General features: G+C 39.4%; 1 protein-coding gene and 1 pseudogene across 1 annotated transcript in view; one reads left to right on the top strand and one right to left on the bottom strand.

Moving 5' to 3' along the window:
- The window catches only part of LOC104865446, a 32,074-nt gene extending 28,678 nt beyond the window's left edge, over nucleotides 1-3,396 (top strand). The window contains exons 4-5 of the mRNA XM_010628955.1: nucleotides 1,698-1,840; nucleotides 3,132-3,396. Coding sequence (XP_010627257.1) covers nucleotides 1,698-1,840; nucleotides 3,132-3,396 — 408 coding nt within the window. The remainder of the gene's footprint in view (nucleotides 1-1,697; nucleotides 1,841-3,131) is intronic.
- A 26,481-nt stretch (nucleotides 3,397-29,877) lies between these two features.
- On the bottom strand, nucleotides 29,878-34,903 carry LOC104865445 (annotated as a pseudogene).
- Between the last annotated feature and the right edge of the window lie 33,492 nt (nucleotides 34,904-68,395).

The following is a 68,395-nucleotide window of genomic DNA, read 5'->3' as shown; positions in this document are numbered from 1 at the left end:
CCCGTCGGGCCACCGTGCCCCGGCCCTCCCGTCCCTGGCTGCAGCCGCCCCGTGCCTCACACACCAACGCTGACAGGCCAGGGGCTCACTTCACATCAACGCAATTGTGCTGCTGCTTTCTTCTTACCTTTTTTTAAAAATCCTAAATCCTGTGAAATCTAAACAAAGTTTATTGTCTAAGCAGTAGCTTTTAGGACTAAGGATTGGCTTTCTTCCCTCTTCTTTTGTATTTGGATCTTTATCTCGTCATATGAGCCTCTACGCTGAAAGCAAAAGCAATTTCAACATAAACTCTCCTCTGCCTCGTCTTTCTTTTTGTCCAGTGATCTCTGAGTTGGTGTCCGAGCCTCTGACCTCCGCGACGGCGGTCTGTGGGAAATCTCTCCTCCTCCCCCTCAGGAATCTGTCAGGCTCCCTGCCTCTGAGCTCACACTGCGTTTGGATGCTATAGTTTCTCGATTCTTTGCTTGTCTCCCCTGTCAGTCCACAGAGGAACAACTCATTGCTGCTGTGTTTATATGCCCAGGGCTAAGCATGGTCTCTGGTAATGTGATGGGTGGAAATATCGCAGTAAATGAAAATCACCAAAGACACGGACCTTTTCTTCCGGGGATCTACTTCGCAGGCAGTTCAGGAAGGGCCTGCGCCCCCAGCCCCTCACACGCTGCTCACACAGAAAGGCTGGCGTCAGGGCTGAGAGACTGCAGGCACAAAGGCCTACTCAGCTTCCCTTCTGAAGGTTCTGGAAAACCTAAGTGGCCTGCTGGTCCCCAACACCGTAAAGCGAAGGGGTGGGGGGCATCAGTACTAGGCAGCGCTCTCCAGCAGGGCAACACCTCGCCAATCTGTATGCCTTCTGTTATTCCAGCCCTCCCTTCTGTTTTCTGTAACAGGTTTGGAATCTTTTCATCCGGGATCCCTGGCCATATTCCCTCCAAGTGATGCCTCCCCTGAAGGGGTTGTAAATCTCAGCGGGGGTGGGGGTGGGGGCTCCTGGCAGCATCCCACAGGCCCCTTGAAATGTGTCTTCCATATCCTAGACGGGTTTCCACTCGGTACTGGGGAACCTGGGCACATCAGGTCTCTGTGTGGCTCTGGGCATTGCGATCCCTCAGGGTAAATATTCAAATAAGATCCTGAAACACCAAACCAAGGTGGCTAACTGTGCTCCCTGAGGCACTAGATTAATTTATAGCAAGCTACTTCTGCTTGCGAGTTTTGTTGTTATGGATAGCTCCGGTGGCATAGCATTTGTTTGTTGGATGTTTTTAACTCAGTCACGGCAATAAGAAGCTGTTCTTCAGGCCTGAGCTAAGAAATGACCACCTAACTCTGGAGCTCCCTGAGTCCCTAGCTGTACAGTCTATTGCCTACAGTCTTCTGACGTGTAGAAGGGCATTCAGACTCTGCCGTGACCTTCTTTCGATGAGCTCTGTGGGAGGTGAGGGAAACTAAGAATGACCTGTGCCAACAGCATACCTGGTGCTTGTGAGCAGCACAGCTACCTAAGGACTGCGTTTTACTGGCGGATTGCAAATGCATTCTCCAAACTGCACACTTCTGGGTCCCAACAACACTGGTCAGAAAGCAATTTGTACTCGCGGCTTCTTTTGTAACATGATGATGTTTAAGGCTGTCTTGTAATTAGCTCAGAGAAGCAGGGTTTTTTTTCTTGTTTTGTTTTGTTTTGTTTCTAGGAGCAGAGCACAGGCTGTGAATCTGAGTGCTCATCAACCCAGGGTTGGCTCGTTCAGGCCAGGAGCACATTGTCACAAAGACTTCAAAGCAGCTCCACCGTTGACGTCTCAGAAGGGGCTTCTTACAGCACAGTTTCACTTGGGTGAGCCTGACGGCAGTGCAGATGCCAACCCAGTCCGATGCAATGTGTACCGTGTATTGGACTCTTCTCAACTCAAACCCACTTGGGAGCAAATAGAGATTTTTTTTTTCAACAAAGATGTATGACTCAGTCACTGGAAATATGCAGGTATTCACAGGTAGAAGCATCAGGCCATGAATGCTGAAAAAGTACAAATAGCAAAGAAGCTCAGGAGAAAACGTTCTGTTTTCATACCTGGGTCACAGTGGGTTTATTCTGAGCCCTGGGGCGCTAGAGTCAGAGTGGGATGAAGTGAGGGTGGTTGGTTCACAATCTGCTTTCTGTTTGTAGTTAAGGCTTTGACTGAAATGCTGTGGGAAAAAAAAATCTCCTAGAAAACCTTTAGTTTTCCACCTTGTCCCTGGACCAGTGAGATGGAAATGTTGTGGCAGGGAATTCTTTTCTGGTAAAGCTTCATGGTCCTGTGAGAAGTGTTCAAGGAGACTGTGACAAAAGAGAACTTTGGATCTCAAAGTGGAGGATTGGAGTAGAAAATTAACTTTAGTCATTCCAATGTGGGAGAAATGTTTCTTGCTCCTGCTTCCAAAATTCCTCAGCCAATTTTTGATAACATATTAGAGGAGAGAAAGAGAGAGAGAGAGAGAGAGAGAGAGAGAGAAGAAAAGAGAGAGGGAGATGCTAACCTCCTCTACTCTTTGTAGCAGAGTTCCATTCTGATGTTTTTTGTTTCGCATGGGAGGCAGGTAAAGGAGACAAAGAATGATTTAAATGGACAGAACAGACTATGCCTAAGAATTTTAATCCATTGGCTAGACACCTGTCACTGGGCTCTGGCATCATGAGTGTTCAGTAATAGGAGCCCAAACTAAACCCATCCTGAAACCTGTCCTTCCTGCCTTTCCAGAGCTGCTCACCCTCCTTCCCTACCTTTGTCCTCTTGAGTGGATTCTGGTTTGGGGATCATTTTCTTTCTCTATTTGCTACTTTTGGCTCTGTGACTGGTGAGAAAGCACTGGACAAAACATAAGGTGGACAGTGCAGGTTTGCATCTGGGAAATTCTAATGCAGTCAGCAGGCACTGGTCAGAGGTTAAAAGGCCCATCTCCTGCTGGCTCTGTAATTTCATTGGCAGATGAAGCAAAGTCATCATGTAGGGTGGCTCCACCTTGAAATGTGAGTTATGGATCCTGGGAATCTGAAGTCAGCCCCAAGCATTTGCTATCTTCTTTCACTTTCTAGCCTTTTGTTCCTCTTTTTCTCCCCTCCACTTCCTTTTCCTTTGCTAATCCAGGGCAGAAACTTCCAAGGACAAGTCTGCAGCCCTTCTGCCTTCCAGCCCTTCAGCCAATCAGCATTTGAGCCCTGAGGCACACTACATCTCCCCGGGGTGTTTGCTGGTCTTAATCTCTCATAGCAATAACTGGCTGGTGTGGACACTCTTCGATTCCCTGGGATCTTGCCCCAGTACAGGCTGCCTTAGGATGGATGCTTCTCCGAAGGCCCATTCTGAAACCCAGCTCCTTCACCAGCATGACCTGCAGTGTGGGTTTTCTTAAACAGAGGATGGACAGTAGTCACTGATGTGAAATCTCTCCATCTTTATTTGCTTTCTGATTGCTTTAATCAAGCACCTGTGATTTTCATGAAGTACTACAGTTTTTTTTTCCCACACATAACAATTTGTTCAGTTCGGTTTAAGAAAAGAAATAAATCAGGAGATGCAAAATTCTGAGTTCTCATTCTTTATCTGCTCCCTTAGTAGCTGTGTGACCCTGAGCAACTCACCACCATTCATTGTGTAAACATGGGCGTGCCTGTTGAATGACAGGCACCAGGACACAAGGTGAGGAAAAGCACAGGAAACCAAACCAAGGAATGGGCCATTACAGTTGGCCCTACTGGAGGCTTGTCCTGGGTACCCAACAGCAAGAAAGAAAGAACTTCTAAGGCTGCTAGGAAGATGGGAGCAGATTTCACCAAATGGATAGAATTTTAGCTCCAGTGCTGTGAAATACATTGCCCACTACATCAGAGCACTGCTTTTTAAGAATATCTTACTGGTTTGAAAAATATACATTTCATTTTCATTAGTGGTGATGTTGACAATTTGATCATGCACATGTGAATTTCAAAGCCTACAGTTAACAAATATCTCTATATACCTCCAGAATAGCAGGAAGCCTTTAAATGTACTAGGCTAGTGCTAGACTTTTTAGAGATGAGGGCCCAAATTGCAACCCAAAACTCACTTATTTATTACAAAGTGCCAACACTGCAATTAAACCTCAATAGTGAGCTTTTAGTTTAGAAAATACAACTCTTGCATTAACATCTTTTGTAGCAAGAGAAAAACAAATAACACTTGTGCCATAGGTTCACTACCTATTAATCCTTATCATTATATTTTTCTTATATGCAATCAAGGCCCTTTTAGAATTATCTATATTTTAATAATTTCTTTGCTTACTGTTAATTGTTGCATCTCACTCCTTTCTTTTTCCTGAATTGTATCCTTTCGCAGAGTCTGTTAAGTGTGCATTCTCAATCATTGTTATTATTATTTTAATGGGAATTTAGTTGTACATGGAATTTAGGCCAACTCTCTTCTCTCAGCCCCTTGAAAATTCTAGTACACTTTCCTCTGACTTACATGGTGGCATACAGCAATGTCCCTATTGCTCATTCAGGTAACCTGACTTTTATTTGTTAAGATGTTTGTCTTTGGTGCTTCTGGAAAGATGGCACAGTAGTGAGCAGCAGCTAAACAGCCTCTCTGAGGTTTGTCATCCAGATGCTGGAATATAGCAGTATGTGGAAAAGAAAAAGGAGGGAACTGGGTTCCTGGGGCTCAGCCAGAATCTGAAGCTAGAATTAGAGCTGATGGTGAGAGCAAAGAGTGGGGTCTCAATGCAGAAACAGGAGGTAGCAAGTGGTGCTTTCTCCCTGAGCCCCGGTTCTCAGCATGGGAGGAGTGGTTTATACATGCAGAGGCACAGTGACTACTGGTAACTCCAGAGGCCTCCATGGAGAAATGCACTAGTGGAGGGGAGCAGCAGATGCTGCAGAAACCAGTGGCTCGTGACTGGTTCCAGTTTGGGTATCTCCAGTGGAGGGTGATTGGCCAATCGCCATTTTGGGAAGGGGCCAAGTGAACTCAGGACTCAGAGTGGCAGTGGATTGGCTCCATCTCAGGCCTCACAGTATCAGGTGAGGTGCAGCCAGGAGGCACCCAGGGTCAGGGATTTGAGTTCAAGTCAGCAGGAGGTGCCCAGAGTGTTGTGGGCTGAACAACACAAATCCCAGCCTCACAGCCAGAAACCAGAAACAGTCTAAATTTCAGGGAAGTGGAAAATGCAGGGCTCTGGGATTATCTACCATCAGCCTATAATTCTACTGCAGGCTTGCTGGGATCAACCTGCATGCATTTGAGCTCTGTTTGACCCATTTGTCTACCAGTGACAGCAGAGACACACCCTGAGGTAATAACTTTTTTTTGAAATCTTCCTTTCTTTGCATTTTTTCCTCTTCTTTTTCTTGGTCATTTGTTCTTCTTTTTATATGAGAATGAACATTGTTTCTACTTCTGTTGTTGTTATTGTTTTGTTCTGTTCTTGTTTCTGTTTTTTCTTTCTCTCTTTCTCTCTTGTCTTCTTCACCAATTTCCCTAAACTTGTATAATCTTCCTTTGTCCTTTAAGCCTGTCTTCTAATTTCTTCCTCTTTCTCTATTTCTCTATTTATTTTTTCCTTTTAAATTTTCTCCACTGAGGGTAAAATCACCATACTGAGGAGATATTTACTGTATACAATTTTCTGATTTGTTTTAGAACTACAAGTCTTGTTTACATGGTTAAATATGGCAAATAATAGTTAACACAATTTGTCATTTTTCTAGGCTGTGCTTGATACTATTGTTATTGATTATATTATTTTAGTGAAGGTGACATAGTTTTCTAATCAGTTGTTCCTTCTTGTATGCTAACACTGAAATTTCTTGAGGGTCATAAACAATAATATTGGCCAGAGCCAAAGAACCAGGTAGCTAAGCAATAGGCAGCAACTATTGAAGAGGTAGACCTTACAAGAGACTCAAGAGCCAAAATCCAACTACATCTGGAAGACATCTATGAAAAGTAGTTATTTTCTAAGGGCTCTTGATACTAGCAATAACACTATCTACTATAAGCAATTTATAGTTATTAATAAAGAAATTAAATTTAAGCAATAGAAAATGAGAAGACACAGAAGCAACATGTGACCCCAGACTTTTTTTGCTCATGAAAGGCAAATCCAGGGGTCAATGAGATAGAATAATTCCAAAGTCACCCTCCTGAACTTTCTGAAATGATAGCAGTGAAATTAACCAGGCAGATGAATGAGGTGCTTGAAAAAAAATTTCAAAATCAAAGTAGAAATAATTTCTCAGACAACCAAAGAGATGATGACCATAATGAAGGGCATGCTTAGTGAATCTAGATTAGATACAAATAAAAAATAGAGGAGCTTAGGAAAATGATGAAAACTATGAATGCCCAACATTGGAAAGAAATGAAATCCATGAAATAGATTCAAACAGATATCCAGGAGATTAAAAATTCTATTAAAAATATATGCAGCAGATTTAACCAATGTGAAAACAGAGTATCTGATGTAGAAGACAAGTTTGTGGTTAGCAATCATGATAAGAAAGATTTCTTTAAAAAATCAAGGAACCACAAAAGATCAATCCAACAGGTTCTTGGTGATGAAAAGAAAAATATAAGATTGACTGGAGTAATGAAAAAGCAGGAGATAGTGCAAACAACATAAAAAACCTATTCACAAAAGTAATGGCAGAAAATTTCTGAAGCATGGAAAAATAATTTGATTCATGTAGAACTTCATTTAACCATAATGAAAAAAATCTACCCAAGGCATATAATAATCAAGATTCCAGAAATTCAACACAAGAACAGAATATTAAAAGATGTTACAGAAAAGAAAAAAATCATCTATAAAGGAAAGCCCATCCAAATCACAGCAGACTTCTCAACACAAACCCTTAAGTCAAAGAGAACTTGGAGTGAAGTATTTTAAGCCATAAAAGAAAACAACTGTAAGCCCAGATTGATGTACTCCACAAAACAATTTTTCAAAATTGGTGGAGAATTAAAATTCTTCCATTACAAAGAACACCTGATTCATGACCACTAAACCAGCACTCCAAAATGTTGTGAAGAATATGCTAGAAAGACATAACAAAGCTTACAACTCCATGAACTGCAAATGAATGAATCCACCAAGTAAGGCAAGAAATTAAACAAAGAGGAAAGGAAGGGAACCAACAACAGAAAAATAGCATGATTAGGGTAAGTTAATACACATGTTATAACCATCAATGTAACTGGTTTCAATTCACCAAACAAAAGAAAGAGACTAGCAGAATGGATCAAGAAACAATCCAACAACATGCTGTGTATAAGAAATATATTTAAATGGAAAATAAAATCGTAGACTTAGAATGAAAAAAAGGAAAACAATTCTCCATGCTACAGAAACTCAGAAAAAAGTAGGCATAGCTATTTTATTTGCAGGCAAAGTAGATTTCAAGCCAAAACTGATCAAGAAAGACAAAGAAGCTCGCTACATACTCGTTAAGGAAACAATACAAGGGAAAGAGGTAACAATCACAAATATATATGAACAAACACCAGCACACCCAATTATATAAAACAAATATTAATGGACATAAAAACTCAAAGAAGCATTAATACAGTTGTAATGGGGTACTTTAATACCCCATTGTCACAAATAGACAGATCATCTAGACAAAAAAATCAACAAAGAAATATCAGAATTGAGCCAAACTTTTGAAAAAATGGACTTAGTAGATGTCTACAGTGTTCCAGGACACATCCGAATACACATTCTTCTCAGCTTCACACAGGACATTCTCCAAAACAGACCACATACTAGCTCATAGAACATGCTTAAGTAAACACAAAGGAATTAAAATGATTCCATGGATATTATCCGACATTAGCACAATGAAATTGGAAATCAATGGCAAAAACCCACAAAAACTTCATAAACATATGGAAATTAAATAACACCCTCCTGAACAATTAATAGATCACAGAAGAAATTAGAGCTTATACAATTAAACAATAATTCAATACAACATATCAGAATGTATAGGATGTAATAAAAGTGATCCTACAAGGTATATTTATAGTGATGAATTCTCATATCAGAAAAAAGAGTGTGCTCAAATAAAAAACCTAATGTTAAACCTCAAGCTTTTAGAAAAAGAAGAACAAATTAAACCCAAAGATTGTACAAAGGAGGAAGTTATCAAGATCAGAGGAGAAATAAATTTAATTTAGATTAAGAAAACAATACAAAGAATTAATGAGTCAAAGAGTTGGTTCTTCGAAAGAAATAAAATTGACAGACCCCTAGCCAAACTTATATTTAAAAAGCTAAGAAAAGACTCAGATCCATACAATTAGAAATGAAAAGGGTGAATTCAGAACAGATCCTGCAGAAATCCAGAAGATAATCAATACCTACTTCAAGAACCTATATTCTGAAAAGGTGGAAAAAACAGAAGAAATGGACAGATTTGAATTACCAATGCTGAATCAAGAAGATATAAAAATTCTAAATAACACAATATTGAATAACTAAAAGTGGTGCTGTCCATAATGAAGGACATGGATAGTGAATCTAGTGTAGATACAGATTTTAAAAAATAAAGAAACTTAGAAAAATGATAAAAACTATGAATATCCAGCATAGGAAAGAAATAGAATCCATGAAACAGATTCAAACGGATATGCAGGAGATTTAAAAACAGATATCTAGGAGATTAAAACAAAGAAGACATGGACAGATTTCTACATACATATGAATTACCAAAGCTGAATCAAGGAGATCTAAGAATTCCAAAGAATCCCCCCACATTGAAGATGTAATTAAAAACTTACCAACAAAGAAAAGCCCACATCCTGATGTATTCACTGCTGGATTCGAAAAAAAAAATCTACTACTACTACTACTACTACTACTACTCTTCAAACTCTTTAATGAAAGGGAAGCAATACTACCAAATGGAATACTACTTTACTTTACCTACACCAATATCCTCAAGAGTTCTACTATACAGTTCTACTACAATACTACTTCCATTCCTGGAAGCAAGCTTTACTCTGATACCAAAACCACAGAAGGTTAAACCAAAAAAGAGAACTACAGGCCAATCTCCTTAATGATCATAGATACAAAAATACTCAGTAAGATACTGGCAAACAGAATGTAGCAAATCACCAAATAGTGTTCAACCCAGGGATGGTTCAACATATACAAATCATATTAACAAAACCAAGGACAAAAACTACATAATCGCCTCAATAGATGCATACAAGCATTTGATAAAGTCCTACACTCATTCATGAAAAAAACCCTACAGAAAATTAGAATAAGTAGTCTTTTATCTCAATTTGATAAAAACCATCTATGACAAACCAACTTTTGATAAAGTCCTACACTCATTCATGAAAAAAACCCTACAGAAAATTAGAATAAGTAGTCTTTATCTCAATTTGATAAAAACCATCTATGACAAACCAACAGCCAACATCATAGTAACTGGCTAAAAACTGAAAGCTTTTACTCTAAAATCCTGAACAAGAGAATGATGTCCACTGTCATCATTTGAATTCAATATAGTTCCGAAAACATTAGCCACAGCAATTCAACAAGAGAAAGAAATAAAAGGAATAAGAATAGGAAAAGAAGAAGTTAAATTATCATTGTTTGGAAATGACATGTTACTCTACATAGAAGATCCACAAAACTCCACCAAAATACTTCTAGACTTAATAACCAAATTTAGTAGAATAACTGGATACAAAGTCAACACTCAAAAATCAACAGCATTCCTGTAAACAAATAATAGACTCACTGAGAGTATTTCACAATAGTATTTAAAAAATGAAGTTCTTAGAAATCAATTTAATGAAGGAAGTAAAAGACCTTTACATTGAAAATCACAGTATACTGAAAAAAGAGAACAAAGAATATCAGAAAATGGACCGATATCCTTTGTTCTTAAGTAGGAAGAACAAATACAGTGAAAATGGTTATACAGATTTAATATAATCCTGATCAAAATATCAATAGCATACCTCACAGAATCAGAGAAAATAATCCTAAAATTCATTTGAAATCAGAACAGACCTAGAATAGTAAAAACAAGTCTGGGTAACAAAGACAAGGCAGAGGGCCTCCCAACCCCTGACATAAAATTATACTACAAAGCTACTGTGATTGAAAACAGCATGGAATTGGCAAAATACAGACCTGAGGATCACTGGAACAAACTAGAAGATGCAGAAGCAACTCCAGACATATTCAACCACCTTACCTTTGACAAAGAGGCTAAATATCTTCACTGGAAGAAAGGTAGTCTCTTTAACTGGCTTCCTACATGACAAAGGTTAAACCTACACCCATATCTCTTATCATGCTCTAAACTACAATTGAAATGGATAAAAAATTTAAATATTAAAGCAGAAACAGTAAATATTCTGCAAGATAGAACAGGTAGATCTCTTGAGGACACTGGTATAGGCAAAGACTTTCTGAACAAAACCCCAATCACATGGGAAATATTATAAAGAATCAACAACTGGGACCTCATCTTATTAAAAAGCTTTTTCAGCAAAAGAAACAACTAACAGAGTGAAGAAATAACCCACAGAGTGGGAAAACATTTTTGTCCGCTGTTCTTCAGGCAAAGGAGTAATATCTAGAATATATAAAGAACTGAACAAAAAATCAGACTCCCAAAATTTAAATACCCAGTCCAAAAATGGATATCTGAAATGGACAGACAATTCTCAGATGGAGAGGTAGAAACGGCAAATAAATATATGAAAACAATGTTCAACATCTCTGGCCATTTGAGATATGCAAATTAAAACAATACTGAGATTCCATCTTACTCCAGAAAAAATAGCTATCATCAAGAAATTAACCAATAAAAAAATGTTGGCAGGGCTTTGGGGGAAAAGGAACCCTTCTACACTGTATCAGTTAGTTTGATGCAACTACCATGGAAAGTAGTGTGGAAATTCCTCAAAAAACTAAAACTAGGGCTGAGGATATAGCTCAGTGGTGCCACACCTGCCCCACAATTGCAAGGTACTGACTTCGATCCCCAGTACCAAAAGCAAAACAAAACAAAACAAAAAACTAAAACTAGAGGTTCCATTTGACCTAGTTATTCCCCTTTTTTGTATCTTCCTAAAGTAACAAAAAGCATTATATCACAGTGATATATGCACACCCATGTGCACGGCAACACAATTTCCAATAGCTAAGTCTTTGAAAGAACCTAAATGTCCATCAACCTATGAATGGATAAAGATGTGGATTTTTTTATATAACAAGGAAGTACTTGGCCATAAAGGAGGATAAACTTGAGATATTTCTAGGTAAAGAGATGTACTTTGAGACAATACTCTTAAGAGAAATAAATCAGACATACACATGTTTATTGCACTGTTTCTCTGGTTTGAAAAATCAAAGGGTAAATGAGGACCAAAATGTATAACGAATACTGTGAAATAGGAACAAAATGTTCAAATGGGGAGGGTGAAGTGAGGGGAAAGGGAAAAAAGAGACTAGAAGGAAAAAATGGAAACAAAGCTTTTGTAAATAAGGAGTAACAGAAGGGTTGAACAGAGAGGAGGGGATTGGGGAAGAAAGAAGAATCGATCGTGTACAGGTACAAATTCCCTATGATGAATGCACCAATATAATTAATGTAAAAAGTTTTAAAAGATCTTTGTCTTTGATATTCTACTTTACTACAATGTGTTTTAGGCTGGATTTATCTTTGTTGTGATCAGTGCTTTTTCAATTTTCTGAACCTGATGATTTATATGATTTTAGAAAAATTTTAGTCAATTTGTCTTCAAGTATTAACTCTTCCTCATTTGTTCTTATTTTCCTCCATGAAAACCATATCTCTTTTCATATTTCATCTCTTAACCTCTGTGAATCATGTTCAGATTTGTCTTCCAGTTTACTAATAACACTCATTTTCATTCTAATCTGTCTCTTGAGTTTTCAGTTTCAATGAAATTGGAATTCATTTTTCATTTATAGGCATTATATTTGTTTAGTTTTAGTCAACTCTGAAGTTTTGTTTTTCTCCCATTTTGTTTTCTTTTATCTCTCTCTCTCTTTTGGTACTGGGGATCGAACTCAGGCCCTTGTGTTTGCAAGGCAGGCGGCAGAACCACTGTACATCAGCCAAATCCCCAGCCCTGTTTTTTTCTATCTTTAATAACTCAATGTATGTGTATTTGTCAGTATGCGTCTGACTCACCTGAAACCTCTTGGCATTTGACCATTCTATCTGTGGGATCTGCTGACTTGCTTGTAGTAGCTTGGCTGTTGTAAATGCAGACTGAATTTATATACAGCAGATCTTCACTTGTGAGGAAACTGTGAAGTTTAGATGTAGGATGTGGTCCCTTAGGAAGGTTTTACATTTGCTCTGTCAAGTGCCCCAGAGGTGGAAAACTGGGGTCCATTCCCACTCGAATTGTTGAGAGCTTGAACCTTAAGAGGTGTGTCACAAGTCCACGTGGAGGGTAAGTCTTGACCATAAGTTGTCATGGGAAGCTTTCCTTGTCCTCACTCAGAGGCCAGGGTCCATAAACCAACTGCCTTGTTACTCCCTGTCAGTAGGCAATGAGTTTATTGACCACTCAGTCATGGAAAGTAAGGTCCTTCTGAATCCCCTGAAGCAGCCTCTGTTCCTGCTCCCACCCTATGTGGACCCAGCCTCCTTTGCTGTCTCCTTGTGTGGTTCACACTCTTCCTGCCTTCACCTCCTTCCCAGAACAGCCACATTCCTTCTCTCTGCTGAGCTGGTTTTTAAATATCTTTTCTGGTTTAGCCTCTGAACAATTTCTTAAATTGTGCTGTCAACTTAGCTATGTGTTAAAAGCATGTTTGCTGTAATGCACCCAGCAGAACTAGGTGTTCTGTAATGGGAAACACCACAGTTTTATATATTGTTAGAAATGGATATCCATGAGTACATTTTTAAGGAAAAGAATCACCAGAGAAATTTTAACAAAACTTAATTATTTTGTTAGGTGAAAATATGGCCATATTAGCTGGTTAATATGCTGAGGTAAATTAGTCATGGTGAACATACTCTAAGTCAAAAAATCATAAGAGGTGATTTGAGTGAATACAAGATGCAACTAATGCTTTTTTCCTCTCAGTACTTGAGAATGAACCTAGACCCTTCACACTGAATTACATCCCCTGCACCACCACCTCTCTTTTGAGACAGTTTCAAAGTTGCTAAAGTCTCAGGATGGGCTTGAGCTTTCAATCCTCCTACCTCAGCCTCCTAGAGTGCTGGAATTACAGGCTGTGTCCTTCTAATTAGTGCCTTTTAAGACATATAATAAAGCATAACACTTCTCTACTGAAGGGGTCTTGGAGATTCATGTACTCATTAATTCATTCATTATTAGATGTATGCTTATGACCCCCAAGTTGCAGAAGGTTCAGTACCTTCTCTCACATCACAGTGAACTGTCGTTATGACTGGTATCCAGATGTCCCGCCAAAGTCTCAAGGGCTCCTAGGTGGTGTTTGTGGGATTGACTGGGTCATGGGTGTGTGATACTAGATCATGGGTGAATGACACCGGAGTCGTCTGTTGATTGGTTTAGCATAATTCTGGGTGTGGATAATGGAAAGACCCTTCCTGGGTGTGGGTGGCACTAATGAATCCAGGCTTGTAGGCTGGATGGAATAAAAAGGAAAGCGGCTGCCTCCTGCCTGCCACACCATGGATTGTTTCTCCTCTGCCATGTCACCCTGCCTTGGAGACAGCCGACTATAAACTGAAATTTCTACAGACTATGAGCTAAAATAAACCTTTCTTCCTTTAATTTGTGGGTTACAGATATTTTGTCCCAGTAATGAGAAAGGAACTAAGACAAGGTTTCGGTATCAGTGAAATGGGGTCATTGCTGAGACACCACCTGACCATGTGGTTCAAAAACCTTTGGAACTAGCTCCTGGGAAGAGTTTGGAAAGGTTTGGAGATGTTGGCTGAGGAAGCAGCCCTGGAATGCTGTGGGCCTAACTTGGTGGGAGATTTTGGTCAGAGCTCAAAAGGCCAGACTGCTGATAGAAATGTGGCCAGTAAAGACCAGACTCAAGAGGCTTCAGTTGGGAATAAGGACTGCACTGGCTGCTGGATTCTAGGCCATGTGTGCTATGCTTTAGCAAAAAATTTGTCTGTATCTTGCTCTTGTCCAGAGATATTGTAGGAGACTGAGATTAAGAGCAGCAGACTAATCTGGCAGAAGAAATATCAAGGCAACTTAATGTTGAGGTGGTGGCATGTCTACTATTGTGGGCTTTTAGCCAGCTTTAGGTTGAGGATCAAGAGCAAAGGGCTGAGGATTTAGCTCAGTGGTTCCACTGCCTGCCTCTCAAAAGCACAAGATCCCAAGTTCTATTCCCGGTACCAAGAAAAAAAGAAAGAGAATCAAGAGCAAAGGGACCAGGAAAATGCTTTTAAAAGTTTCGAGTTTGGCCAGAAAGGAAGATCTTATGAAGTTGGAACCTACAAAAGTATAATAGAAGAGAACTTGGTTGCTGAAAAGATTAGCAATAAAAGGCCCAATACTTTGGAACAGAACAATAGAAAAGATGACCTGAAGGCATCATAAAAAACCAGCAGGACTCCAGCCTTTGCATGCTCAAAATTGCAATTGTGAAAGACTTTCTTTTGACAAGAGAGCTCCAGGGCACCGTGTTCTACAATGGTGGAAGCCTAGGGAATTTTTTCCTCAGGATTGGGTTGATAGCACTCAGGCATCCAGGCACTGGACCCCGGCCAGCCAAGAAAGAAAGAAGCTTGGCTACTCCCCTAATCAGGGGCAAGCTTGGCATCATCCACTAGGTGCATGCAGAATGCAAGAGTTGAAGGCGTCCATCCAGGTTTCAGAAGAAGGCCTGGGAGGGTAGGCAGAGTGCCCCTGAGAGGGCAGTGTGTGAACCCAGAAGAGGTTGGAGGAGCCAGAAATGTGTACCGTCTGAGGAAGGTCACAAGGAGTGAGCAAGCCAGCCCAAGAGAGAGGCCATGAAAGCTACAGCCACAGACAGAGCCATAGGGATGGGGCCACCCAAGCCCTTTGGAACTCACAGATTGCCCTGGACATTGGAAATAGGATTGTGGGATTTCATGTTTTCCCACCTTTCCTGAGAGTGGCACTCAGCTCAGATCTTCTTATACTATCTTCAATTCCTTACAGGCCACTAATTCACTTGCCAGCCATCCTATTCAGCCACGTCCTCAAGCAAGCTGTCCTCTACCGCTTCGAAAACTTGCCAGTGCCCACCCAGCTCTGAATACCTAGAACACTTTTGCTTCTTGGGGATTTTGGACCACTAGCTTCAAATCCTCAGACTCCTTGCAACTAAGGAACCTATCCGGGAGTCTTTGCACCTGTTGTTTTTATGTAATTTTTGTCAGGGCTCATTCAAATGACCATTAATTACATCTTATGTACTAAAACTTCACTCGGGAAGAGGATTTAGCTCAGTGGTTCCTCCGCCTGCCTTGTAAGCTCAAGTTCCCAAGTTCGATCCCTAGTACCAAAGAATAAAAATTCACTCTCATGGTTTTAGAAAGCAAAGAAATGGCCCTAATTGTATATTTCATACATTTTGTTATATATAGAACTGTATAACCTTGTTTCCAGTTAACAACAATATACACATATACATATATGCATAGATACGTGTGTTCACATGATGATCTTAAAAGAAAAAAAACTTGGAGTGTTATTGTCTTTTTCCTTTTACTGATATTACTGATTAATAATTGCATTTTCTTAATAGTTTTGAAATTACTATTTACATAATTTTACATTATTTTTTTATAATAATCCTCTGAGGTAAGCAATATTATTTCCCTTCTTTTACAGATGATTTTTTTAAACTTCCAAAAAGTGGGAACTGACTCGTTCATGATGTTGCAGCAGAAAATAATTACGAGAATGGGTTGGGGACAAAATGTGCACGTTAAGGGTAAAATGCCCATTGCTATTCTAACTGAACATCACCAACATCTGTACCCTAATTTGCATTAAATCAGTGTTTGTAATTTGCTACCATTAGTAGGGAAGCTGCTGTGTGTCCTTTCTTTAAAAAGAAACATTTATTGAGCTAGGTTCATTACTGAATCTGTATCAAAATCAAAGTTTCATTTTTTTATACTTAGATGTATGATTTTATTTTCTTCACTGTTCTGAAGACCTATCTACAGGAATGTGTGTCTCCTGTGAATTCTAGGATGGGGTATATTTCTGAGACATTAATCATATTAGATGGAGGACTTTTCATTAATCCTTTGTATAGCAACTGAAATAGACCTAGAGATGAATGCTGAAAACACTGAGCTTAGACACGAAAAACATTCAGTGGGAGGAGAAAGCTAGCACGATTATGGTTTCCAGGGTGCTGCCTTAATTTTAACGCCACAAATGGAGCAGCTCTTTGCAAAGTCAGAGCTTGCAAGAGCCTTTTCTCAGCTATGGTGTTGCCTCAGTGCTGTCAACCTCCTGTCCATCCCTTCCCATTCTTTTTTTTTATTATTATTATTTTCTTTTTTTGGTACCAGGGATCGAACTTGGGTCCTTGCACTTGCGAGGCAGGCAGTGGAACCACTGAGTTAAATCCCCAGCCCACCTATTCCACTCTTTCCAGTACAGAAGACAAGTGAAAATCCAAACCCAGAGATGAAAGCTTTCTGATGTGTCTGTATTGCAATGTGGGTTATGTTTCACTTGCTTTTAGTTAAGTCTCTGTTTTAAAAAATTTATTAGTACACCTTAATTATACAGAATATTTGACTTTACTTTGACATTTTAATATATGCAAATAACACACAGTGATCATATCTGTCCTCCCTATAGCCCGCCCTCCCCTCCCTGTCTGCCATCCTCTTCCTCTTGGCCAATAGTCTCCCTTCCACCATGCACCACATTCAGTTCTATGGCAGCGGCCTACACAACATGTCAGGAAAACAAACTGCTGTAGAATCACAGACATCTGATTTTTAACCATCCCTTGAATAGTTAGGCTGTAGGAGGAAAAAAAAAAAAAAACTCACGGAAGCAAGATAATGAGCAGAAATATAAGATCTTCAATCATTCTTTCCTTGCTTATTAAGTTCTGTGCCTCATGGAGATAAACTCAGCAGTCACTGTCACATTGCTACTTGATTGTACAAAATTTTAGGAGCAGAGACCTCCTATCTGCCACAAAGAAATTGGTTAGAGTGAGAGATGATATGATTTTTAGATTGGTTGGTTGGTAAAACCAACACCCCTGCTTAAAATATTTTCCCCTTATGGCAAGATTTTGAATTTTGAATGAAAGAGAAATAAGGAATTTTATATATTAAGGATCGCTTATGTTTACTGTGTGACAAATTGTATACTAAATACTGCAGAAGTGGGTTTTGCTTTGTCTAATTGTGAAAATTACAAACCAAGGCTGATACTTCTGTTAGAACTTCTTTTTTTTTTTTATAACTAATTTGACATAGGTGTAGAAAACTTAAGTATCTCCTCCAATCATACAGTCTTTTTGCTTTGTCTAATTGTGAAAATTACAAACCAAGACTGATACTTCTGTTAGAACTTCTTTTTTTTTTTTATAACTAATTTGACATAGGTGTAGAAAACTTAAGTATCTCCTCCAAAGTCATACAGTCAGAAGGTAATGCTGCAGGATTCGAACCCAGACGTCTCACCCTAGAGAGTGAGTGCTTAACCTCCAGTACATGGGATGTCACTCCCATTCCATGCACAGCACCCTAGTTAAGGCTCTGTCCTTTGGAATCTTATAGTCTAATAAGGAAGTAAGTCAAGAATCGTGGAGGGAAAAGTACATGATGTGAAGTCCAAAACCCTTTGCTGAGTCCCTTTATTGTTTCTCTTATCTCATTGTTTACCACCTGCCTCGTCCCTCTGTAGACTCTGGACTACTGTGACGTGTCTTGGGAAATCCTCACCTTCACCACGCCATACCTTTGTTTACTTGTCTATAACATGTTCTTTCCCACTCCCCACTGAAATCAGTTTCTCTCTTGTGAATCCTCACAATTCCTCATCGAACCTTTCTTGTCCTCGAGCTCACAATAGTTCTTTCCTCTTCTTACAATATGCACCATAAGCCAGGTATCATCCCACAGGCTTTATGTCTGTCCCTGGTATAAACCTACTGGAGTGTTTTAGAGAGGTGGAAAGAAAGGCGCAAAGGCCCCAAGGCAGGAGTGTGCGGAGCACACCTGAAATCAGAGGGAGGCCAAGGCATCTAAGTGACACTCGCCAGTTCTTCCCGAACAAAAATGAGCTATGTGACTGCCCAAGACCAGTAGCCTTTCCGTTTGTCCAAGATCTTTTTTGATGGTTCCCCCACTTAGGCTTGCCTAAGGGCTGGTTGTCTTAGTCCTGTCATTCTGCTATAATAAAATACATAAACTGGGTGACTAATGCCTAACAGAAATTTATTGCTCACAGTTCTGGAGACTGGGATGTCTACTATCAAGGTGCCCGCAGGTTCATTGTAGGGAGTGAGTGTGCTTTATGATTCATGGTGATCTTCATGCTGTGCAGGGCAGAGACAGCCTGCTAGGATGTCATTTATAAGGGCATGAACCCCACGCAGAAGGCCAATCTCTCACGGTGGCATCACCTCCACACCATAGCCTTGGTTCATAGTAAATGTGAATCTTGAGGGACACAAGCCTGCAGGCCATCGCAGGCGCCCTTAAGAATCCTGTCACTCTAGCCAGCTTTCACATCACACATAACTAAGCCTGCGCATAACTGCCAATGAGGGTAGAGGCAGGTTTTTTTTCCTCTCAGGCTGGCAGAAAAGAGACAAGGGAAAAGTGATTCTACTCAAAGAGGAATATGACAGAAAAAAAGCAAAAAGGGGAAATTTTATTTATGAATAGATAAGTATGTCTTTATGCAGAGCTCTTCAAAATAAAGACAAGTATGAAAAGAGGAAAAAAAAAGTGAAAAGAGGATGATGCATCAGGAAGACATAACAGTTTTAACTTTGTATGAATGTACCGAAGAACATAGCTTCAAAATATGGAAAATATCATTTTCAGAACTAAGAGGAGAAATAGACAAAATCATAAACATAACACACTTCTTTCAGTAAAGGATATAAATAGAACAGAGCAAATAAAACAGGTAAAAATGTAAGGATTTGAGCAACATGGTTAGCAAATTTGACTTAACTGATATATACATTTTGAACTGTGCAGTCAACTATTGTAGACTACAACTCTTTCTCAAATGCACAGAGAATATTATCATCAATGTGACCATATGTTTGACCACAAAGGAAATCTTAATAAACATCACGGTCCTGAAATAGTACAGGATGTGTTTTCTGGCCACACGTATTAAGCTAGTAATAAATAAAAAGAGCCAATATTAAAACTGTATGTTTTTAGAAATTAATACTATGCTACTAAAAACTCAGTGGATCAAACATAAAATCACAATAAGAATTAGAAGCTATTTAAAGTTTGATATATTAAAGATATGTTATATGAAAACTGGTGGATTGCACATAAGCCTTTACTTCAAGGCAAATTTCTAAGCTCAAATAAATCCAATAAAGAAGTCGAGGGCCAGGGATTTAGCTCAGTGGTGCCGTGGTCTGCCTCGCCAATGCAAGGTCCCATGTTTAATCTCTAGTAAAAAAAAAAATAGAAGAAGAAGAAGTATAAAAACTGAAAGTGAATGATTTAGGTAACAATTTCAAGAAGTTAGAAAAAGACCAACAAAATTTTAACTCAAAACAAGATAGAGAAGGTAAGTTGTAAGGAACAAAATAGAAACTAATGGAAATAGATATACAATGAGGTTCGACATATTGAAAAATTATATCATTAAAGAAGGACCTAAATTGACAAATATTTCTCCTGTCTGACTAAAGAGATGGGGAAAGAGAACAATTTCATTAATGAGACTTTCAGAGAAAAATTTCGAATCATTGGATAGATTTAGCCATGTGAATAACTTGCCAATAATTAAAAAAGTTTAGATACAAACGGGCAAGTTTGGAGAAAATACTAGTATTAAAATCTCATAATTAAAATCTTTCCTATCCCAGATGTTTCTCTAGTAAATTCTGTCAGACACTTAAAGGAGCAACACATCAATCTGCCATAAACTCTTTCAAAAAATAGAAAAAGAAAGAATTTCCTGACTAATGTTATAAGACCCAATGTAACCTTGATGTCAAACCAGACTAGAACATGTAAAAAACAGCAATGTACAGTACTTTTTCCCATGAAAACACATGGAAAATTTTATAAATAAATAGAATCAAGTACAGTGGTAGATAAAAAGAAGAATGCATCATGACCAGTTATTTCAGATATATAAGATTAGTTTTTGAATCAAAAATCAATGTAGTTCACCATGTAATAAAATAACAGGAAAAACAAGCCACATTAATAGATGCAGAAAAAGCTTTTGATAAATTTAACATCCATTTATAATAGTAAATTCTTGCGTTCTCAAAGATATCTAGAAAAACCCACAAAACATCATACTTTATAATTAAAAATCACAGGGCTGAGGGGATGCTCAGTGCTACAGCTCTTCCCTGGTATGTGCAAGGTCTTGGGTTTGATCCCAGTACCACACACACACACACACACACACACACACACACACACACACAAACTCCAAAGTTATATATTTATTTTTATACAAAGTCAAGTTTTTATATACCGGTAGCATACAAATAGAAAATAAAGTTTTAAACACATACCATTTACCAGTAGCATACAAAATCACATATCTAAGAATGAATGTAAAATAAATGTGCACACCATCTTCATGGAAGAACCACAAAACATTCTTGGAAGAGACTAAAGAGCCTAAGTAAATGAAGGGATATGCCATGTTCAAGAGATAGATTCATATTACCATGATGTTGGGCTTTGTTACCTTTCCAGAAAGTACTGGCTCAAACAAGCAACCATCCTATCACTGTTCATCATTCTGTGGGTGACTGGGGGTCAGCTGGGACATTCTTCTGCTTTCATTGTAAATATGGAGCCTGTAGAAAGATAGTTCTGTCACTGCTCACAACTCATTCTGTGGGTTGACTGGAGCCTGGCTGGATAGTTTTTCTGCTCTCACCTGGGTCACCCAAGCTGCAGTTAGATGGCAGCTGGGACATTCAAGATGGTCCCAATCACTGACCCACATCACTTGGTTGGCACAGCTAGGAGCCTAGGCTCAGCAGGGATTCAGGGATGCCTGGGCTTCTCTCTCTTTTCAGGTAGCACGAGGCTCACCCCTTTCTCCATGGCTACTCCGTGCAATCTCTCCAACAGGGTAGCTTAAGTTCTTATATGACAGTACAAGTATCCCAAAAGTACAGAGTTCAAGATGGCTTCTTATGGCTTGTGTCCAGAACTGAGATGAAATTACTTCCATATTTTGACAGTTAAAGCAAGTCATAAAGTTAACCCTGATTTGATGTGGGAAGGGTCTACACAGGACGTGAACAGCAGGATATGTGGTTCACTGGGAACCACCTTTGGAGATTAGCTACCCATGCTATGTTCCACTCATACTTCCTTCTGAAACACTAAAGCATCACCCTGTCATGACATCAATTCAAAATCCAGTATCTTATCTTTTAAATCGTGTCCAAGTTAACATGGTTATGGCTCCTTGGATGAATACAATGAATTGCGCAGATTGTAAGTTAAAAGGACACAGTATGTCCCCTCCACCCCCATCACAGACACATACAGACACTCCACATACTTTCATAAGATAGGGACAGGACAACCATGGCAGACCTTGCATTCAGCAGGAGGGAAAAGACAGTACTCTGGGGGGTTCCAGATCAATCACTGACCCACAGCAACTCTAAAATCCAATGGGCACATGTTTCTAGCCTTAATATGTGAGAGCAAGGCTCTTGTCCCTACTGCCTGGGAAAGCCTTCCTTTTTCTTTAGAAATATCCCATATGGGCCACTGGTGACTCTTAACCCACTTCCCTCCAGTAGAGTTTGAGGACTTATAGGCCTCTTTTCATTTGGAACTGCCTCTGTCTCCTTCAGCCCAAGCTTATATCATTTTGTAAACAACTTTGTAAGTTTCTCATATAGAAACTGATAAACTCCTTCATATCTATTGCTTAAAAAAAAAAAAACCAAAAAAAAACTCCTGAAACTAAGTGGCTTAAACTGTCAACATCTTATATCATAGGATTTTTTGAATATTCTCAAAAACAATGATAAATTGGTTTATGTTTAAAGTATAAAGAATACTTTGGAAGTCAATAAGGGATAGCTCAGTAGAAAAAAATGCAAAAAGATATATAAATAGGCACTTCAGAAGAGTATTTAAATGAGAGTATATCAATGAAAGAACACTCAATTTTATTAGTTATCAGAGAAATTAAAATTTAAATCACAGTGTGAATACCATTTCAAATGATGGCTAAAATTTTAAAAATGATAAGCAAAATTGGGGTGGGAATATAAATTGTACAAACACTTTGGGAAACAGTTTCTACCTACTAAATCTGAATATAATACACAGCAACTCCACTTTCAGGTAGATGTCCAGCAGAAATGCATTCACCCATATGCACCAAAAGACCTGTGTATGATCGTTTGCAGCAAAATCATTTATAATGCCTCCAAGTGGAAATAACCCTAGTGTCCATCTGCAGCTTAGAAGTACAAATCAACACACATGACATCCAATATGGCAGTGAAAAAGTGAGCAGGAATGGACTGCTTTGTAAAACAGGAAGGATAAAGCTCACAAAATAATAGTAAATGAAAGCAATATGACATAAAAGTGTACATTTTACAGTTGCACTTACATATGATACCAAATTACAATAACAATGATAATAAGGCAAAACTGGTGAGTGTGGAGAAGTGGCCGTGTTTTATTTATTAGTTTGAGTGCCAGTTAGGTCAGTAATTTTTCTTGTAATAATTCACTGAGCTATGCATCTTGGGTAAAAGTTTGTTTTATGAACAGGTAAATGTTAAAAATACACATATATTTTATACAAAGTCATACTACTCAGTCTAGGTGGTGTTGAACTTGGCCTCAAAGTCAATATCCTCTGGCCTCAGCCAGGTGTTGGGATCACAGGTATGCACTGCCATGCCTGGCTAAAAATATTTCACTTGGTAGGGTGCAGAATAGCCAGTTCCTCCCCTGAGAAGCCTGACAGCTGAGTTAGCAATGAGAAGAGTACTCACACCAACCCATCAATGGCAAAAAGTTGTCCTGGAAAGAGGAAGTGGCTTGAGGCCAGGAATAAAAGTGTGTGAAACAGTTTGCCATAAAAGTCATGAGGCTTTCCAAGCAATTTTATGTGAGACTGGGAGGAAAAGGAGTGTGAGATTAAATGGAAGAGGTGGAAAGTTCTTTGTCATGTTGTTTTTTTTAAAAAATTTATTTATAGTATCCTTTAGAAAGACAGTGAGAGGTTTTGGGAAGGGAAACATAGGTTCTGAATTGCATTTTTACAAAGTGTTTCAGGACCACAGTAGGACATCTTGAAAGGGGAATGGCTGGCTGGGATCATAATGAGATCCACACACCTTTTTCAGAGGTCCCTTTTCATCCAACTCTGAAGGCTGAGTGAACGAGGTAATGGGAAAGAATGAACTCTGATGGAAGCAATCTCAGCCACACTGTGTCCTTGATCTCATTAGTACCAGAAAATCATCAGATGAGCAAACCAGGTAGCAGGTACCGTGATCTCAGTAGAAATACTTCCACTGAAGTGTATTAATGATGTTGACCAAATGACTGTCCCCAAACCAAACACACAGGGAACACACACACACACACACACACACACACACTCACTAAAGTGGCTGCCTATTCATTAGTTTGCTACAACTAGCTTTTCCTGTCCTTCATCAAGTCAAAACTAGCTACTCCTAGGACTTTTCTCTTCAAAACCAGTTCTACTAGATATAACACTTGACTCCCATAGCTAGACTTTTAAAGACATATTTTCCCACACTTGCACACTTAGAAATCTAGCTTGTTTAGTCAAACAATGGGGAACTTAGCAAGCATATAAGTAGGCACTCAGCCTCACTATTAATGAGAGAAATGTTAACTAAAATGAAATATTACTGCATAACTATCATATCAAGAGAGACTTAAATGCCAGAGAATGCAACTGTGAGAAGGAAGAACTTGCACACTGAAGATGAGATGGAAAATTGGTCTGACCATCCTGAATTACCATTCATTCATACCATTCAGGGCTGAGACCTATCTATTCTTCAAGCCAGAAATTTCACAGTTTGCAAATTGTCTATAATGAAAAGTTAAATTTTGTACATTTTTTCCAATCTGTTAAGGATCAGTAGTTTTATAAAATAGAATAAAAGCAAATTAATAAAATAAAAATTTAAAACAGACATAATATACACCCCAGAATATTCTTTATCATTAATCCAACAAACATGTTCTGTTGAGTTGCCATTAAAGCTTTGCAATGTTTATTCTCAGTTTCTGTAATTAACTTGCTCTGACTCAGTAAGAGTTTGCGGTCCATAACTTGAGAAGCGCTGCTGTTAATACTGCTGGGCAGAACACTTGCCTTGCATGTTTGCGTCTCTGGCTTTGGTTTCCAACATCCCCAAAACTACCACAAACACTGAAGATAGTTCAATGAAACTGTATCTTTGCAATATTGAAACAGTCTTGTTTTTAAGTACTATAGTTTATTTGTTCAGAATACGTGTAGTTGTAGAGAGAGGAACCTAATCATTTGTATCTAGTTTTAAAGCTCTGTCTTAAAACTTGTCTACCTCACAGTCTTAGAAGGGACAAGGAACTGTCCCCCTTTCACCCCAGGAAACCTGCAGCCCAGGCTGAGCACTTCAGGTACTAATGTGTGTGAATTTAGGGACTTTCAGATCACGTACTTCAACTTCCTCATTATAAAAGAACTAGCCGAGCAAGGCAGACAGCTGGGCAAGACACTCACTGGCAGAGCAGAGGCTGGGCTGAACACCATCTCCATCAGAAAAGCCACAAGCCAGTTAGATGCAAATGAACAGTCAAACAGAAAACAATGGTTTTGGATCATCACTCCTTGTTACTGCAGGTCCAGCTTTCAGGCACTTCAATACAGGCAGTCCCAACCACCACCCCTTCCGGATCCAGTGAAGGTCCATGGGAAGGTGTTAGGAAGCGGGAGCAAAAGCACTGGCTCGGAGTCGGGCGGACTCGGTGTGAATGCCAGTCCTGTTCTGTGCTAAGTCTGCGACCTTGGGACCACACTTACTCACTTGAGAGTGGGAGGAGGAATAAATGTAAGGCATAGGTAGGTAGGGTTCCTCGTACGAGACGGACATATGGAATGGCTACTAAATGTCATTTTTGACCTTCTTTAACTATTAAAGCACAGAACATAAAACGACTCCATGTCTGCCCTGAGGTAGTGAGGCAGATGTGTAAAGATATCAACCACGACTTCAGTATTTTGGAGATAGCAGCGTGAAGACTTGGTTAGTTCAAAAGGCAGCATAGCTTAGAAAGATTGCACACTAATGGCCCCGGTACACCCCATAATATCTCGGATCACAGACCCCCCCAAAACAGACCCAGCCCCTATCTCTCAGAGCACTTCCCTTAAATCAAATACTGCTCCTTTTCTTCACCTGATTTTTATTTCAAATGCTCAGATCCACCTGAAAAATTTGTAGTCTCCTCAGGAGATCAACCAAGGACTCTTGCCTGTGGTAAATTGAGTCCAAATTTCTCACTTCCCTTTAGTAACATCCAAACCCACACTTGGTCTGATGGAAAGTCAAGGGACCACACTCCTCGGCCATTTTATTTGCTTAAACCAATGGAATTTTAGTCAAGGCAGCAAGAGCAGAAACTCAAGCTGCTCTTGCACAAGGGTTTTGCTCTTTTGCTCTTTGCTGACCCACCAAATACTGTGATCTGCAGAGGAGGTAAGCCACAGAGCAGATCTGACTCCAACCGTCAGTGTAGAACTGGGAACCCAACTCTGAAGCAAGCTCAGCCCAGCAGACTGGTTGTTAACTTATAGACCACAAGCTTAAGGATCGTTGTTTTAAGTTTCTCTTTCTTTGAGTAATTTGTTGCATGATATTATTGGATCAGTAGCTGATGATACATCTCCCAGATGAAAGCTTTTGTAATAACTACTCTTCCCTGGCCAAACAAACTGCATCCTCCTTTGATCCATTGTACCTCTAGTTTGTTTGTACTGACTTAAATTCCTTGGGAGCAGGTCTTATTTGATGTTTATCTATGACCACTAGAGTGACCTCTAGTGTAATGTCCATAACATAGTAGGCTTTTAACACTTTTTAATAAAAAGAATATTAAAGAGATGGATACACCATCCCAAAACTATTATCTTAAAATGGGGACAGGTAAAGGAGAAGAAGATATTTTGCAACTGTCATGAAATTTACAAGGGGTCAAACTTTGTTAGTAAACTGAATGAACCATATTTTTCATACATATATATACTTTTCTCCAGGTATCTGCAATGCTTTTATGATGAATGTAACAAAAAATATATTTCAAGGTAATAAGAAACTTGTAGTTGCCTGTTGATGATGGCTACGAAAGAACAATTCATCTCAAGTGAGGTATGAAAAGTTTTGACATTAACAAGAAGCCTTCACATTTGAAAATGTTGCAAATAACGTTCTACATCATTTTTAAAAAAGAAGCGATAAAGAATTCATCATTGTCCTGAGTCTTTCTTGCTTGTCGACTAGTAGTCCTTGTAGCAGGGATTTGTTGTGTCTTCCTGGGTTATTCTTTCCTGAAACTCCAGGTCACTGCACATTTACATCATAAGGGCAGGGCTGCTGTCAGACTTCAAAACACCATGAAGAAAATTACAAGTTTTCATTCTTTCTCCACCCTCCCTGTCACAAAAGCTGTCACACCACTGCATTATCCTGCTCAGCCTTGGATTGTAATTATAGCCATTGCCACTAGCCTTCTCTCCAAAGAGAGGCATTTTAACAGGGAGACGCTCATATACACAAAAGAGAACACTGCCAGCATGGGAGTAATGACTGAATGCTGATGGTCTGTAATACGAAAACTGCATGCTGAGTGTGGCAGGAAGTTGGCCTAAACCATGAGCCGTCTTGTCTCAGAAGTTTGTGGAACTATTGAAGTTATTTTCTGCTCTCTAAATGTATTTTACCTTTTATTCTAATTTATTTAAAGGCTGGCATCTCTAATGTACAGCAGGAATACTCGAAACTCAGAAACACTTCTGAGTTCAAAGTCATGTTATGGGTGGGAGCCGGGCAGACAGGACAGGGAGGGAGAAGTGCTAGGCCGAGAGTGACTTCACTTGGAATCTTTACCCACAGGCAGCTTTCAAGATATCGACGGGAGCCATCATCCAGCATAGCTCCCAGGGGATGACAAAACCAATAGGAGATTCAGGGAAGAATATTTTAATAGTATTTATTGAAGAACATGAGTGTAAGTGCATGAATGATAGCTGTTTTATTTTACCCACCCCTTTAGTTCACCTGATTGTCCTCCCTTGAAAGCTGTATGCTCCCATGGAGATGGACGACCTCCTATTTCCCAAACCTCCTGTTTCCACTTGCTGTGGCTTCTGGACCCCTTTCCTTCTCATGCAGCACCATCGCCGTCAAGTGGCTATTCGACCTGCAAGTCTCCACTCAAGCTCCTACTGCTCCGTTCTCCAGAAATACTCTACACACGTGTCACAGTCCCAGACTCATTCTGTCGACATTTTCTCAAAGGCAGGAACCTCGTTTCTTAATCATTGCAACCCAGGCAACTGGTTCCACGTCTGACACATCTTAGTATCAATAAGAAATTGCTGATTAATTTTTATGCTATTTGATTCTTCCAGTACATTTCAAAACAAAATGTAATTAACTTCACTGCAGGATGATCTCATCTATTATTCGTTATTTAGATGTTCTCTTTCCCCTGTACATAGCAGCCCTTCATCCTATCCCAGAATGGATCCAGCAACAAGATGAGTAAGTTCTGGGTGCTGGGGTTGAGAGAACCTCAGTGGGGCTGACATCATCACATTTACCTGGGGAAGGAACACAATGGAATATAGAGGACATTTCAGGTTAGAGAAGATCATTGTAGTAGTGAAGAAAAATACTGTTACAGATCTTAATTCAGATTGGGGCAATGGAACTAGAGTTGAGGATGTATATTGTTGCATATATTTCTGAGGTAGCCCGTACCAGATTGGGTGTCTCACTGAGAAAGATGGAAAGGACAGAAGGAATCTCAGGTGACTTCATTTAGTTAATGTGGGCAAATTGTAAGTCCATCACTACAGTGGGGATACAGGGGAATCAGTCCATCCGCAGAAGGGTGGAGCCCTGAGTTCAATGTTCTTTGTCAGAAGCAGGAACCCTGTGGGTCATCCAGAAGATGCCTGCCCACTGGTGGACAATTGTTTCAGAGCTCAGCAGAGACATCTGGAATGAAGAAACAGAATTTAGTGCCATTAGTGAGCAAGTAGAAATTAAAATTTAGGTGACGACTTAATTTGTGCAAGGATAGGGCATGAAGCAGTGGTCTTGGTTGCAGGGAGAGGAAGGTATAGCATGGGTGTTTCTCTCCCTGGAAATGGCAGACAGCACACTAAAGCCACATGACTTCTATTACTAAATATGAGTAGTGGCAGCTTTAAAGAAGTGAATTATTGAGAAGACTTACAGCCTGTTCCTAGGGGTGGCTGTATATAATTTGAAAAGCTCCCTACATATTCTGATATAATCTCATATCATGAGAACCACTGTTGAATATAATTCCAGAACCACACCTTTGACTTTCCAACTGCATTCTACACTGCTGGAGACCAAGTATTTCTATTGCTCCAATCTATATCCCCAGTGCTCAGCACGGAGTCCGCAAGAATAAGGGATTAAATGTCTTATGAGTCACCTGACCTCATTTATCATCCATTTCACGAGGAAGCATTTGTCTCTGACATTTTAAAGGTGACGGAGCTGCTGGTTGTAGCATGGGGCTAGTGAGAGGTTGCTCCAGTATGGTGGCCCGCTCAGTCCAAAGTTCTTAAGGACATCACCTTTCTCCATCCCTAAATCTGACACTGTCTTCAAGAGGCAGGACAGGAGAAGCATTTAGAAACTGGCTTGTGCAACTTGCCCTCTCACTCCCTCCTAACACACGCTTTGAAATTATAGGGTGAGAAAAACACTAGCAGAGGGGATAATCCATAGTGGACTCACAGGAGAGACACTCAGCTAACTGGAGAACAGAAGGAACAACTGACTGAAGGAGACGCATGCTGCAATGTTTGATAAGCCCCTCCCCTTTATCTGATTAAACGAGGAGTTTATTTTCACATGTTTCTTGCACGAATAATAGGATTTTTCAAACAGGAAATTAAAAGCTGTGATATGTCCTTGGCTGTTCTCTTGCCATAAAACAGATATGAGGATGATGTATTTATTTTTATTTTATTTTTTAAAGCCAAATGGTAAAGACTGTCTTTCTAATGAATTCTTTTGTTACAAACAGGTCTTTAATGACACTTGTTCTATGAACCGTTAACTGATTTTGCTGGTGTTTTTCCGCTATCAACTGGTTTTGCTGATGTCCCTTGAAGACCAAGATAAAATTAATTACTCTGGATCACAACTCACAGAACATATTTCACAGCTACCTTGCTTTAGTATAAAACAATGACAAAATGAAAATATGCCTTTAGATCTGAGATAGCATGTACTATTTACAAAGCATGTTGCATAAACTTTTCATCTTTTAAAAAAATAAAAACTCAAATACTCATCAAAGCTGAAACAAAGTCTCTGTACATCTTCCCATGACGCTTGATGTGATCTTTTCTACTCATTGGCTCATGGATTTTTTTTTCTTTGCCTGGGAGCCCTATTTTCTATAGCGTTTCTACTATCTGACTTCAACTGCTCGAACTGCTCAAAATTCTTTCCCATCGTCTGGGTGTGTCTTTTTCTTTTGTGTGTACACTTCACAAAGCAGAATAGTAGTCACTAAAACAATAGCTTCAACAATTATTACAAGAAAGGCTTTGGGGGCACCAAAAAGCTCAGAACAACAAATTCAAGCTGTTCCTTGCTCTCGCCGAGTTGGAATGCAGCACGGTACCAGTAGGATCCCCAGCTTCTTCCAGAAGGTGCTTTATCTTGAGCTCTGTTTCACTGAGGTCTGCTCCCCTGACAACATATTTATCATTCAGGTGAGCATCAGTGGGACCTCGTACACTCCCATTACTTCTGTACCAGGTCCGATGCGCAGAAAATCGATTTTGACATTTACTCCCCAGGGCAGTGGAGCCCCACACATAAACCAATGGCTTGTTTTTCTGTGAAGTTTAGGAACTTCGACATTAAATGTTCCCCTTTGTTCTTTTTCTTCCTCAGGGAGACAAGTATAGCTTTCCACTTGTTGCTGTTAATGGTGGTCAACGGATATTGGGTACATAGAGTGTTTCCTGTTACAGTAAAAGAATAATTCTTTTTTAAAAAATAATAATTCTTAAGTAGCACATCATCCTTTGTTGACCGATCAAATCAAATCCCCTGATGTTGGGAACTGGTGAGTCATGACAGAACTTTGCAAAGTGATACTTTGTTCTATCGGCACACTGGCAGTTCAGGGAGTGCTATGTTATGAATCTCCTGGGAAAAGTTAGAGTATTTGGCCATCATTCCTTCTCGAACAGGTAAAGTTGTAAAAGGTGAGCCAACACACCCTCCTACCGGGGCCAAGTTTCCCTGGGATGTGCTTTTAAGCAAAAGATCCAGCTCAGAATCACACGCTGCAATCAGCTGCCAAGCCCCTCTGCGTCCTTCCCTCTGGCACCGCTCCAGGCTCTCTTGCCTAGGTGACATTAGTACTACCACAGGACGTCTGTCCAGCTTCCACGGAACAGGGGAGGAGGCAGGGCAGAAGCGGCAGCCCAGCTGCTTGCTCCCGCTGAGGCCACTGCTCTCTGGGTCGCCGCCCACACCCACTGTCTGAGTCCTCCGCACCTAGCCGGCCGGTTTCTCCCAGCCAGTCCGGGCAGCGCAGGCCAGGGCGGAGTGGCCGGCACCCCAGCTCCCGATGGTGTTGTATTTAATATGTACAGCATATACTAAGAAGAGGAAAATGCAGGTAGAGGAACAGGGTTAGGGAAGAAGTTTTATGATGGAAAATTCTGCAGGGGACAGGATGGAGGCTCTAGGTCACTGATGGCGAACTTTTAGAGACAAGTTCCCAAACTGTATCCCCAAACCCACTTATTTACCGCAAGGTATCCACCCTGCGTTTAAACCTGAATACTGAGGTTTTCGTTTAGAAAAAACAACTCACACATTAACATCTTTTGTCTTAAAAGTTAAACACAATAACACAAGTGCCATAGGTTCATCAGCACTGTCCTAGGTCATCTCTGGTTCCAGAACAAACAATTTCGGAGCTGTACCACCTACTAGGTCCAAAGCAACCTGTTTCTCAGCTGGCTGGAGCTCTTCTTGTAGAGCTGTGCAGAAGCCTCTCCTGGAGAAAGGAAAACCCTGGCAATCCAGAAAAGCTCAAGGAGCCATCTCAAGCTCCATAAGCTCATGGACTGTGGGTCTGATCTGAGATTTGTATGTGTGAGAGAAGCTTCAGTTAAGCAGAGATGCAAGACACCAGGAGGTCAAAGGGCCAAGCATGCTTAGAATTAGTGCTGTTTTACTAAATCCAGTGCCTCCAAAGGCAAGGTGTTGGAAGGGTGGAAAACAGCCCACTCCTCCCGTCAGGGAATGCAGGCTGGCAGGCTGCAAGCCATGCAGAGGTACAGAGTTCAGAGGTAACGGGAGGCAGGAGAAGGGAACCCCAAGAAAGGAGCATGCCAAAGACCAGACTTGCACTTACGCTTTTGCTGAGGGCTAGCTACACATCAGGAAGAGGGAAGGATTCTCTTTTTCATTACCGTAGACCTGGAAGCCTTCACCAAGCTTCCTGGGCTAGAACTGCCTTCTCCTTTCTCTGTGCTTCCGGTTTCTCCGCTCGTACTTCATCTATAACACCTGCTCTTGCAGTTACCTGTTTAGACTCCTGGATTTAAGCCCTTGAGAAGGAAATAACCTTTAGTATTAATCGAAGGTATTGGTTACTTTAGAATGATTTCATTTTAATCTTGTATCAAGTTGTGAGGTAAGCACTGTTATTCTCCTCAGCAAACTAAGGCCTAGAAAGTTGAATGTTTTGCTCACCTTTACAAAGCCTAAGGAGCAGGGTAGAGATTACAGTTTAGGTCTGTTAAAATCCAGAATCTTTTCCTTCAGAAACTCCCTGCATCTCATGAGACCTGCAGTCATGTCCTTATATCATATTCCCTTTCCCAGTGGGCACTGCAGATATAGATATTTTTAGTTTGGGAGTCTTTCTATGGGGCTGTCAGTTTTGACGGAATTGACTTCAGGGCATCGTCACTAAGCGAGGCCATATGTTTAACAGGGCCATACCCCATACAGACCCTGTCTGCTTTCTCAGATTCTCTCAGCTGTCTCCTTGTGTTCTCAGGTTGTGCCCCCGCTTCTGCCCGCCTGCTACAGCACCCTGGATCAGGTGACAAGCCACATGTTAGGGCTTGGAGCTGGCCCTGAGCCCCCGAAGGGCTGATGGCACCACACCGACTGGGAATGGGGTCCCAGTGAGGAGGAAACTCAATCAAAGCTAGGTGGGAGAGAAGAGCGAGCCAGGCAGATGAATTTGCCACCATTTTCCTCCTGCAACCATTGTGGAATAGGTCCCTGAGACTGGGGAACAGATGGTGTTCAGCAAAAAACGGTGCTTTCTGAGTTAGCTGAGAAGTGGTGGCCAGCAGCGTGGTAACGTGATGCTTCATACAGCCACTTTTCCTGATCTTGCTTCCTACTTTTCTTTTTGGTACCGGGATCAAACCCAGGACTTTGTACTTGTGAAGCAGGTGGCAGCACCACTGAGTTAAATCCCCTGTCCTCTTGCTTCCATTCTTGCCTTCCCTGCACTGCCGTGGGCTTGTCCTCCGTGCCCACCCCAAGTGAAATGTCAGCATTGAGACAAGCAATAAGAATATATCCTAATAGGAATAATCAAATAAGCTCCTACAAATATGTACCAAGCAGCATAGATATGAAAACCATTTACCTTTGCACCTTGTTTTACTTGATTTTTCCCATTTTTGTTAGTATATGATTGCCATATATAATCAATATGTTCATAGTGGGAATTTGGTTCATATACATACTGTACCTTGATTCTTTTTACTTTCCCTTCCTCGGTCCTCTCTCCTGTCTCCTCCCAGCTCCACAGTCTACCTTAAAGCTATTCATAAAGAAAAAAAATGCCAAAGGAATTTGCCAGGAAGAGACTGGCAAAAAGTGGGAGATTTTAATATGCTTCCCCAGAAGCTGATAGAAATATTTCAATACTCCTCCCTTTAAAACTGATTTTTTTTAAAAGACCCACACAAATTGGTAGATCTCTACTAGATTTAAAGAAGTTAAAAGATGTAAGTTATCTTTGAAAACTCAAAGGTTCTGGGAATCTTATTAAATAGACATAGCACAGTTCTGACGAAAACACAAGGATGGGAGTGCTGAAAGATACCACCGCAGGACCTTTTGGGACACTGTAAGAAGGACAGTGCCTGTGCTTGGAGTCAGGCCACAGGGTGGGGCACCTGAGGTTCTGTGTAAAGACACTGACCCTTGGCCCCTGACTCCACAGCAGAAACTGCCATGGACTGAACACACGCAGAGTATTAGAGTAGAAGGTAATGTCTCAAAATTTGCATTTTTTTTACCCCTAGTCCTCTTTTAGGGGTAATTGTAACTGTTGAGAACTCAGAAAACTCTCAAGGAAGTTATCTTGATGTCCATGCCTTTTATTGTTATTTTATGCACATGGAATTCTTGGCGGTCTCTGAGTGAATAAGCATGAAGTTTATTCTGTTTTTTTCTTCTTGTTCACATTTGATTATTATTCATTTGAATTCCTTTATTTCTGAACATCTTAGTTGAAGGTTTTTGGTGGCATACTTTATTGATTTAAAAAGCACTTCATTTTTTTCATTATATAAAAGTAATGTACACTTATCCTGGAAAATGTGGTAAATCTAGAAAAGCAGAGAGGGAAAAATTAAAATTTATTCTTCCACTCAGTGCTAGACACTTTCACATTTTAAAATTTTTATTTTAGTTTGTTGTAGCACTGGGGATCGAATACAGGGCTCATGCATGCTAGGCAAAGACTGCCACCGACATATCTCCCCTACCCTTTCACATTTTTAAGGCCCTGTGACAGCGTTTTGAAGCTTACAGACTAGATTTACCTGAAATTTTTAGGCCAGGCCTTTTGCTCCCCTTGTCGTCTTTTCTTTCTGCCCTTCTTCCTTTCCTTCCCTCCCATTTCCTTGACATCTTGCCCTTTTGTCACTAAACAATAAAGAGGAATGGGGAAATTAAAATTTCAAATCTCATTATAAGTATTTCACTAACCCGGAAAACTTAAGTATAATATATCCATGTGGGAAGACAAGGATTTGTCCAGCAAGTGTGATAATAAAGGCAGCTAGCAGCTCTCAGGTATGGGTTAGGAGAGAAGCAGCTGTTAGGTTTTTCAAAAAGCTCACTTCTCCCCAGCTGACGGCGTTACCAGCCCACACCTCTCCAGAGCCCAGGCTGCCTTGCTCGGTGCTAACAGTCGCAGCTCCCACTCTGCGCCGAGCCCTGACAAAGCCACTTCACACAGAGTGTTTCGTTTCATGTTTACAGCAGTCACGTGACAGAGGTCAACCACAACATTACTTTTATTTTGCCGATGAAAAGACTGAGGCACAGAAATAGCCCTGTGAGTGAGGTCTCCGTAGAGGAATTTTTTAAAAAGTAACATCGCTTACCCTCCCAGAAATTATAGTCCCCTTGGCTCATCAGACTTTTCTTCCTTGAAAAATTGCCAGTCTGGGTTTCTGAATCCAAGCAGTAGGCAGTAGCTCACAGTCACTTCGCGAGCGCTCTTCCCTACGTTTCTCCTGATGCTCACAGAAGTCTGCCGGGAACAACACAGGCCTGTGGTTCTACAGTTGAGGCCTTCGCTGGGGTCAGCTCAGGAGGTGGGGTAGGGCGCTTCCTGTTGAGGTGCACAGAGCCCTGTCCCTACAAGTACCAGGTTGGAGTCTGTCTCGGCAAGTGGACAAAATAAAACCGGGTTCTGCCTGCTCTTCCTGACCTACGCTCAAGGACTGATGTTAAGGATGTGTTTCATATTCATTCATTCATTCTTTCTTTCTCTTTTTTTTTGCAAGTTCGTTTTGTTTGTTTGTTTGTTGGTTGGTTGGTTTCTCATTTTTTGGAGACAGGGTCTCACTATGTAGTTGAGACTGACCTGGAACTCACTATGTAGCCTAGGCTGGTCTGGAACTCAGAGATCCTCCTGCCTCAGCCTCCCGAGTGCTGGAATTACAGGTGTGCGCCATTACACCCAGTGTTTTGCAAGTTCTTTATGATGACACTTGGGAGGTTGTCTCTCTGGTCTCAGTTACAGAAATAATAAATAATAGGGCCGGGGATTCAGCTCAGTGGTTCCGCCGCCTGCCTTGCCAGTGCAAGGACCCGAGGTCCATCCCCAGTACTCCCCCCCAAAAAAGGAAGAAATAATAAACTTGTTTTTATTTTGGAACACTTTATTTTGCTACAGTAAAACTTACAGTACAATTAGTGGTTCTCTTGTGTCCTAGCAATGAATGGCTCATATTTCAGATAGGAACCTGTAGCGTGGATTTTTGACTCCTGTTTTGTCTCATTTTCCGCTTATTTTTCATTTGGCTTCCTTTCTTTGCTGTTTTATCTAAAATTTAATTTTCTTCTTTGGCACACTTATCCATAGAGTCCACTTTACATTTTGTATGAAATAAAACAGGATACAAATAAATAAATCAGATTGTTAGTCCCCATACACTAAATGTTAAATAATCATGGTTCAGATCAGTAAAGACAGCAAAACTGTAGAAAATGTATTTACTGCCAGTCTGTGTTAAATTGGATTTGTGTGCCAAACCCAATTTGCAAAGCCTTCCCAATCTCATTTTCAGGCACATATATCATGGTAGCATTTGACAGCATATTTTGTTTCTACCTTTCTGCTTTCCATCTTAAAAACAGAACTGTCTGGGTGTGGAGCCTCAGCAAGCAAAATTTTTCACTTTTTTTTTTTCCTATACAGATTGCCCAATCTACTACAGACTAGGTCTAGGTATTTGTGATAATACCCACAATTCTTTTTTACTAAGATTGTTATCGATCATAGATTTGTTTAAGGTTTTAAAAAGTTCCTTCCTAAACAAACTCATGGAAGAGAGAAAGAAGAAAACCAAAGTGCTACTCAAAACACTTCCTTGAGATGTTTTTCAAGGTCCAAATAATCATGTTTACAAGCTGCACAGGACACAAGATTTTTATAAGCTCCAAGAAAAGTCTAACAAGCAACAGAATTTAGAAGCCAGTGGCTACTATCATTGTTTTTGTGTCGCAACTCATCTAAAAGTGACTGGCAGGGCCAGGGATTTAGCTCAGTTGTTCCACCGCCTGCCTCACAAGCACAAGGACCCGAGCTCAATCCCCGGTACCAAAAAAAAAAAAAAGATTAAATGTGACCTGCAAAGTTTTGGTAGAAAATTTGCCTAAGCCTTGAGCCTTCCACCTGAAGGGAACTTCAGAGGTTTCAAGTCACTGTCTACCTGTTTTCTGTAATTTCTCTGGGATTTTACTCTTATGATTTCCCTCAATGAAAAAGTCCAGTGATCAAACACAGACAGAACAAATAAATTACTTATGGTAACACAAAATCTATACAGTAAGTTTAGTCCCAGATAGTGCAAAGTAGAAAGAACACCTCAAACTAATATTAAAAGCTGCTTTGTGGGTTGAGGCACCACACCTGCCTTGCAAGCAAAATGTCCTGAGTTCGATTTCCAGTATGGAAAAAAAAAAACAGCTTTGTAAAAATGAACAAATAATTTTTAAAAATTATAAAAATATGTAGCGTCCATAGGAAAAGAATGATGAAAATTTACTAGATGCATAATAGAAAACTGAAATGAATGATAAAATTCAGCATAGTCTTGGATTGAAGAACTAGAAATACAATATAGTTACCTGGATGGCTGAAGACGTTACACTGCTATTTGAATCCCAGCTTTCTAGCGGCATTCCTACTTTATCTCTGAAAACTTTCCAACACTAGCTATTCTTCCCTGATTAATGTCTTGAACTTGGGCTGTGACTCACTGATGTACAGGAAGACACAACACACCTTCCAGCTGCACAAGGGCAGAGGAATAGTTTCTGGAAATCTGAAGCAAATGTGGCCTCCATGTGATCTAGAGCGGTGATTCCCAGACTTCAGTGTGCAAGTCACCTGGTGACCTAGCTAAGAGCAGATTCTGATTCCTTAAGTGTGGGACTGGCCTGAGATTCTGTGCAAGCTCATGATATGCTGGCCCTGCTGTTCTTCACACTGACTGCAGTTATAGGGCAAAAGATCTCAATTTCTCCAGCTGTGAGAGCTATTAATCCTTCTTCAGGTGTTCTGCCCACATCATGTTTCTTTCTGCAGCTCTGTGTCTTTCTATGAGTCTCAACCTCCTGTCTCACTTACAGTCACACCTTACACACAAATTCCACAAGAGAAAAGACCCAATTGATTTATTCCAAGGCAATGGACACATATGGGCATCTTCTGACATGTTCTTTCAACCTTCTAAATGTTTTACAGGGAACTGGCATTACTTATGCAATCATAAAAATTATTTTCTGCTATTTATAAATATTAGCATTATCACTTTGGCTGTTTTTTATGCAATATTGAGGAGAAAAAAGCTCTTCAGAGACCCACAGAGCTGGAAAGAGAAATGCAAATTAGAGAGTCAAAGAACAGAGCACAGGGCAATAAAGAATGCACTCTAAGTGTACAGCCAACATGTTTGGAAGGAAGTACTGGTTTCCACCGCCGCCAGAAATTCACCCTTTCACCTGTCTGACTCTGCTCTGCAGCTCTGAGTTTAGCACTAGAGGGCTGGAAAGCCAGGCCACTTGTCTTCTCATCTACAGCTGTTCCCTTCTTGAGACAGTTTACAGAGCCTCTGCTGCCCACTGCACATGGTCACTTGTGAAGAGAACTCAGTTAAAAGAAACAAGAGAGGAATCCCTGATTTCGGGTTAATCAGTGGGTGACTGAAATGCCTCACATAATATCCCTGCTAATTACCAGTGCAAGGCTTCACCAGCCCCAGATGATAGGTTTTGAAAGCCATTTCAATTTTGAACTCAAGTAATTTTGACAGAGGAACAGGTGTCCAACATGATACGGTAGGTGGTAAACCAGTGACAACCTTGCCTTCTGCACAGATCTCCAGGATTTGACCAAGATGGCTGCATACAATAGTCCTCTGATCCTCTAGGGTTCAAAGCTGAAGAGTGTTTCCACTTTTGCTAGGTTGCTGTGTCTACTTCAGGAGTGAAAGGGACTCTCCCTACCCTGGGGCTTGGCCCTCCCAGTGTGTCACCAAGGTTTAAAAGCAGCTGCCTGAGAAGCAGGAGGTCCAAAAGACTATTTCCTGCCTACATCCACCCGGCCATTCACTGATCTGCCTCATCAACAATCCCAGATTTGACATCGGATACAAACTGGCACTTGCCTGAAGGTCAGCCTTGAGGGTCTCTGCCCATAGTTCAGTCAGGAGGACAGCCCTCTCTTCTGCCCTATGAAGGGTTCTTGCAAGCCCAGCCCCTTGTTTTCTTGCTAGAAATGTTCAGGGCACACATAGGCTGCTGTGAGCTCTTATGCACTGCTGAAAGTTTTAAACAGGCAGGACACCACCCTTTATCCATTCAGCACAAAAACTGTACAATGCACTGTATAGACATCATAACACTGTGTAATTTGAGCCAACTGATAAGTATATCTACTTTAATTTTATTGACATATGCTTCTATGTTTCTTTCTAGTGGCATCCCTACTTTATCTCTAAAACCTTCAAACACTAGCTATTCTTCCCTGATGTAATAAAGTCTCTTTGGTGGCTTCAGAATATCTAATTCCATTTTTATACATTATTATAGTGGTTCAAAGAAATCAGAATTTTTAAAAGAAAGAAATTCAATGTGACGAAGAAGAACAGAAGAAAATGCCACACTAGGTGAAGGTGAAGGTAAAGAGTGTCTTGAGGACAAGAGAAATGTCAAATGGTTAATTTTTAAAATGTTTAGTGAAAATGTGTGATATAATCTCCCTCTGCTGTCTCTTTTGTAAAGTTGCTGGTGAAGTGTACATGGGATACTATTGACTTCATGTGAGTGGAATACTTAAGAGGATGTGAAGATTTATTGAGTCCCATGTAGATGTGAAGGAAGCCCAAAGATAGCACTTGTGGGCACAGGAACTGAATCAGAGAATACAGGTATGTTTGTCCAGGTAATGCACTGTTGGTAATGCTAGTGTGCTACTAGCACTGCAACATTAATGTTGTCCCTAAAACTGTGATGTTCTCAGTCTGCTCAACTATCTGTGCTGCCCCTAAATTAAGAGTTAGTTAAAAACATATTTGATTATGGTAGATGTAGATATACATTAGATATAGATCAAAGTATACAGCATCTCCTCTGTGTATGGCTAAGGTTTTATTCCTGCCTAGAATTTTCTATGTACTAGATATAGGGAAGGTAAAATTAACAGGAATGTAAAATATCAATAAAATAAAGTGTTACATTCTTAATATTTATTGCTCATTTGGAATAAAATCAACATTTTCAACATCAAGTATTTGCTTATAAAATCTAAAAAATAACACCAGAAAGAAATTCCTATATGAACTACAATGAAAATACCAGTAGAACTCTAGAACAAAAGTAAACTTTCCTTCAACTGTCACACCGCAGGCAGTCTTCACACATGACAACATATTCCATACAAACGTCTCACTTACACTGACAGCACATGTGCTTAGATTCCCTTCCTGTGTGGTAAGCCATTCTAGTCATCTCTCTCATCTTCCTCTTTTGTCAAGAGCTTCTTACGTATTGTACAATGTGCACTTAGCAGGAACATAAAATACAATAAAATAAAATATCAAATATGTAATGGGTGTTTATAATAGACATCAACATTTCACATCAGCTATTTACAAAACCTGAAAGATAACATCAGAAATAAATATCTATGTGAACTACAGTGAAAATATGAACAAAAGTCTACCACAGAAATAATCTTTGCTTTAATTGTCATGGCCATCGCACAGGACAAATATCACACTGATAGCACATGTTTTACTTTTCTGTCCTTTTTTTTAGGGCACAGTTGACACCTTTTTGTTTTTTTCATTGTAGTAGGTCTTTGTGACCTTGCACCGCCATATTCACCTGTCAGCTCACCAGTGTGCTCCAGAACTTTTTTGTGTAGTTCCTTGGTCAGAGACATTTTGTTCTTCTTCTTTTATAAATGATCTCTTATCAGTTCCAGTCCCAATACTCTAAGAAAATTTCTCCACGATATTTTGCACTTGTTATTTTCTTTGTCAGCTGCGAAACATGTTTAGGATGGAGTAAAACACAACTATTGGACAATGCTTTGTATTTCAAGTGACATCACAATTGTTGCAACAACATCTACTCTGTCTATGGTTTTGTTGTAAAAAGTTATCATTTCTGGCTCAGTTTTGTCAAGGTTTCTCTGTTAATCTTGCCATCATGATGCAATGTTGACATCAGCAATACCATATTGACTTTCTTTCTATGTATGAGGTCAATGTCATGCCTTTTTGAAATCCAAAGATTGTAAAATACAATTCTCTGTTTTGAAATTGCATCATTTCATTGGGAATTTTTGCTTGTTCTTGTGTACATTTCCTATATTTGTTAATTTTTGCTCTGCTAGAGAATGAGATGTCAATAGGAAATTGGTAAACCAAATGTCTAATGTCACATTGCAATTAGTTGGGGAGATGGGGTAATAAGTCTGTTTGTAATATTATTCACCTTATTGTGTGATTAAAGTCCTGGTGGCTGAGTTCCAGGATAAATTTCTAAATTGAAAGTATAGTATGTCTTTGAATCTACCAGAGAGTATATTTTATATTTGAATGCATTTTTGTCATATACTCCCTAAAGCTACAATAATCATGAAATGCTGCAAGTTGTTCATGAATAGTGATATATTCAGATGATTTGTAAATTGCTTGACATTTAGACAGTTCCTTTTCTTTTTTGTTGGGTGGCTTTGTCATCAAACCTCAGGCAATTCTGAAAGAAACCAAATCTCCTCAGTGTCACTGTTGTTCTGCAAACCTCAAGCCCACACCCATCACTTCTCCACAAGTCTTTTACATTCCTGTGATTACCACGAAAAAGCCCTGCTAAGTACAGCAGTCCTATGAATGCTTTCAGTTCAGCTAGTGAAGTATCATAATAAGTACATTTTAAAGTATGACTATCAATGCATATAGAACATTTTACTTCTAATTTATCATCTGTGTATTTCTCAACATCTTGTAGCATATTGTCTGCTACAAACAATTTCTAATATTGAATGGCAATGCTGGTATTCCACCCAATAGCTTTCACCCTTACCAAGATCCTCATTATATTTTTGGATCTAGTTCTAACATGGGATTGTTCCATTTAGCTATGTGACCATTTTGTACCATTTTGACTAGTCAAATTTGTACTCACTTTGCTGTTTTCTTACTCATCTGAATCAAGAAGATCTTCTTCCCCTATGTCTATATCAGTTGATTCGTGCTCCATTTCCCTATCACAGAAACTTGGCTCGCATGGCCAATGTCAAAGTCATTATCATTATCATCCATGCATGAGTCATCTGATGGATGACTCACTTTTGCCCTCCTCAAAACTTGCAAATCTGGTTTTTCATGTGCCATTGTACTGCATCAGGCACAATTTTTTTACAAGAAAAATGAAAAGAAAACTTTAAAAAAATCCCAAATGCAAGATGTTTAACAATGACCATTTCATGAGTAAAACTCATCTGATGCTGCTTTGGAGCTCCTATATACACCTTGCCATTCATCTGCCAAGTGGGTGAATGCACAGATGGGTTCCTGTTTATCCAGGCACAGCTACTTTGAGCCACACCTGGATTCCATTTTGGTAAATTAGACATTTTCAGAACAGAAGAATGATATGGGTGTATTTTACCCCATGTGATGGTCAGGGATACACACACAAAAATGTTACACAGAGTAGAATATGGGTAAAAATCTTATTTGACACTTGCCCAGGTGCACACACCTTGCTGTTTGTCATACTGAGTGGGTAAACACAAAGATTGCTTCCTGTATCCCCCAGGCCCAGCTAGTAAGACATATAACTGGCTATCATTATGTTAAATTACATAATTTCATTAGAAAAATATAGAATAGGTATATTTTACCCACTGGGTAAATGCAAAAGTAAAGGGCAAAGTAGCTGTATTAAACATTTTTCCATTGCTGGGACAAAATACTTAACACTCATAACTTAAAGGATAAAAGATTTATTTTGAGTCAGATTTCAGAGGTTTTAGTCCATGGTAGTTGGGCTCCAAGGCAGAAATAGCATTTCAAAAGGGCACAGTGGAGTCAAGTTGCTCAACCCTGGAAGCCAGGAAACAGAGAGAAAAGGGATGATCCAGGAACAAGAATATGCACTTCTTTTCAACACTAATCTTTTTAGCACTGTACTTGGTCCCAGCTTTATAGGTACTTTTTTCTTTTGGCCATGATACAAATTTTTACGTTTTGACTTTGATTGTTTTTTGTTTGTTTGCTTTGTTTCTGATTCTCTCTGTAGATTTTTCTTGAAAGCATCCAGAAGTATCCATACCACAACCTGAAGATTGAGCTGCCTTGAAAACTTCTCTGCTAGATTCATTAGTCTGCCATTTTCAATTCAGCCTCATTCAAAGATTTAGTATATGGGTGAAATGAAGACAGGTTCTTTGTCTGTATGTAACATGAATGGCCTCTAGTCAAATTTTTTAATAGAGTCCTTGTTTCCATCTGAACATCATGAATTTGGCCTTTACTGTTGGAATGCCTATCTGTATTCTGAGACTTTCATCTCTGACCAGACTCACCCATCAGGCTCTGCTTAGAGAATTTTTGGTCTTTTCTAGCCCACACCTCCAAACCTGTCCAAACTCTTCCCACAAGTATTAACTTATTTTACATGGTCAGGTATAATCACAGAAACAGCCACACTCCCAGGACTGATTTTATAAGTTAGAGACTATCTTATTGCTGGGGAAAAGTACCTAATACCCATAATTTAAGAAGGAGAGGTTTATTTGGCTCATGATTTTAGAGGCTTGGCAATGGCAAAAGGGCATAGTGGAGGAATACTGCTCAGCCCATGGCAACCAGGAAGCAGATTGGGAAAGGAAGAGCTGAGGACAAGAATACCGTACACCTTTGTAGTTCACACCCGCAGTGACTCATCTAACAGGCCCCACCTCCTAACAACACATTTAGTTATGAACTCCTCAATGGATGAATCCAGTGGTGAGTGTTGTACCCTAAGACCTAATTACCTTCCAAAAGCCTTGCCTCTAAACATATGACTTGGGGGGAGCGGTATTCTAGATCTAACCCACAACAGTAGCATATGGTAAATGTATGAGTGTCACAGAAAACCCTCTGAGATGCAGTAGTCCCTAGGAGATGCTCTGTGATGTGTCCCATGGTCAATTAAGTTTGGGGAGCACTTCTACCATGCACCTTCTTGGAGCACATTCCTACATACCGTATCTTAAAGGATCTAGGAAGTCTCACCATGGGAAAGTCTGCATACCTTTTTTGTTAACCCAGAGTTCCCCATTTCTTTGGACATGGAACCCATATCTGGTATAATACCCGTGATCATGTCAAGAAAATGTAGATTGCATTGTAGATAATAAGTGCTAAAGGTTTAAGGAGGGAAGAAACCACCACAGGCTGCATTCTTATACTAGAGAAGCATCTTGGGGAGGCACAGGAGAGTCAGCATTACCTCACTGCACAGGCAGCATTTAGCCAAGCAGAGCCAGGAGGTGAAGGGAATAGTTGGGAATAGGGAGTTTCTCTGAAACCAAAGGGAAAAGAAAATTATACCATTGAATTCATTGAGTCAGAAATAAGAAGCATGCCAGCCCATCTCGAAGAGATCACTGTAGCCACACTCTGGTCACACATCTGTTTATCTCATTGCTACCATGTCATGTGAATCTAAAGGTTTGTTACTCTCTGACTTCTCCCTCTCTCTTCCCAGACTTTTGTCCCACTAGTTCCCTGCCAAACTCACAGATATTTACTCTGCTTATGCTTCCTCCTCTTCACTAGGTCTTTTCTTTTAAAAAGAATTCATTGTTTTCTCAGTGCAACTTAAATAGTCCCCTTCAAACTAACAGTACTGGAGATAACAATATTCAGTAACAGTTACATCATATTTACATTCTGGGTATACAGAGTGTTTTGGATGTTAACCTTAACACTCATTTCATGAGGCAGGGACTATTTTGCCCCCATTGCAGAATGAGGGGCTGGTGGCCTGCAGACATCATGGGACTGGCCCCAAGTCACCCTGCTAGGAAACGTACAGCTGAGGGCCCCTGGGACCATCTGATTAAAAACCTATGCTCTTCTGTTTCCCCTGTTTGAAACCCTAGAACTTTTTCAAATAATGAAATAAACTTACCTTTTGCTTTAAGCTCTTGCTATTTATATCATATGTATGTTGTATGTATACTGATTTAAAAGCACCTTGAGTTCCAGAATAGTTCCTAGTTTATCCTTGAGTCTTTCTTAGATTGTAGCATAACACTGTGCAACAATAATATGCCCTCAATAATCTTTTTATAAATGAGTCAATTGTTAATACCTCCTAGAACTTGTCATGAAGGATGAAGAAGAGAAACGAGACAGCCATCTGCTCTCTTGTATTGTATTATAATTTTCAACCAGAACTGGCTCTGAACCAAGTCTGCATCCTACCCCTGTGGAGCGGAAGTGTCAGAGTCTCTGGGGAAGCTGTTGGAAATTCAGACTCTCAGACCTGACTCCAGACCTACTGAATCAATAATAATAATAATATCCTCAGATGATCCCTATGTCCATTAAAGTTTGAGAGGCTCAGCTATGAATCTTTAATATCTGCCGGTGTCACAGATTATCTGAGACATCTGTAAAATCTCTAGGTTATCTCTAAAATGAAAAAAATAAATAGTTCCAGGATGCCTAAAGGTTGTGGGTTAGATTACCCTGCATCTGGGCAGAGTACAAAACTTCCTTACATCAAGAGTACAAGAAGAGAAGTGTCTGACACCTGAACCTGTATTGATTGTTAGAGTGAAAGAAAATGAGAACTAGCCTCTATGAACATCCTCTTTGGCATTTTGGAGAGTCCTCCCCCTGACCTGCCCTTCTCCTCCTCCTCCATCTGTGGGCATCTGCCCTAGTAACCCAGCATTTATGTCAAATGGTTTCTGAATGCTGATTGTGTCCTGGTCACTGTTCTAGACACACAACAGCAGATTCATATACAAATAAAACTGTTGTATACGAATGGGAAAGCCAAACGGCAAAATAACAAACTGCAGCATTTCCTTTCTCCCATTACCCTTTTTGTCATGAAGTCCAGCTATCATTAAAAATCTTAGGCCCTTTTTCTTCTCACTGAATTTATGAAGCAGGTGATGTTTTCAGCAGAATGATCCACTGAATCAGGCTCAGGAGACCTTTCCTCATCCTACCACTGCAAACCCTTGGCTATACTGCCTTATAAGAGGTCTGTCGATGTCCTCAGCTGAAATGAGAAGCTACGTTGAGGTTGCTTGGGAAATCTGATCAATTTTCATCTCTGTGTGAGTATCTTAGGCACTGGGTGAACTTTTTTGAGGAAACTTTGAAATAAACCAGTCTTAGTGCTAGTAGAATTATTTAAATAAAGCTTGAAAATTTTTCCTCTTCAAAGCAAAGCAATAGAAGGGGCACAAGTTAGCCAGCTTTTCTTGCTGTGTCAAAATACCTGAGAATAACATTTTAAAGTACAGATTTATGTTGGCTCAGGGCTTCAGAGGTTTCAGTCAATCGTCAGCTGGCTCAGAGACAGAAATATAATGGCAGAAGGGAGTGATGGAGGAAAGTTTGTCACCTCATGGCATCCAAGAAGCAGAGAGGGAAGGAGCCAGACAGGAAGGCGCTGGGGACCAGACATAGTCTCATAGATTTTAACCACATGGTCCACCCTCTTCAGTTAGGTGCCCCTCCTGTTTCCATCTCCCAGTAGTGCCATCAAATGTTGATCTTATTAATTGATCAATCTACCGATGAGGTTAGAGCCCTCATGATCTGAAAGCCCCACCTCTGAGTACATGAGACTTTGGGAGATTCTAGTTCTAAACTGTACCAGGGCATAATGTGACAAAATGTCACAAGCTTTTATTCTCTCCAGTTTGTTTCTAGGGTTTTAAAGGCACTTGGTGTGGATCAATTGGCATTTTTTAAATCTGTTATAGTGAAAAAGAGCATCATTTCCTTGCCTATCACCCATTTGTTAGTTAAATTTATTAGTAATCATTTTGGATAATGCTTTAAAAATAATTTAAGAATTATGTTTCTATTTACTTTTATGTGAGGTAGAGGTATTATAAGGATTTTAAAGACTGAAATAATGAGGGCTGGGGATTTAACTCAGTGGTGCTGCTGCCTGACTTGCAAGCACAAGGACCCGAGTTCAATCATTCCCTGGTACAAAAAATAAAACAGTTAACAAAAGACTGAGGCAATGAAATAATGCTAAAATTGAAAACAATCAATTTCAATATTTTATTTGAGCGTTTTTCTCAAAAAGTTTGCTGCACCCCTGGACATTTAATCATGTCTGCAGATATCTGGGGTTGTTACAGCTTGGGGACAGATTAAACTATTGGCAGTTGCTGGGCAGAGACAGGGATGGTGTTAACCATTTTCTCATGCATAGGACCACACCACCCCCAGTTGCCAACAAAGGGTCATACTATCAAAAATGTCAAGAATGCTGTTTTTTTTTTAGACAGAGTCTCACTATGTAGTTTAGACTGGGCTTGAACTGACTAGGCAGCCCTGGCTGGCTTTGAATCCATGGTGATCCTCATGACTCATCCCTCTGAGTGCTGGGATTACAGGCATGCACCACCACACCTGAAAGTGCCAGTGTTGAAGCCCTTTATTTGGAGAGACAAGCAGGGTGGTTCAAAACTGTTGTCTAGACTGAAACGCTTTATGGATGAATTCTTGTTAAAAAAAAAAAAAAGAAAAGAAAAGAAGATTGAACACAAGGAGCTTCTCTGAATTTCCCAGGAATAGAGGTGGTGGCATTCAGCTGATAGTAATGTAATCACCACTTTTGCCTTTATTTTGGAGTGCAGAGTTTAATTATGTGTGACAGCACCCAGAGTGAGAAAAGAAAATTGTCATGATGCTGGAAGAAGAAATAACCACCCCCAAAAGTCCTGAAAAAGTTTTAACAACAAAAGTGGTAGCCAGGGAAATAGAAGCAAATAACTGTCGCCCTGTTCCTAAGAAACAGCTGAACCCTCCGGAGGACAACTGCCTTCGGCCATGCTGTGTCAAGAGGATCTTGACAAGTGAAGGCTGTAATTGCCAACAGGCTCCCTGGGGAAAGGGAGAGAGGAAGAACAAAATAATTTCCATCACTGTGAAACGCTCCAACTGAGCACCGAGGGGAGGTGGATTTGATAGCTTCTAAGCAGTCTGCAGAAGTAGAGCGATCCCGCACTTGTTTCATAAACCCAGAAGAGGGTACCGCTCTGCTCCGCTAGACCCAGACTGTTTACACCAAGAAGCATTGACCTGAAGGGGAAATGTTTTGAGTAAGATGTCTTGTGACTTCTCTTGGGTGCTGATACATTGGAAAGTGCAGATCATTGCAGAGGTATTGTCTATCAGAAACACAGGGAGATAAAGAAATTAACATGGATACTCTTTACTCCTGCACAGGACAGAAGGTTCCACCTCAATGGGTACCCCAAATTATTTACAGTGTCACCTCAATCCATCAGATGGCAAAGTGCTATAGGTAAGAAGCCGAGAAGGGAGGGTGTAACTGGTGGAACAGACTTTTGGAGGCTCCTAGGGAATGGGCCAGATGTTGGAGTGGCTTCCAGATGCTGATTTCCAAGCTTCCAAGGTGAGCCTCCAAGGATGAGAGTACACATACCCCAGCCATCAGCTTAAATGTGACTCTCTATGGACTAGGAAAGGGCCCTTTCCTCAAGATGCTTTCCTGCTGTCTTTCAGAAAGATGGTATAACTGTAATATAAATGTACAGTGACCATTGTGTCAAGGGTCCCCTCTACTCCCAAGAGTTGCACAGAGCAAGTTCTTCAAAACCCAGAGGGGCAGCTCTTGTCAACCGAGGCCGAGGTTTTACAAATGAGTGGTCCTACTGCATCCCCAGTAAACAAGAGAAATCTCTGCACAGAAAAGTGATGGCAACAAATTTAGGAGGAATAACAAGACTAGAAATAGAGTGATTTTTACCCTTCACGTCAAAATAATGAATGCAGGAAATCATTACCAATGACTGATAAAATCAGGTGAAATGCTGGTAAAGAATAAAATATTAAAGTGGTGAATAAGCAGCACTGTACAAATTAGTTATTATTTTTTTAAAATGAGACAAATATATCCTTACAGTAGAGGAATCTGGCAGTCACCACTTTAACGAGTAACTACATTTGGCACCTTAATTTCCAAAGAGTTGCAAAATGAAATACACAGCATTACCTGTACGGTATGCTTACCAGAAATGTTCAGCCTGAAATGATTCAAGCCCCACCTTACTCTCCTTGTGCTGCTCCCCTCCCAATACTTACAACAACAGAAATTTATTTTTCACAGTTCTGGAGACCAGAAGTCCAGAACCAAGATACCCAGTGTCAGAGTCTGCCTCTAACACGATACCCCACTGCCAGGGACAGGCACTCTGTGCCCTCACATGCGGAACAGATGGATGGCAAAAGAGACTAATCATTCCCTCTTTTAAAGGTCATTGACCTTGTTGATGAGGACTGAGCCTCACGGCTTCTAAAGGCCTTACCTCTTAATATCATTATGCTGATTAAGTCTCAACTTATTAATTTGGGGGAAGAGTATATTGAGATAACAACAACAAGTCTTACATCCAACTTTTTTGCTTTTTCATTTTTTTTTTTTTTTTTTTTTTACATAATAGGGATTGACCCAGGGCCCTCACACTGAGCTACATCTCCAGAACATTTTTACTGTATTTTAATTTTGAGACAGGCTCTCACTATGTCCCGAAGTTGCCCAGGCTGGGCTTAAGCTTGCTATCCTGCCTCAGCCTCCCAAAGTGCTGGAATTACAGATGTGGCCACTACACCTGGCTCTGACCTAATATTTATAGGAAATACAGAAGATGGAGAAACAAATAAAAAGAGTACCATGAAGGTGATTCCTCAAGGTAGGCCTCATCTCCAAAACAATACACTGTTATAAAGCAACAAGTTAGTCTCATTGTTGCTCCAAGTTAGAGACCATATTATTAATATATTTCTGCAGTTGTGATCCATGACTGGCAACACTAGAATTGAAAATTCTCCTCACCAAAATGCTGCAGACTTTTGTGTATTTGATAAGCACTTCTCAGATTCTTTCTTCTATATTAATGAAAGATTTTTATCAAAATGTACTTATTCTGTTAAAATGTATATCAAATAATACAAAAGTTTCTAATGAAAGAATTTCTTTCTTTTTTTTTGGTACCAGTCACTGAACTCAAGACTTTGTGCTTGTGAGGGGGGCAGCAGCACCACTAATCCCGGCCTTCTAATGAAGGAATTTCTAATAAATTCTGTGCCTCCCAGAAACGGCTACTTTTTAATCCTTTTTTATTTATTTATTTTTGGGGTAAGTATTTTTGTAGCTCTACATTTGCGTACACATTTTTCAGTTTAAAAATGTTTAGTTTAAGAACATTGGCTTTCCTATAACAAGTAAGGATTTTGCTCTTTCTTCCAACTTTCTTTTCTATTCCCCCAAATAATAACGTCATCATTTTCAGTTAATGAAGAATAATTGCATATAACTATTGCAGAATTAAGCAGTATCCTATGATTAAACTACTATATGGCCTTCAGTTTGTTCTTGTCTTTTAAAACATCTTTTTTTTTTTTTTTCAGTATTTTCCCTACAGTAATTGGGAAACAAATAAAATAACATTATGTTGGTGCTTTCTGTTTGTTTCTCATTGCTGTTTCTGAAAAGCTCTGCCGTTCTTGTCTGGCAACACCCCTTTTCCTTTTTATTTCTATTTTTATTTTTGTACTGGGGATGGAACTCGGACCTTGAGCTTGTGAGGCAGGCGGTGAAACCACTGAGCTAAATACCCGGCCCCCCGAACATCTCTTTTTCAATGAGCCCTTCAGATCCACTTGTGCAGTGCCAGCCTCTGCATGTCCGGCTCTCTCCTAGCTTTACAGGATATCTGTTGAGATCTTCTAAATGCTTGTATTTTGTTTTTGTGCTTTATTGTCTTGTTTTGTACCGCACATTTTCTGGAACTTTCTAAGATAGGAAAGACAATTTCTGAGGCTTTGCATGTCAGAAAATCTGTCTCTTTTACCTCTGAATTTGAATGAAAGTCTTGCTGATTATAGACTGTGGAACGAGACAGCATATCCTTTAATGTTTGGAAGGTACTTTCCGTGTTAGGCATTGTTTAATTGCTGAGATCATTTGTTGCAAAGGTATAGAAATACAACTGAATTTGGAATATTGCTTTTGTATCCTGCAAACTTCCTGAACCCATTTCTTGGCTTGAATAGATTTTCCTTAGGATTCTATGGGGTTATCTACATGTGCATAATGTCGCCCTGAATACATTGTTTCATTTCTTCTTTTTCAATATTGATGCCTTCTCTTTTTTCTTTCTTTCTTTTTTCTTTTGCATAATTTCCCTGGTTAGAACCTAGCACCATGTGGTGAGAGGACCTCCTTGGTCCCATTGCTGATCTTGGAGGCATGCACTCATCTCTCACCATTAAGTATGATTTCAACCTGTATCCGGTTGGGGAAATTCTCCTTATCCCTAGTTTCAGTGCTTGTAGGGTATTAAATTTTGCTTTGATTATTATTCTATTGATATAGTATATTGCTATAATTAATTTTCAGAGGTTAAAACAACCTTCATTCCTGGAGCAAATCTCACTTGGTCATAGTGTTTAATTCTTTTTACCTGTTGTTCTCTGTGTGTGTGTATATTTTTTTATGTTATATATAAAATAATTTGTATGTATTTTATAATATATATGATATATTTTATATATAAACTTCTTTTCATACATTTATATGTTGCTTTTTATATGTATTTTGTGGTGGAAGATTTTTGCATTCATATTCATAAGAGATATTTGCCTATAGTTTTCTCCTGTTATCTTGGCCTGGTTTTGCCATCACCCTAATGCTGGCCTTGGGAACTAACTGGAAATTTATCCTGAGAATATGGCCCTCCAGGGGGACCCCAAAGGGGAGAGAGCCTAGTGCTCTCTTTCTACTTCAGAACTGTTTGAAGTTGAGTTTCTGTGTCACTGAGCTGGAGAGGGAGGGACTGGGCCTTAATCCACACACCACAGACTACGGCAGCTCTTATGGTATCACGGTAGATTTTCTTGAATAAGTGTTTCTTCATCTATATATTTTCTTAGGACAATTTTCAGAGGATTTAATATTTTTGAATATAAATTTTAGTAGTTTTATGGCAGTGGGTTTATAGAATCCTTTACAGTGTCACAGCAGAAACAGAACTCTAATTTTTTTTCTTTCTTGTCACAATTTTTTCTAGTTGTCTTTTCTCTGTTCAGGGTTGAAGGCATCCCTGAAATGTCTTGCTGTCTTTGGTTTTCCATTCATATTTCAAATCAAGTTACCACAGCTTAGTATATTCAGACCATGGTTCCAAAATACATTAGTTTGGATAATTTGTAAACAGCAGAAATGTATTGCTCAGTTATGGAGATGAGGAAGTCCAAGATCAAAGCATTACAAGCTTGCTGTCTAGTGAGGACCTTTTCCTCATAGACAGTGCCCTCCTTCTGACCTCACATGGTAGGACAGAAAGGCAGCCCCTTTCGATAAGGTTCCACATCATGAGCCAGTTCCCAAAGGCCCCCTCTTAGTTCCATTAATTTGGGGACTGAGAGTTCAATGGATGAATTGGGTGGGTGGGGCACGGGTACAGGCTCTCATAACAAGCTGAAAAGCTAGCTGCTGATTGAAGGGCGAGGCTGAAGGCAGAGAGACCAATGGGAGCCAATTATGGAAATAACTCTGGCTTCCTAGACCAACTGTGGCTCCAGAGGAGAACGTAAAACAACAAAAGATCAGCAAGGATGTTAATCACTTCATCCTTTCTAGTTAGAGAAAATCAGTACAAAGCTTGAAAAAAATGTAACATCCTTCTCCCAGGCCACCCTAACATCTCCAAATTTGAAACATTTTAATAACTGCTTTTCTTTATTTTTAGGATAATCCTTTAATAATCATTATCTTTGGGGAATCGAAATATTTTTCTGAGGTTCAATAATTTTTAAAATTTTAAGAAAATTTCTGATTTTCCTGTTAAGCGAAAGCAAATCAGATTGAGAATTTTATCTTAAAAAATCATGTACAGCATTATCCTACCTGAAGGATAAAATAATTTCTTGTTCATACCTACTTATTTATCTTTCTATACTGTTTATATCTCTATCGACTCTTTGTCTCTCTGTACTGCACTTTGAGAGAAGTCCCTAATGATATTGCCATTTGCTAATGCTGGTTATTGGTGGGCAGTAAGGGTTTAGGTGCTTTATTAATTTCTATTTTTACTTTTCCTCTTCCTTTCATCTTCCTTCATTCCACACAGGAGGATGGTTATGGCCAGGAAAGGGCACTGAGGAGGAGTAGTGCTGTCATTTCTAGCACCAACCAGGCGTTGCCTAGTGGTCTTAACTAAAGCAGCACACCATCATACTACTTTTCCATTTCCCTGCTTTAATGTTTTCCTACAAGCTATCGCAGTTTAAATGTATTCACACTTTGTAAAGTTTTATTTCACACATCATGTGTTGCCTTGCTCTGTGGATCACTGTGACAAGGTACCCAAGAAGTCAATGTAAAGGAGGAAAAGTTTATTTTGGCTGTGGTTATAGGGTTTGAGTTCTGTGGTCAGCTGGCTCCATCACTTCAGACTTGTGGCAAGGTAGAAGAAACATCACGGCAGGAGGACATGGCAGAGTAAAACTGCTCTTCTCATGACAACCAGAAAGCAGAAATAGGGAAAAGGAGCTGGAGAAGAAGGGACCAGGAACAAGATCTACCCTTCAAAAGCATGCTCCCAATGAAGAGCATGACCCACTTCCTCTATCTGGGCCCCACTTCTTAACAGCCCATTCAGGTAATCAACGAATCAGTGGATTAATCTACTTGATAAAGTTAGAATACTCATGATCTAATCACTCCCTCAAAGCCCATCAGTAGACAATAAAGCCTTCAACACAGTGAGCCTTTAGAGGAATGGTTTGGGTCTCAACCACACATCTTGTTGGAGTATAAGCTCTGCAATGGTGCTCCCCACAGTAGATTTCAGTATTTGCTGAATGGAAGAGAGAAAGAGTTCATTCAATAGCTGTGGATCTCATAATATTTTTGACAATGTTAATATGAATAAGATGTGCAATCTTTGATGCCTACAGCATCCTTGTATTGGATTCTTACCCTGCCTCTGCTGTTCATTTGCATCATACAATCATTATTTCACAAACATAGTCTCTGTTCCCTTTTTCTTCCTTCAACTGTTGGCTCAGTTATGATATTTTTCCTTCCCCTGAACATTACTTTAACCAATAAGTATAGATGATATATTATACATTTAAGAAGAGAAAGTCAATTTCAAAACAGTAAAAATAGCATTATGAATTATGAACATCTACTACTTACTATATAACTAGCTCTGCTGAACAATGTATATGCATAGCCTAATTTAATAACTAAGACTAAAAAAAATGGCAACAAGAAGTAAGTTGTTCAGATCACAAAGCCAGTAACTGACCTGAACCGATGTCAGTCCACATGCAGAACCGAGGCTCCCCCAGGAGTAACTGAGAAGCTGTATTACTGATGTTGGAGCGATTCCCTCTGTAGGGTTCCCCTTCATCCCACACTCCACTCTAAGCAGAGTGGGACACAACACCCTGCTCATCACACTGAAGTATTAGATATGTGCATGGAAAGTTCAGCCGGGAACTTTTTCTTTCATTACCAGTGCTATGCAGTATCTGCTATCCGTTTGCACTGCACTTAAGCTTGAAGAAGAACCAGGTATTCAGTTTTAGATGGTTTGGAGTTCACAACTTGGCATTTGCTACTGACCACTTGTATAGCGCTGGGCAAATGACTGATATCTTCTGCACTTGGGCTACTTTTGGTGCGGATAATAATGCCAGTGTTTCAGTGGAGTGAGGATAACCTAAGATATACCTGTGAGGTGCCTGGTGTCTTGTTTGCTCAGACACAGACAGCTTTTCATCTCTTTCCTGTGCACCTTGATTCTGACTCTCCTCCTGACATGATGTGGGATTTCACTGTTGTGTGTTACTTGCTCTGGTTTGTATTAGTTACTTATTGCTGCTCAAAACATTACTCCAAACTTAGGAATTAAAGTAATAAACTTTTACCATCTCAAACTTTCTGTGGGTTAGGGATCTGAGAACAATTGGCCTCGGCAGTTTAGAGTGGTCTCCCAGGACATTACAGACAAGATGTGGGCTGGAGTTGCAGTTCTTTCAAGGTTCAGTGAAGGTTGGGATCCTTCCCCCAGGTTTACTGATGTGGCAGTTGACAAGCAGGAAATGTGCTTCTGAGTTTATTCATGTGGTCTCCCCACTGTGCTGCCTCAGGATGCAGCAGCTGGCTTTCCCCAGAGCAAGCAATCCAAATGAGACAGAGGGAGCAGTCAGGATGGTGCTATAATTTTTTCAAAATTCAGTTAATCTCGGAGTGACATTCTATGACTTTTGCTCTACTGCTTCATTAGAAGCCGTAGTCTTACCAAGCTAGCCTGGGGTTGTGATCTGTCCAACAATAATTCATTAGTTTTTATAGAAAAGTTAGCTCTGCCTCTATAAAAGGGACCTTAACACTTTCAGAACACCAGAATTGCCAAGCTGAATAATGAGTTGTGCCCGTAACAGAGCTTCAATACAACCCCCAAAATATTATAAATAATTGTCAGCAATGATTTCTTTTTCATAGTCTTACAAGTCATCACACCATCTGTACCGTCCTAGGCACTGCTATACTACTCCTCTGGTTTGGGTTGTTTCCTTAAAACCATTTCTCACGGGGTTGCCTCCTTGGTACCCTCTCTAATTCCTTCTTTTTGGTCTTTACAGACACATACATCATACATCCCACTTTCTTCCCCAGGGAGCACCGAAACTCAGGTAGATAGACATGGGAAAATAAAAATACGACTCCTAGCCCACACTTGGGTGGCACTCGTTCACTCTTTACAAATAAGTCATAGTGACTCTAGTCCCCTCCCCAGAGTAGAACATTTTCCTTTTCCTGCTTCCTGTTCCCTCCCTTTGCTCCTGGCTGCCTTAAGCTGTGGCACTGCCTGGTTGCATTAGCCTCCTGGGAGGGGATGAAGTGGAACAAATTTGATATTTATCTTCATTCAGGTTTAAAATAAAGATTATAGAAAGTCTATATGTTATAAGTAATAAAATATACATATTGAGTACCTAATATATTAAATTTGTATTGTATAAATATTAAATTTATTTTAAATAAATATTGCTTGTTTGCAAGCTTAAAAGGTAGATCTAACAAAGGAGATCTGACATTTAAAGTTCTTCCTCTTGTATGAATTATTGAGATTCTATTTTATTGGAGACATTATTATGGGATTGTTTATAACTGCCAATCATTCTTAACAAATTCTGCTCTTGCACTTTTCTTTTTCAGTAATGTAGAGAGAAAGGAGGGGCCAGGTGAATGTATAAGGACAGGAAGATGGGGGTATAGACAGATAAATATTCTGAGGTGAATGGATTTGATGCTGACAGTTATTTTGGGAAGTGGGAAAGAAAATGTGATGATGGTAAAATAGAAATATACTGGCTGCAAATCATGGAAGAAAATGTTTACAAAAATGAAGACCTCACAGGATAATTTTCTGGAGCTACATTAAGTGTTCTTAGCTGAACATTTTGAGGAAGAAGAATTGGCCCTTTAAGAGTGAGTGGTTAAGGGCCTTGCACTCATTTGCACTGTTTGAAGATGAAAAACTGAGGCGAGGAGGAAGTGAATTCTTTGAAGTTTAGTGATATTTGGTTGAAAAGCTAGGACTGAGATTCACTATATTCCCAATTCAGTGGCTTTTACTGGTAATCATCCTTTGTATGCTGAAAGAGATTGGTTTGTTTCCACTTATAAATGTGAACTTTTATTTTCTATACCACTTGACATTTAAAAATCTGAAATAAGCCTGTTAAATGAACTTTCCCTATATTCTATGCAGGTGTGGATTTTAGCAAGACGTGTCTTTAATGTGAATTTCTCCTAATTCTTGTTACACGGTATGCCTGGGAGAAATTAAAACAGTGAGAGTTCATATTCTGATTTGCTTAGAGTGTTCAAAGAACAGTTCTTTACAAGTACTTTGTTGGTTCAGCTATTCTCAAACAACACAATGTATTTAAGACTAATATAGTTTATATGTGGCTTTGCACATTGAATATGTACACACAAAATTTTATTAAACTTTTTTGTAAATGAAATTCAGTTTAGTTGCATTAAAATAGTTACCTATTTTACCCTTTCAGCACATTCTTTTGTTAAAATAAGAAATACTTGGAGAGCAGGACTTATTTCCCCATTGAAATTTGGTATAAGATTAGGTAACTTCATGTTTGATGTTCTTAAAGCTTGACATACGTATAGAATTTCTGTATTAGTCACTTTCTTGTTGCTGGGATGAAATACCTGAAACCTACAATTTAAAAGAGGTTTAGGCTGGCTCACAGTTTTAGAGGGTTCACTATCAGCTGGCCCCAAGGCCAAAACCATATGTTAGACAAGCTGGACAAAGGAAAGCTGTTCACATCACAATGGCCAGGGAGCAGAGAGAGAAGGGAAGGGCCAGTGATGAGAACAGATACTTCCGAGTCATGTCCCCAAGGGCCCATCTCTTCTGACCTGGCCACAACTCTGAATGTAAGACTTGTAGGGGACACATTAGAGCTAAACCACAACAGTTACTTTCTTTTAAATTGATTTAGCTTGTCCTAATGATAGGTTTATAGTAACAGAATTTTCTCCAAATCTTCAATACTTAATCTTCTTTGAGGTGGTAATGGAATTTATAAAAAGTATTTTGTCTATAAGCTACTCAGATATTAAGAAAATAATTTTACAACAAACGAATGCTGTTTGAGTGATTTCTCCCATGTATTTTATGGAAAGAAAAACACTGGATGAATTAGAATTGAGGGGGTCTCTGGGTAGGGTTTGATGTAAATATGTATAAGTGACTACAACTTAAGTAAAAAAAATATATAGAGAGATCTGTTTTTCATTTTACTAGTAATGTAATTGGGAAATGAAAGATAATCTACTGGCACTCTTAAATTTTTTTAAAAATCGTGAACACAGAAGTTAGCAGTTTTTTTTTCTTTTAGAAAGCTTTATCAGTAACTTCATAACATTTTAAACTGACTGTGCTCAAGAGATGACTTATTCTCCAGTGAAGTTTGCAAAAGTTGTACAAATGATGCACGTTGGTCTTTTTAGGCTTATTTTAAACAACCTTTATTAGTAATGATCATTTGAATGGTAGTGTTCATTAGAAAGAGCAGTTTTGCCCATAAGTATCCTTTTCTCTGATTATTATAAGCAGATGACTTCAGTGAGAAGGGTGCTATATATATTGATTTAATTTATATTTCAGATACTGGGGCTAATAGGAGTGTTTTAATAAGAGGTTTATCTATATGATTTTTTTGTCAAATTGATAGCCTGACCAGTTACTGGGGTATGCCTTGTCACCTGATGAGGGGACAGCAGGGGATGATAGAATAACATACAAAGAACAAGGAATAGAGAATAATGAATGGTAGTTTATTACTTTGGGGGCCAAGAATTGGTCTTTAACTCTCTTCTGGCTAAAAACCACCTGATCTTAGTTCTGTCATGGCTAAGACTAAGATCTCTGGATTAGTCAGTATTTGTGACTATACAGCATAGCAAGGGGGTGTGAAGACATATTAGAGACCTGTACAGTAGATTCTGATTTCCTGCTCGGTGCTAAGGCACAGGCTGAGAAAAACAAACAAACAACAACAACAAAAACTTAAAGAGCTAAAGAGATAGAAAAACTGGGGAGCCAGAACAGCCAGTGCTGCTTAATCAGCAAATGTACTGGTTAGTCTAAGCCACTGATTTTTAGTGATTATCAAAACAAATTTAGTTTTAAAGGGGAACTATGTGTGAGGACATGCAGCCATGCAATTACTATGGATACTAATGTAAGCAAAGCTTGTAAAAGACAAGACAAAGAATTCTCTTTTTTGGTACCAGGGATTGAACTGCAGTCCTTGCACTTGCAAGGCAGGTCACTGAACCATTGAGCTAAATCCCCGGCCCTAAGACAAAGAATTCTTAAATTAACAGCAGAATAGACAAAATATAGAGTTATGATTAAATCCTTGTCCTTTTGGTCAAGAAGGTTTTAATTGTGGGAACAGAATTTGGGAGCAAGTTACTCTGACCTCAGCACATAGGCTTGACTGGACTTGTTTTCTCAACACAAAGCCAATTGAGGGGTTCTTGTTTTTTTTTGTTTTTGTTTTTGTTTTGTTTTTGTACTGGGAATTGAACTTGGGACCTTGAGCTTTTGAGGCAGGTTGTGGAACCATTGAGCTAATTCCCTTACCCCTGAAGGGTTAACTCTTTACAATCTGCGCTGCTTCCAGCTTGCTTTGGGCATAATCAGTATTGCAGTCCCCCACAAAGGCAGATGTATGGAAAGCAGAACTAATGCACTAATGAGCCAGGCTGTAAAAGGGGAGTAACTATGTATGTTTGTGAAGGACAGGTCACAGTTAACAAGGCACCTGTGCTATCTTGCAGGTCATAGCTAACGAGCCACCTGTATTATCTTTACTAATGTTTGATCTTAGAGAATGGTTGCACAGAGTCAAAATTCCTCAGCCGCATTGTTTCCTTCTAGTAGAGATGTCACAGCCATATCAATTATTGAGACTTCAATTGTGACCGTTGGCATGGGGAAGTTTATCTCCATATACCAGCTGAAAGGTCAATTAGAAAATCACACTTAGGCCTTGGAGTGAATCACAGCTTCAACCAATAGCCAAATTCATAGGCCCAATCAATACTATCTAAAACCTGCTCATTGCAGTTTCAAGCTGGTCTCCTGAAATTTTTCTTAAATTGTTTGTAGCTAGAGCTAGAAAATAAATGAGACACCTGTGCTTATTTAAATGAATGAAAACACAGGGAATGAAGAGAGGCGATGTGTGCTACTGTACTCTTCAAACTGTAAAGCACTGTACAAATAGAAAGCATCCCACAGCCTAAAGAAAGTTTGCTCATGGGTCTTCTCTAGGCTGTGCCTCACTTGTTCCTGTTTCATTGGAGAAAGAGATCATGAAGCTGAGGCGGAAGCTTGGAAAAGATGGATCCAGTGGCAGCTGTTAATTTTGATTGGGCATCTTCGGTGAAATCACTTTCTTGATGAAATAGTTACAATCTCATATCTACCGATACTATAATGTATATGTTGCCAAAATGCTGGTTTTCTTTTGGCTAGTAACTGAACAAGGAGTATTGGCAATGATTAATGCCTGTCATGAAGTGTTCTACTGTATGGAAAACTCCTTTGGCTACATTAATCTACAATCCTGCCAATAGCCCTCTGAAGGTGGCATTTTTCATTTCTTTGGTGAAAATAAAGAAAACAAATATTGATGTTACATATGAATCACCCAAGAGCTCATCCCTAGTAGTGGCAGATACAAAAATTTAAGGTACAACATGAGTTCTTTATATCACCCCATGTAACAGATAATGTTTGGCACATTTCCACTGAGGCAAAATGTTATTCAACATTTGACTGATCATTAGCACATTTAATCAGAGATTGAAGAAAAATTAAAAAGCAGATAAAACACAAACTGCTTACTCTCAGCTCTCTGAGTGGTAGATAAAAATCTTTGTAATACAAAAATTTGTACTGTCCTAATAATGTTACAATCTGTTAAATTAATTGAACAAATTATTATAATTTATAAAAGTTAAGGAATAGAGCTATAGAGCTTGGTATGTGGTTCAGTGGCAAAGTAAATGTTTTACATGTGCAAAACCCTGGGTTTGATCTGCAACACTGCAAAATAACTAACTACAAGACTAGGGTTACACAGATAACAATTCTAACACCAGACAAAATAGCAAAAATCAACAATTTTTGGGCATTGAAACCAATCTGAAACTGAAAGGAAGTCTATACTTGGAAGAAGGGTAATGTTTCTGCCTTTATGATTTTGACAAGCATACACCCTGTTTGGTCACCACTATACAGGTAAGTTAAAATTCATGTTTAGACCAGTCTGACTGGCTTGAAGCACAGTACTTCAGTTAGGATGATCATGGAGTTGGAAAATGAGCTCCAAGTTCTGCACATAAACTATCCCAATCAGATGTTATATATCCGATCCCTAAATTATGCACATGTAGTTCATCTACTACCAAAAATCCTAATTAAGAATAAAATAATTGAGAATAAATTTGTGTGTTCATTGCTATTAATCATGAAGAAAATAAGAGTTTGAAATTCTATTTCATACAGCTAGGGGCCTGCTCAGATACAAAAGAAAACAGGACCAAAATATTCTTTTTTTCATTGAGTTTATTGGTAATTTTTAGGTATACAGTACAATTACATCCATCATTGGGGTCTTGTACCTTTATATGACAAATCTTGGTTCTAATTTTTTTCCCATACCCCTGCCCTCTCTTCACCCCTTCTACCCTCCCCTATTGACAAATACTTTGTTTCCATTTTTTCCTTTTCTCATATTTTTTCTTTTCCCTTATTTCCTCTCCCCTACCCTTCCCACTTTCCCTACACCTTTAGTCCTTTTCTTCCTATTTCACATTATCAGTTATACAATTTGGGTCTTATTTACACTTCTAGTTTTTCACAGCAGAGAAACTATTTGGTATTTACATATGTGTCTTGTTTATTTCACTTAAGAGTATGGCCTCAATATGTATCCATTTTCCTATGAATGACTCTAGTTTCTCATTCTTTATGGCTGAGTAGCACTCCATTTTATAGAAAAACCACATCTTGTTTATCCAGTCTCCAACTGACGGGCAACTGGGCTGTTTCCAAGTTTTAGCTATTACAAACTGTGCTGCTATAAACATGGGTGCACATATATCACTGTGGTATGATTCTTTTAATTCTTTTGGAAAGATATCAAGCAGAGGGATAGCTGGGTCAAATGGAACCTCTAATCCTAGTTGTTTGAGGGATCTCCATATTGATTTCCACAGTGGTTGCACCAGTCTGCACTCCCACCAATAATGAAGAGGGGTTCCTTTCTCCCCACAACCCCACCAACATTTGTTATTGTGTGATTTCTTGCTAGCAGCCATTCTTTGTGGGGTGAGGTGGAATCTCAGTGTTGTTTTCATCTGCATCTCTTGAATGACCAGTGATGTTGAACATTTTTTCATATATTTATTTACTACTTTTGCTTCTTAGGACAAAAATATTCTTTGGCAAAATATAACAAAGTTGAGACATTTGATTATTCATAATATTCAGAACATAATCTATGATTACAGGCATATGAAGAGAGGAGAAATATGATCTATACATTAGCAAAAAGGCTATCAAGGGATTGTGAATCTGAGTTGGCCCAGGTGTTGATATTAGCCTCTAAGAAATCCAACACCATTGTTATGACTATAATCAAGTATATGAAGGAGGATATACAGATGCCTCTGGGTTATGATTGTTTAACTTACAAGTTTTCAACTTCGTGATGATATGAAAGTGATATACATTCAGAAGATTATACTTTGAATTTTGATTTTTTTTTCCTGGGCTGGTGATATGTGACCCTACTGGTGTTGGACAGTGGTGTTCCCCTGGAGCTCCTAGTTAGTCAGACAAACATGAGAGTAAATAACCGTACTAGAGAGGGTACTGTGTTGCCAAGCCATGAGGTTAGGTATATTCAATGTTCAGCTTATGATGGAATTTTGGGGCAGTTACTCCCTTGCAAGTCGAGGAGCATGTGCACTTTTAATGAATGATCAAATAGAAAATCTCAGTGGAGAAATATAACCTACAAAAACAGAACAAAATGGAAATTTTAGAACTAAAATACCCTGTCTGAAATTGTATCTAATATGGGCTCAAAAGTAGCTTCAAGAGAGTTGAAGAAAGGCCAGTAAACTTGAAGTTAGACCAATATAAATAATCCAGTCTGGAGGACAAAGAAAGAAACATTGCAGGCATGGGGATCTAGTAGCACCTCAGGGACATGTGTAATACCATCAGAAGGTCTAACATTTTAAAAAAGAGAAAGAGAATGAACCAAAAATATGAGACATAATAATGGCTGAAAATATCCTAAATCTGGTGAAAGGTGTAAATTTAGAGATTCACAAAGAACTGTAAACCACAAATAAAGGGAGAATAATGGGGGGATGGACATGATCAAAGTATGTTACATATGCATATATATGTATGAAATTACCACATTGAAAATAAATATTTTATAAAATTAATATGCACTACAAATACATAAAAACTGCTGAAAACAAAAGAGAAAAATTTGAAAACAGAGAAAATGACACATTAAGCATTCAGTGTCAGTTTGAATTATTGCTGACTCTCAAGAAACAATAGAAATCAGTAGGCAATGGATCATTCTTAAAGCATTAAAAGAAAACACTGTTAAGCAGAATTATATAGCCACTGAAAATATCTTTAAAGAATTAAGGTAAAAATCAATTTACATTAAAGAAAACAGAGAATCAAACAACAGATCTGAACTAAAGGTGAAGAGAAATGAAACCAGGTAGGAATGAAAACCACTGACAATTATAAACATATGAATAAATATAAAAGACTATTTTCCTCATTCTTTAAAACACCTATGAGTGTTTAAATAAAAATTATAAGTTCTGTTGTGGCATAATCTGCATAAAAACTGTAACATTAAGGACCAGAGGGTTGGCAAATGGACCTTGAGAACTGCAAAGGTCTTATGTTTTCCATGAATTGATATATTTACATGCACTATAAATATTTAAGAATGTATATTATATTTAATAGAACAACCACTATTACTGATAGCTAAAGTAAAATGGAAGTGTAAGATATATTTGTTTGCTGAGAAACAGCATGAAAGCAAGAAGAGAGGAACAAAAACCAGATGTCACAATCAGAAAATGCTAACAGATTTGACTCTAACCATTCAATGATCATATTAAAGGAAATGGGCTAAACATTTAATTAAAAAGTAAGGGAAGGAAGATATAATTTAAATTTAAACTGTAATAGGAATAAAAGATTTTTGAACAGTGACTTTAGTTCTGACTATAAACATTGTTGAGTTCTAAACCAATTTAGCCATTGAATTTTATGTTTCTTGAATAGTCTACCATAGCCTTACCTTTGAGCAAGGATAAGCAATAGCTGGGAAATAGCCTTAAATTCAAATTCAAGCATGGGTTGCCAGACGTGGTGGCGTATGCCTATAGTCCCAGCACTTGGGAGGCTGAGGCAGGAGGATCACTATGAGTTTGAGACCAGCCTGGGCTACATAGTGAGTTCCAGGTCAGTCTCAACTACATAGTGAGACCCTGTCTCAAAAAACCAAGCCAAAACAAAAAAAATCAGCATGGGTTGAGACCTGAACACTGTTTTTTCCACAGGGCTCTATGATCGTTATGCAAATTGTACTGTCTTCTCAGTGTCTTGCTTTGCACATAATGTGATTTAATTTGCTATTTGATCTGTATAAGTACTTCAGAGGACCACTCAAGTAATCTTTTACATGACAAGAGCATCAGTTTTCTATAGATTTTTTTTAGATTAAGAAAAAACCCTTGATCTCACTATGATAGTGCTATACCTCTTACTATTCCCTTGATAACTTTCAATAGGACTAAAAATTCTCTTATTCTTTTTTTACTTCCTAGGAAGTAAACCCAGTGCCTGGCATATAGCAGATGCTCAAATATTTGTTAACCAACTACTACAACATGACCCTTTGGTCCTAAATGTAATTTACAACTGTTTGTTAGATATATTCAGCTGTACAGTATTTGTTAATTTTTAAATTTTAAGTTTTTTTTTTTTTTTTTGTGGTACTGGGAATTGAACCTAGGCTTTTACACCTAGCTACATCCTCAGCCTATTTTTTATTCTTTAATTTGTCAGGTTCTTGCAAAGTTGCCCATGCTAGTCTCAAATTTGCAATTTTCCCGCATCCACTTCCTCAAGTGCCAGAATTATAGGTGTGCATCAGTATGGTTGGCTAAAATTAATTTTATTGATAATAAATTTTACATTATAAAAGGTTCCCACAGTAATAATACACTACTATTAATTTAATAAATATATACACTCAAGTGGCTACCACAATTATATTTCCATTCTGCTTCTATAGCCAATGTCTCTGGATCTTTCCTAACTCTTCCCCTTCCTTCAAGCCAGTTTCAGAGGCTTTTGAGTCACATAGCCAGGTAATGTCACAGCAATGACTCCACTCTTGGTACCAAAATTTCTGTTACTTTTCTCTCGTTGCTGAGAAAATACCTGACACGTGAAATTAGAGGGAAGGGGGTATATTTGGCTTACAGTTCATAGAGATTTTGGTCCATAGTTGGCTGGCTCTGATGCTGGGATGGCAAGCAAACATCACAGAAGAGAAAAAACATGGCACACACAAGGTAGCAAAGGCAACAAGAGAGGCAGTTCATGGTACCCACACTGTAGCAGTGTCAACGAGAGAGATCTTAACAGTGTTTCTCTGTTCCAAACTAATCACTCACATGCAGTGGTTTAGTAATCACATGTCCTTAACCCCAGCATCACACATTCCAGATTCAACTACCTCTGAAAAAGAAGTACCACTTCATCTTCATGAGGCTTTGGGGGGACATCTAGACCCAAATCAGAACACTATTTGCCATCAGTCTTCTCCCTTAAATTCTCTCCACAAGCTGATACATGTACCCAATGATGACATAGGTTATGTCTCTTAATATTAGTTTGCATTTTCTAAAATTTTATATAAATTATACAGTTCACTATTTTTTTGTCTGATTTCTTGACATAGTAATTTAGAGATTTATCTATTACACATATTAGCAGTTCGTTCCTTTTATTACTGAATTGTATTCCATTGCTTTAATATGCTACATTTAAAAATGTATTTATGTGTTGATGAATATTTGGATTACATCCAGGTTTGGGCTCATATTAAAACTGACAACATTTATAAACAACTATTATGTGGACATATCCTTCTGTGTGTGTGTGTGTGTGTGTGTGTGCGCGTGCATAAATACCTGGGTCATTAGAGTAGGACTATGCTTATAAGAAAATTCAGCTTGTTTTACACAATAGTTTTCTATTTATGTTCACAAGTTCCAGTTTATCTAAATCTTCAGCGACACTTGAGATTATCAGTCATTTTTTTTTAAGTCATTCATGTAGGTAGGTGATGTTATATCACTTTAACATTCTGGTGTCCAAACTTCTGAATCCCCATTCTGCCCCTATCTTAGTAGCTACCACTTTGGATTTTCATTTTTAAAAACTTAATGATAATATTGTTACAGATGAATGGGCCAAAAATAATCCTTGTGCATGACAAGAATTGCCAAGCATACATCTTGTAGTAAGTATTAAGTAAAGTAGTAATAGCTATATTTATTGATGATCACAGGATGGTAGCAGTAGAAAAAGGAAAAATAGAAAAGGGAAAAAGAAGGAAAAGCAATCCTTGATAACTCAGGTTTCCAGTATTTAGTGTCTTTGACTCCAGGTGTCTCCCATTTCACTGGTGTCACTGTTCACTGCCACCTCAAGGATCACAACCCCCTAAACATAAACACGGATAATCATTAGGGTGATGTGTTTATAGCTGAATGAAGGGAAGGGAGTGGCCCCTACTTCCTTGTTTCTAACTGTAATGTCTTGCTAAAAAATGTGATGAAACAAGAAACCAATAATTTGACATTTATTATTCTTTTAACCGTACAGCATAAGCTCTCGGTAAGACCTATCTTGTTCTTGTTGAATTTCTATTATAAGTATAATACTTGGTATGTATACTTATTACTTATCTGTGGGTATGATAAATTACTCCAAATCTTAGCAACCTAAAGCAGCAAACATTCATTGCTTTATATAGTTTCTGAGGGCCAAGATCGGGGAGCAGCTGAGCTGATAGTCTTGGGTCAAGTGTCAAGCTCCTTTAGTGAAGCTGTCAGGTGGCTGTGGCCATTTGAAGACTTGATTGGACCTAAGCACTGGCTTCCAAGATGACCTGAGCTACTCACAAGGCTGTGGCCAAGAAACCACTGGTTCATTAGCTGCTGTCAGCAGTCCCTCATGGCAGACAGCTTCCTCAAAGTGATTGCTCTGAGGACTAAAGGGTGGCTACAGAGACCAACCACATGAGAACTGTTGAGGACCATGCTGGAGGTTGGCTAATGTATGGTATCATGGTTATTTCTTGAATTCAAGTGTGTCTAACACTCTGCTACAAATTTTATATGCATCATCTCATTTAATCCTGAGAACAACCCCATGACCCATTTTCACTCTACGTGATAAAACTGAAGTTTAAATTTCAGTACCTGTCCAATTCTACAAAGCTCCTGGTCAGCAGGGACAGAATCCTAACAGCTGTGAAGGCTATGAAAATGGTTTACAGAGAAATTGAAATACACAAAATTTGGATCTTTTCTATTCAAATTGAATAAACGTTTGTATATGGGAGAAGGCAGAAATTATTATGAGGGGAACCCCTAAAACTCCCTAAATAGTTGTTTTTTTGTTGTTGTTTTGTTTTTGGTACCGGGGATCGAACTCAGGTCCTTGCGCTTGCAAGGCAGGCGGCGGAACCACTGAGCTAAATCCCCGGCCCTATTTGTTCTTTATTGTTGACAAAATGTGGTTATTTTTCTCTCTTACCAAACTGTTTCTAATTCTTGGCAATCTTTGGAAAGAAGTCAGGAATTCTTCCGCTAACTGCCCAACAAAAATCCAACAGAGGGGCCAGATATTTGAACTTTTTAAAAGACCATTCACGTCTTTAAAACACATTTGTAGTTTGTCAAAATAACCTGGTGAGATTATCTTTGACAAACATTAAAATGCAGGGTTCTGCCTTCTTTATTGTAGCTCTTTAAAAGTAGTTGGAAAACTTACAAAGATGATGACTTATCTTTCTAAACATCTTTCATTCAAGAATCACCGCTTTCCAGGAAGACTGGCAGAAAATGAGCTTTAAAATGTTTTTGGTATGAAAGAGTAGGGGTTCAAAGTCCAGATAGTCTTCCTTGAGAATCGAATCAGGGACAGGAAAAAAAAAAAAAAAAAAGAAGAAGAAATGGATAAGGTGAGGAGTTCAGGTAATGATGCTGCCAGGGTAGAAACAGAAGTCAGACCACTTCCCACTGATGAGGTAGAAAGGAGAATTGAAATGATTTCCTTCCCCAGGACACAGGGAAACTGTCCTGTCCATAGCTGGAGATGACAGAGAAGCCTGTGTAAAAAAAAAAAAAGTTTCAGACCAAGGTTCACCCCGGCCATGGAGCACGCTCAGCTTCTGCAGAAAAGGGAGTTCCATGACTCCGGGTTTCTGCCGTGGCTGCTCCAGGGCAGGAGCGAGGGTGGGAGAACAGGAGCCACAGCAAAGCGTGGGGAATCAGGAGACCCAGAGAATGGGCCCAGCCCTTCAGTGAAGAGGCACTGCGGGGTGGACAGATACAGAAGAGGGAAGGCAGGGGGACGGTGGAGAGAACCTCGGGCCTGCGAGTGCCCGGGGCTGTGACCCCTTGGCGAGACCAGCACCGCCCGGCCCCTTGACCGCTGGCTTCCGCAGGGACGACCTCGCAGCCCCGACCCCGTTCTAAAGGGCAGGGAGGGCTCCTCGTAGTCCGCGGTCTGCAGCCCACGCGAGGACACCAGGTCCAGGGGCGGGGAGAGCAGGGCCGGGTAGCGCGGCGGAGACCC

Source organism: Fukomys damarensis, unplaced genomic scaffold (assembly GCF_012274545.1).
Source record: "Fukomys damarensis isolate Sample0158 unplaced genomic scaffold, DMR_v1.0_HiC HiC_scaffold_14, whole genome shotgun sequence".
In the NCBI taxonomy this organism is placed as follows: domain Eukaryota; kingdom Metazoa; phylum Chordata; class Mammalia; order Rodentia; family Bathyergidae; genus Fukomys; species Fukomys damarensis.
This window is presented reverse-complemented; position numbering and strand designations above follow the sequence as displayed.